Consider the following 72089-nt stretch of genomic DNA (forward strand, 5'->3'; position numbering starts at 1 on the left):
TCCAAACTCACTCCCTGGTTACCTTTTGTTCTACCCCCCAGATTATTTAATTATCAGTTTGTCTAAATCTTGTTCCCCTCACACACAGCCCACCACCAGTACTACCACCACCACCACCACTGTACCCTAGCACAGTCCACATATTGGTTTAATACATTTTTTTTTTTTGACAGGCAGAGTGGATAGTGAGAGAGAGAGAGACAGAGAGAAAGGTCTTCCCTCTACCGTGGGTTCACCCTCCAATGGCCGCCATGGCTGCCGCGCTGCGGCCGGTGCACCGCGCTGATCCGATGGCAGGAGCCAGGTGCTTCTCCTGGTCTCCCATGGGGTGCAGGGCCCAAGCACTTGGGCCATCCTCCACTGCACTCCCTGGCCACAGCAGAGAGCTGGGCTGGAAGAGGGGCAACCGGGAAAGAATCCAGCGCCCCCACTGGGACTAGAACCTGGTGTACCGGCGCTGCTAGGTGGAGTATTAGCCTATTGAGCCGCAGCGCCAGCCTGGTTTAATACATTTATTAAAGACTGTTAAGGAGGGGTGAGCACTTGCAACAGTGGTTAAGGTGCCACTTGGGACACTTGCATCTTGTATCTGAATGCCCAGGTTTGAGTCCTGGCTCTGCTTCTGTTTCAGCTTCCTGTTAATGCCACAAGGGGAGGCAGCAAATGATAGCTGAGGTAGCAGCATCTCTACCATCTGTAAGGGAGACTTGGATTGAACTCCTGGATCCTGTCTTCAGTCTGGCCCAACAGCTTGCAACACTGGCACAGCATATTAAGTGCTAGTTCAAGTCTCAGTTGTTCTTCTTCTGATCCAGCTTCTTGCTAATACACCTGAGGCAGCTGATGATGGCCCTAATACTTGGGCCTTTGCCACCCATATGGGAGACTAGAAAATGTAATTCCTGGCCCTAGACTTTGGGCTGGCCCCGACCTGGCTATTGAAACAATTTGGGGAATGAACTAGTGGATAGAAGATTCTCCTCTCAATCTGGAACACATCATGCTGAGTGAAATAAGCCAGTCCCAAAGGGACAAATACCATATGTTCTCCCTGATCGGTGACAACTGACTGAACACCAAAAAGGAAACCTATTGAAGTGGAATGGACACTACGGGAAACGGTGACTTGATCAGCATAGCCCTGACTGTTAATGAACAACTTAATACATTATCCCTCTTAGTAGTTTTTTTTGTCTGTTCTACTTAATATGACTGGTTTAACTCTGTAATTAATACACAGTTATTCTTAAGTGTTGAAATTTAACTGAAATGTGATCCCTGTTAAACATAAGAGTATGAATAAGAGAGGGAAGAGATGTATAATTTGGGACATGCTCAAGCTGACTTGCCCCAAATGGTAGAGTTAGAAACATACCAGGGGACTCCAATTTAATCCCATCAAGGTGGCATGTACCAATGCCATCTCACTATTCCAAGTGATCAATTTCAGTTCACAATTGATCATAATGAAAGGACTAAGAGTCAAAGGGAGCACATAAACAAGTCTAGTACCTGCTAACACTAACCGATGGAATAAATAAAGGGGAGAGTGATCCAACATGGGAAGTGAGATACTCAGCAGACTCATAGAATGGCAGATGTCCTAAATAGCACTCTGGCCTCAGAATCAGCCCTAAAGGCATTCGGATCTGGCTGAAAAGCCCATGAGAGTATTTCAGGCATGGAAAGCCAAGACACTCTGGCAAAAGATCTCTGCGAGTGAGATCTCAGTGGAAAGAACAGGTCTTCAAAGAAGGAGGTACCTTTCTCTGAAGGGAGGAGAGAACCTCCACTTTGACCATGGCCTTGTCTAAACAAGATAAGAGTCGGAGAACTCAGAGGGCTTCCATAGCCTTGGAAACTCATGACTGGAGCATAGGGAGATTACTGATGCCATAGACAGGAGTGTCAATTTGTAAAATCAACAACAGGAGTCACTGTGCACTTACTCCTCATGTAGGATCTCTATCCTTAATGTGCTGTGCATTGAGATTTAATGCTATAACAAGTACTCAAACAATATATTTCACTTTGTGTTTCTATGGGGGTGCAAACTGTTGAAATCTTTACTTAATGCATACTAAACTGATCCTCTGTAAAAAAAAAAAAAAAAAGAAAGAAATTATCAACTCCCAACTTGACTCTCACTGGGATTAAACATGATAATAGGTCTGATCTGATTTCATCATCATTTAAAAAAAATCATCTATTATTTTTCACTTTATGTTTCTGTGTGGGAGCAAACTGTTGAAATCCTTACTTAATGTATACTAAGCTGATCTTCTGTATATTAAGATAATTGAAAATGAATCTTGCTGTGAAAGGAAGGGGAGAGGGAGTGGGAAAGGGGAGGGTTGTGGGTGGGAGGGACGGTATGGGGGGGAAGCCATTGTAATCCATAAATCGTACTTTGGAAATGTATATTCATTAAATAAAAGTTAAAAAAAAAAAAAGAAGATTCTCCTCTCTCTCCCTATTGCCCTCTCCCTCCCTCCCTCCTTCCCTCTCTCTCCCTCTGTCTCTCTCTCTCTTTCTCCCTCCCTCCTCCTTCCTTCCACTTCTCTCTGTTGTTCTGTCTTTAAAATCAGTTAAAGATATCTTTAGTAAATAAAAAATAAAGTATGCATGCATCTAGGTGATAAGAAACTTGTATTCTGAAGCCTAAGGAATATAGGGATTATTTTATGTGAAAATGAAAATAAAACTAATTTAACCTGAAAGGAACTTTTTAAAAGAGATATATTTATTTATTTGAAAGGCAAAGTTACAGAGAGGCAGAGGCACAGAGAAAGAAAGGTCTTGCATCCGCTGGTTCACTCCCTGCCGGAACGGCAAATTGGGGACTGAACCACCGGATGGAAGACCTCTCTCTCTCTCTCTCTGTCTGTCTCTCTCTCTTTTCTCTCTCTGCCTCTTCTCTCTCTGTGTAATTTTGAATTTCAAATAAATAAAATAAATTTTAAAAAGCCTTTCTGTATTATAATAATATTTATATTCAAAAGATAGGTTGTATTTTTTTAAAAAAGATGATGCCTATCTGTGTCATTTTTTAAAAAAATTTCCAACTCTATAATGATCTTGAAGAAAATATTTTCTTTGGTGAAGGATTTGTTTCTAAAGTCCACTAGTGGTATCAATTTTATTTGTTTGTTTGTCCTAGGAAATTCAAGCAAAAAGGAATTCAGTAGTTTGACTGAAAGAAGCACATATATTATATCCCATTTTAATAGGGAAATGCTTCCTTCAAGCTATGGAACTATTCTTCCATCAATACAGATGCAAAAGAACAATGTGTGGAATTTTGCCGAACTAGAGTTAATGCGTGCTATTTTTATATGGTAAAATTTTAGATTTTCTTTGTATGCTAAGCACTTTTCTTGTCTATTTTCTTTATAATACTGGTCATTAATTTTACAAAAGACATAATGACTTTCTTTAACAAAAATATTTTTTCTTTTTATTAACATAAAGAGAACAGATTTCGTGTATTACATAGTTACAGTTCTAAGAAGATAACCATACATCATTCCTTCCCCCTCCCCAACCCTCCCCTTCCCTTCTGTCTTTTCTTTCCAATAATTTTTGCAAAGACATAATTTTAATCCATTCTGTAATCACAGGCTTATTTCACCACTAACCATGATATTCCTCAAATAAAAAGTAGGAAGGCCACAGTTTCACAGGAGTATAAACAAGGGCAAAAAATGACAATCATATCACAAAATGTCTATTTCATTCCTATATATTTTTGTACTCTATACTAACAATCATGCAAACTCTATCACTTATCACCTATTCATATACTTACCCTTTGGGTTTCTTTTTTTTTTAAAGATTTTATTTATTTATTTGAGAGGTAGAGTTACAGACAGAGAAAAAGACAGAGAGAAAGGTCTTCCATCTGCTGGTTCTCTCCCCAAATGGCCACAACAGCTGGACTGGGCTGATCCAAAGCCAAGAACTTCATCTGGATCTCCCTCTTGAGTGCAGGGGCCCAAGCACTTGGGCCATCTTTCACTGCTTTCTCAGGAAATAGCAGAGAGCTGGAGAGGAGAAGAGGAGCAGCCAGACTACAAATTGGTGCCCCTGTGGGATGCCAGCGCTGCAGACAGAGGCTTAGTCTACTGACACAGTGCTGGCTCTGCTCTTTGGCTTTCTGTTTCAGTGAATTACTTATTTAAATCTTTTGCCCATTTCTATATCAAATGTTTTCCCTCAGTTATCTCTATAAAAGATAACTTTTGTTTATTATTATTGTTTTAAAGATTTATGTATTTGAAAGTCAGAGTTACAAAGAGAGAGGGAGAGACAGAGAAAGAGCTTTTCTATCTGCTGGATGACTCCGCAAATGCCCCAGATGGCCAAGGGTGAGCCAGATGGAGCCCAGGAGCTAGGAGCTTCATCCGAGTTTTCCATGAGGGTAGCAGGGGCCTAAACCCTTGGGGACCATCTTCTATAACTTTACCCAAGCTATTAGGAAGGAGCTGGATTGGAAGTGGAGCATCCAGAACATGAACTAGCACCAACATTGGGTGCCAGCATCATGGGTTGTAGCTTTACCTGCTATTCCACAATGCTGGCCCCCTATATATGTTCATTATTATTATTATTATTATTATTATTATTATTATTTTGACAGGCAGAGTGGACAGAGAGAGAGACAGAGAGAAAGGTATTCCTTTTGCCGTTGGTTCACCCTCCAATGGCCGCCACGGTCGGCGCACTGCGGCCTGCGCACCGTGCTGATCCGATGACAGGAGCCAGGTGCTTCTCCTGGTCTCCCATGGGGTGCAGGGCCCAAGCACCTGGGCCATCCTCCACTGCACTCCCTGGCCACAGCAGAGAGCTGGCCTGGAAGAGGGGCAACCGGGACAGAATCCAGCACTCTGACCGGGACTAGAACTCGGTGTGCCGGCGCCGCAAGGCGGAGAATTAGCCTAGTGAGCCGCAGCGCCGGCTATATATTCATTATTATGACTCATTTTTAATCATATTCATTGTCAATATTCTCCCATGGGTGAAAGACAAAAGGTCCTCCTTAGTAGTATTCTTTTTCATCACTTTTGTTGCACTCAAACCCTTATTCCATCACCTAATTTTTTTTTTATTTGACAGGCAGAGTTAGACAGTGAGAGAGAGAGACAGAGAGAAAGGTCTTCCTTCCTTCCCCCAAATGGCCGCTACGGCCAGAGCTATGCTGATCCGAAGCCAGGAGCCAGGTTCTTCCTCCTGCTTTCTCATGTGGGTGCAGGGGCCCAAGCACCTGGGCCATCCTCCACTGCTTCCCGAGCCAGAGCAGAGAGCTGGACTGGAAGAGGAGCAACCAGGACTAGAACCCGGCGCCCTTATGGGATACCAGTGCCACAGGTGGAGGATTAACCAAGTGAGCCATGGCACCGGCCCCCCATCACCTAAATTTTAAAATAGCTTTTGTTTCCCCAAAACGTTAAAATTCACAATTTTTATTGAATAAAAGCAAATTAATAATATCATTTATATTTATTTTATTTAATAATTTTCTCATATGTACTTTATATCTTCTGAGAAATGTATTCCAAGCAATTGACAGTCTTATTTTATCTCATTTGGGTGCACATTTGAAAGCACTATGTGTGCCACTTGACATCCAACAGATTGCTTTACCCCATCCTAGTGAATATTTAAGGAAACAGGCAGTGTCATCACATACTACTGGTAGCACAATGAATTAATTAAGAAGTTGAGTCTTAGTTATCACAATTGTTCTGGCCTTAATCATAAAATCATAAACTGGGAAAAATAGTTTTCATAATTTCTCATGGGATTAGTTGTTTGCTTAGAAAACCCTAAAGAATTTTAAAAATCTACTAAAGATAGTAAGTGCATCTGGCAAGATCACATTGATGCATGGGATACACAGACTATAAACTAGTGAACAAGGAAAGGCACCTCGAAACCTTTTTATTTGCATGAAAATACATCAGATTCTAGGGAATAAATCTAATGTGAGACATGTAAGATCTCTCTACGAAAATTCAGTGATGACATAATCAAAATCCAGCAGGCTATTTATAGAAATATAGGAACTGGTTGTGAAATGTATATGGACAGAGAGAGGACCCAGAATAGCCAAAACAAACCTGAAAAAGAACAATAAATTTGAGACCTTGCATTAACTGATTTCATGGCCAAAGCTTCTTCCGATGAGCAAGGAAACTATGTAAAGAGTCCAAAGATCTATCTGTACATGTATTGTCAACTAATTTTTGACAAAGGTTTCAAGATAATTCAATAAACAGAGGAGGAAATGTTCCTGAGCAATTTAATACTTATATGGCAAAAAACTGAATCTCAATCCTTACTACACAAAATTGGAGTGCATCACAGAAATAGAATAAATCAAGCAAACTCAGACTTTTAGAGAAAAATACAGGAAGCCCTTCATGATCTTGTGTTAAGTAGAAAATTTTTTTAAAGATTTACTTATTTATTCAAAAAGGAGAGAGAGAAAGAGAGAGAGAGAGAGAAATTTTCCACCTTGTGGTTCACTTCCCAAATGGCCACAATGGCTGGGTATGGACCAGGTCAAAGCTAGGAGTAAGGAGTTTCTTGTGGGTCTCCCACGTGGATACAGGGGCCCCAGCACTTGGGCCATCTTCTGCTGCTTTTCCAGGCACATTAGTAGGGAGCTGTATAGGAAGTGGAACTTCAGGATCTTGAACCAGTACCCATATGGGATGCCAGAGCTGCAGGCAGTGGCAGATAGAAATTTCTTAAACAGGATGTAAGGAGCTTTCAACAGAAGCAAACCACAAACTGGAAGAAAATAATTGCCAATACCTGTATCAGACCAAGGACTTACATCAGACACACACACATGCACACCATAATGGCCTGAGAGGAAGATTACATTAAAAGGGGGCTGGCAGAATTTTGTAGAGTGATGTAAATGGGCTATATTTTGATTTGAGTGGTAGTTACATGGGTATAAAAATTGTCAAAATGTGAAAACTGAGACTGAAGATCTATACCTGTTGTATCTCTTCAGTTAACTGCATGCAAATTACACATTTATTTGAAAGATACAGATAGCAGAAACAAGGAATTTGTGCTTTATCAGCATATAAATTTGGAATATGTTTTATCTGCTGCCATTTCCATGTGTAATAGAGAGCTGAGGCCTGTAAGACATAGAAATCTGCTTTGTGCACTGTGCTAGAGGTGTCTATAGTACACACACTTTCTTGGTGAATCATTTTGTTTTATTTACCTTGGCTGTGCTCTACTCTTTGTTTCACATTCTGTTGGTTGACCTTGGATTGCAGCAAAACTGACAGGCTAAAATGGGTTGAGACATTTTAAAAACTGTTATGGCAGCAATTATGAGGTCTCAATAATTAGTATATCGTATTTTGTTATTGAATAGGCCTTGATAAATTGTTGAGCTTAATTTGAAACTATGGTTGGCTTTAAAATCCTCTGCCCACAGGATTCAACAAAAATTCTTTTATCTGGACAAGGGGCTAAAAGAAAAGAATTAGAGATATTTAAAGTAAATCTATTCTTGGACAAGGAGTGGGGTGGTATGTGGGGGTGGGCTTCAAAGCAATCTTACATGCTTGGGTTGAAAGAACCAATGAGCAACTAAATGGCTAGAGGCTGTTTAATTCATTCCCTTGCTCCTTGGTTTCTCCCAAACAACAATTACATTACTGTGGGATGGAGGAGGGGACAGTTTGTGGTAATAAACCACAAGGCAAGATTTACTTTGTTCTCTTAAAAGAGATGGACCATTCCATAAATCATGATTCAACACATAGAATTCCAAAGTGGGGCTGTTTGTCATTTCATTTCTGGAATCCCTTAGATTGTCATCTGGAGGAACATTCAGAGCAGTAAAAGTGGCTCCTCCTGATTTAGAAATGTAGAGCCTTTACAATTTATTTCCTCTCACCGGTGTTCCGTCATATTGGCATTCCACGCAGACGCAGCGTCCTGCGGAGCAGTGACTTAACACAGCCCTGGAGCTGGATTAGATCATACATTTGGATTCATCGCAGCATAACAATTCATACATAGTTTCCCCGAATGAATCATCAGAGAAAATCAGTGCAGAAATGCACTGGGTAAATCTCTTGAATTGAGATTGATACCTAGATATCAAATTATCCCTATAGCAGATACCCTGTGTACAGCAGTTCGGATTCAAGGCTTCTAAGAGAGTTGACTGATTTAAGATATTGCTTTGAGGTTGAATTGTGAGTTTGTGAGGGATTACAAATACGCATGACCAGTAAAATTGTTTAGGAGCACCTTGATGTAAGCAGTGAAAAACTATATCAATATTCTGTAGTTTCTCAACTCTTCAGATGCTTGTGGTGAGTGAGATGTATTCTGTAGTGTGTATCCAACAAAATCCATCTGGACCTTATGTCTGACTTGCTCCTGGCAGTTGTAGGTGTTATAGCTCTCCATTAATAGGCGTGACAGCTATTAACAACTATCAAAGTAGAAATGCTCTACACTCTCATACTCAGTTTGCCAAACCATTGTTTCCTACCTGATGTAAGAACATGCACAGAGTGATCTTTATTACCGAATAACTAAGTGAACTAAGTAGTTAATCTGCACTATATAATTTAGTAGTTAATTAGATACTTTTTGATGATTTTATCATTTCTTTGATTTAAACTCTCCAAGAAAGGTTTTGATCTCCAGTAGGGCAATTTTTTTTCCTGAACATATCCATAATGCTTTCTGTGAATAGCATGATGCTATGGCCATACTAGGTGCTTAGGATGATAGATGATTAATTTTAAATTGTTATCAGCATGAAAACATCTTTGATCACAATTTTATGGCTTCCTTATCTCCTTAGTTGAGATTTGATTCTAAACAATTAACTTGTCCTGCATTTATGCAATGCCATTACAGTTTAAAATATTCTTTCATCTCTGGCAATAAAGTTCCTTTGTTCCTTTCCCTTTCAACATCCAGTCATGCATTTTAATGCATTTATTTGATTTATCCTTGAGCCACATTCTAGGATCCTTCTCTCTACCAACCCACCTTCTTTACCCATCTTGCAGAACAATGAGGTTTGTTTTATTTCAATATAGAGGTCATTTAATCCTTCACCAAATATGTGCCAGGCATTATGCCAAGCACAGGTCACCCATAGAAGACATGACTTCTCCACTCAAGATATTGCAGTCTGGTAGAAAATAAACCTGATTTCCAGAGAGAAATGATAGGAGCATATACAAAGATACTATCAGAGCTGAGGCTACTACATCAGCCTAGCCCAAGGGCACACTACGGCAGGGAAGCAGATGCAGGATGTAAGTTCAACCATTCTGCAAGAGTAAGGCTGATAAGATCTCTTCCTCAAAGCTACATGGCATGCCCAGATCTAGGAGACATGCAGAGTTGAGAGATGATGGCGAATGCCAATGTCCACAGGCTATGGAAAAAGCTGACAGGGCTGTCGAACTGAGATGGATAATCAGACACAAGGCTGATGCCAAGAGACAGGAGCCTCATCTGGGTCTCCCATGAGAGTGTAGGTAGGGGTGCAAGCACTTGGACCATCCTCTACTGCTTTTCCCAGGCCATTAGCGGGGAGCTGGATCAGAAGTGGAGCAGCTGAGAGTCAAATCAGTGAATGCCATCACAGGCAGCAGCTTTACCCATTACACCACATTGCTTGTCCCAATATTTGGATTTTTATGTCTGCATCCATGCTTAGAATACCTATGGAATACATTGCATACAATTTTGTTTTAGGATGAGTTTATATGAGGGTACTTTAAAATCCATCAAAAATGGAATTAAAAGCTAACTTCATTTTTGTGTAAAAATTTTTTGAAACCCATGCAAACTTTCTTTTTAATAATACACATTTTTCATCAACTTTTTTAAACTTTTATTTAATGAATATAAATTTCCAGAGTACAGCTTATGGATTACAATGGCTTCCCCCCCATAACGTCCCTCCAACCCGCAACCCTCCCCTTATCCACTCCCTCTGCCCTTCCATTCACATCAAGATTCATTTTCGATTCTCTTTATATACAGAAGATCAGTTTAGCATACATTAAGTAAAGATTTCAACAGTTTGCTCCCACACAGAAACATAAAGTGAAAAATACTGTTTGAGTACTCGTTATAGCATTAAATCTCAATGTACAGCACACTAAGGACAGAGATCCTACATGAGGAGTAAGTGCACAGTGACTCCTGTTGTTGACTTAACAAATTGACACTCTTGTTGATGGCCTCAGTAATCACCCTAGGCTCTTGTCATGAGCTGCCAAGGCTATGGAAGCCCCCTGAGTTCACCGACTCTGATCATATTTAGACAAGGCCATGGTCAAAGTGGAAGTTCTCTCCTCCCTTCAGAGAAAGGTACCTCCTTCTTTGATGACCCGTTCTTTCCACTGGGATCTCACTCGCGGAGATCTTTTTGAAGCTCCTTGTTATGTATGATTCCAGTATTTTCGTAGCAAAATAAACATTTAATTTTATTTTCCATAAACTTTCTGAAATAGATGTATATATTCTTAATAAATCCTTTTATGCTGTTTCTAAAAAACCAAATTGCTTATCCCAACACTTGGTGTTGTTACAGGCAGAGAGACAATAAATAAAGACAACACAGTTAGAATCTGAGGGCAAGAAACTAGAACTGTTTGCATTGGTGCCAGGTAAATTGTTTTTTTCTTTTTAAGATTTATTTATTTGAATGGCAGAACTACACAGAGAGAGAAAGAGAGGCAGAGATGTATATATATATAGAATCTTATATATATAGTATATATAATATATATACTATATATAGTATATAGTATATATAATATATGATAATATATATACTATATATATATATATATACTATATATATATATATACTATATACTATATATAATATATATACTATATATAGTATATAGTATATATAATATATGATAATATATATACTATATACTATATATAGTATATTATATATATACTATATATATAAAATTCTATATATATAAAAATTTTACTAATGTTATTTCATCCAATAGAAAATTAGAGAATTGTATAGCTTTTGCTAATTTATAGCTAAATTGGACTAAATTCTAAAAGGTCAACAAAAAGAAGACTAAATTTCTTAGATTTTATTCAATATGAAATCTTACATGAAGTGTCATAGTAAACTTGTTTCTTGAGTTGAGATCAAAAGAAGAGAATCTTGAATGGAAAGTATATCAACAATAACAACAACAAAACCCACAAGAAGCATCTCAGCTCTGAGAAATTCAAACAGTCTTCTTAAAGATGAATAGAGCGGCCGGCGCCGTGGCTCACTAGGCTAATCCTCTGCCTGCGGTGCCAGCACTCCAGGTTCTAGTCCCAGTTGGGGCGCCATTTCTGTCCCGGTAGCTCCTCTTCCAGTCCGGCTCTCTGCTGTGGCCCGGGAGTGCAGTGGGGGATGGCCCAAGTGCTTGGGCCCTGCACCCGCATGGGAGACCAGGAGGAAGCACCTGGCTCCTGGCTTTAGATTGGCGCAGCGTGCCAGCCACAGCACGCCAGCTGTAGTGGCCAGTTGGTTGTTGAACCAACGGAAGGAAGACCTTTCTCTCTTTCTCTCTCACTGTCTAACTCTGCCTGTAAAAAAAAAAAAAAAAAATGAATAGAGCATAATTTATGCAACTCGAACACTAGCTTAAGAGGGGGAGGGGTATGATACATTTGGCACAAAATGACTTTTGACACATGCCATGTATTATTTACCAGAAAGTTCTACCACATGCATTAGCATGACAGGCATAGTTACTTGATTAGCTGAAGCCAATTGGTCAGTACAGAGGGAAATTTGGTTCAGATGTTTCAGGGTGTTTGTGCAGAAAGTATGTCAGTTGGAAACTCAAATAGCCATCTCCTGAAGAGAACAAGCTGTCTGAATAGAAGCGAGCAGGAGGTGGAAGTTTGAAGCGGAGCTCAAGATTCTCAAGACCATTAAGTCCAAACTTGGTGGTGTAGGGATCACTCTCATGAGCTCAGGCAACGGTTTACGGCAACACCACATCACTACTTCTGCCATCTCTGGTTCCACCTATAAAACAAGGCAATATCTTATTTGTCTTTACCTCAGAAACTTTCAGTGGTGTTACAATGAGAGGAGAAAATACTTTGACAGTTCAGGAAGAAAGAATTGTATTAAACAGAACCTCATGTGTATTTTTTTTCACTTTTGAAGAGACTTTCTCCCCTCACATGTCTTGCCCTAGTTGTGCAAACTGCATTTAGACCCAGTAAGCTTATGGTTTTTCATGAGGACAAGTCTGTGCTTTGTTCTCGCCTGGTGATGCCTCTGAAAGTGGCCTCCCTGTCCCAGTCTACAAAATCAAATTGATGCTCTACCTTTCCCCACAGCCTGATGTCTCCCCTGGGACAGCTTACTATACGAACGACATATGAAACAAGCCTATGGTTTTTACAGTGACAAAGCCAAAGCTTTTTCTGTTATCACCCGTGTAGCCCATGGGGAAATATCAGAGTGGGGATTGATCTTGGAAAAGAGATAGTCCACAGAGATGGTTGAGTTTAATAAACCCCTGCTATAAAAGACTCATATTTAAGTTCCAGCAAGTCTCAAAGCTCATTCTGCCAAGGCTATCTAATCTCTTACCTCCTTGGTTACAAATTAAATTTCCCTTTGTCACTTTTTTCTTTGGAGTCTATTTCAAATGAGATAGAAGATGAAGGCCTTCCCTCACCTCTCCCCTGCATAACAGAAAGCTGAGTTCTTTAGGCTAATTACTTTGATACGTGTTCCCGATGAAGAAATGGCTTTATAATAAATATTACTTAGCCTACGTGATGCTAACTTTTGAGGACCACGAAAGTTCTATTATTCATTGCAATTCTTCTTAGACTTCTTAAAATAATTCATTTTAGTCATGGGGTTTAGGGAAGAGGTGATACAAAAGTAGATACAGAAGCTGTTTTGGCAAATAATTGCCTTTGATCCAAAGGTAGCTAGTTCTAACATAGTGCAATTGACAGATGGTTCTGAAAATAACCAGTTATGAATTACACACCTATGTAAATGCACATGCATGTATACATATACATCCACATGTAAAATGATATATAAATATGCAATATATGCTATATGTGATTAAGATGTATAATAAGTAATATTTGTATATGTTAGGCATTGTATATTATAAACATAATATACATATATGTATATGCACATATATATTAAAGATTAACAACATGATAAATTATGGAAAACTTTTTAGACTTGGTTTTCACAACTTTGAAAAAGCTGGTTTGGACTAGGTAAAGTTTTAGTTCTTAAATTCTATGGTAAATAACAGACACAATGGTTATCTAAATTCTCAAATATGTTATAGGACATCAAATAGCATAACAACTCCATCATAAACATTTTCTCATGGACCTTGAAAGAAAATACAGCAGGTCAATTTGAAAAGAGCTATGACCTCTCCCACTGCTCCTTGTTTTTGCACTGTTGTAATTAGGCATGCAAATTAGCTGGTGAATTATGATTTATTAGAGGGACAGAATCCAATCTTCTTCATTCATGAGGCCAAAAGTGTGAACTTGCACATATTTAGCATTCAATGAAATGTGTATGCTAAATTGTTAAACAACCTAGTAGAATTTTTAATCATCATTAACGTTAGTTTTTATTAATAGCATCATCACCAAACCACTTCCAACACCTATGCATACCAACATATTTCACTGTGAACCTTGCTTTTCTTAGCCATTGTGTTAATATTGTGTTACATGGGGCAGCAGCCCTAGTCACCTCAAATAAGTTATAGGAATTGATTTTATTTATGACATTTGATTTACTAACAATGCACCTGAGGCTGGAGGCCTTATACAGATGCATAATTCATGCACATTCAGCATTTTAAACCCTACCCAGGGTTTACTTTAAAAAGTCACATTGATTTTGATTTAAAACCCTAAAGAATAAGCAGAACCAAGCTCCTAGGTTGTGTTTATTAGTAATATTTCATTCTTTACCACTGGATAAGATGGTAATAATGACAAAGCCCTTGCAAAGCCTATGCTCACAGTACAAATAAGAGACTTCTTGAGAACAGTGTTCCAAGAGTAATCCATTGAGTTGGAGGTTGAGCTGGACACTATTTGAATTTCTTTATAATTTGAAAATAAATAGATGCTCTTTAAAAAATAATCAGTGACTTATCCCCACTCACTAATTTAGGAAATCTATCCCACAGACCAGCCTGACACATTCAGCCAGCATTTAACACATGATCTTGAATAAATCATTCTTAACAGCTCAGCAGCACTGTAAGAAGGCAGAGAGGCCAAGAACACGGTGTCTTCTATCTTCTATTTCAATACACTGGATTGTTCTTTCAGGAGCTGGATTGTAGGTAATGTCCTGTTAATGCTATTGGTGTGTTCTGTTCTTACTTTGAAGAAATTTTTTTTCAGTCTTAAGGATTTTATTCAGTGAGATAAATGGGTAGAAGAGTGAGGACTTTATCTAAGGGAGAAAGAAAAGTCTAGAGGCTAAGTTGTTCATACCAAGCAGAGAGCAGGCCAGGAGCTAGCCATGTGCAGCAAGCATGCAGGCAAGAAAGCAGGGCCCAAAGGCCACGTGAACAGACCTATGCTCTTAGCATTGTCTAAATACATCTTTGTTTTGAGCCTCTGTTTCTTTGCCCAAGAAATACAATTGATCTTCTTTTTTGTTTTTTAAAGATTTTATTTATTTATTTGAGAGGTAGAGTTATAGACAGTGAGAGGGAGAGACAGAGAAAGGTCTTCCTCCTGTTGGTTCACTCCCCAGATGGCTTCAACGGCCGGAGCTGTGCCAATCCGAAGCCAGGAGCCAAGAGATTCTTTCCAGTCTCCCACCTGGGAGCAGGGGCCCAAGCTCTTGGGCCATCTTTTACTGCTTTCCCAGGCCATAGCGGAGAGCTGGATTGGAAGAGGGCAGCTGAGACTAGACCCGGCACCTTATATGGGATGCCAGCACCGCAGGCGGAGGATTAATTTACTGTGCCATGGCGCCGGCCCCTGCAATTGATCTTTAGGATACATTTCAGTCCTGTTGTTTTTCCTCTGAGTTTCCAATCTGAGGCAGCAAAGGAATGGGTTGGAATCCCTCCTTAGGAGTAATTCTTGGGAAATGAAGGGGAGAGAGCAAGTAGTATATTCACATTCCACAGTTGAAGGAAAATCTCGTGAAGTGAAATTTACCTTAAACTAATTGCTCAGAGACACATTCTTAAGAGCTTTTGGGTTAGTGAAAGTGCCATTCACATTTCAAAAAGTGCTACTATAGGGGAGTAGCTCTTTTTGATACTATGAGATTTACAAATATTCCAAATATCATTAGAGTTTGGATAACATTTTTAAAAGATTTATTTATTTATTTGAAAGTCAGAGTTACACAGAGAGAGGAAAAGCAGAGAGAGAGAGAGAGGACTTCCTTCCGATGGTTCACTCTCCAATTGGCCTCAATGGCCTGGCTGGAGCTGCATCAATCTGAAGCCCAGAGCCAGGAGCCAGGAGCCAGAAGCTTCCTCTGGGTCTCCCACACAGGTGCAGGGACCCAAGTACTTGGGCAATCCTCCACTGCTTTCCCAGGCTATAGCAGAGAGCTGGATTGAAAGTGGACATAAACCAGTGCCCATATGGGATGCTAGCATTGCAGGCAGTGGCTTTACCCACTATGCCACAGCATCAGCCCTGAGTTTGGCTATTTTTAAGGTTTGTTGGTAATGATAAATGTATGGGAGTGGATGTGGGTAGTTGTCTATCCCAAGGACACATGTTGTACTGCCTTTAGTGATGTCATCTACAAGGAATAGTAAAGTGAAGTTTTATTTCAATTTCCATCTATATGCCCAATACTCCTGAACCCAGACATGCCTACTAGGATGTTTTGATAACATCAGAACTCATCATCTCTTTTTCTTTTTTTCTTTTTTAAAGATTTATTTATTTATTTGAAAGAGTTACACAGAGACAGGAGAGGCAGAGAGAGAGAGAGAGAGGGAGAGAGAGGGAGAGGTCTTCCATCCACTGGTTTACTCCCCAACGGGCTGCAACAGCCACAGCTGCGCCAATCCGAAGCCAGAAGCCAGGAGCTTTTTCTGGGTCTGCCATGTGGGTGCAAGGGCCCAAGGACTTGGGCCACCTTCCACTGCTTTCCCAGGCCACAGCAGAGAGCCAGATCAGAAGTGGAGCAGCCGGGGACTCGAACCAGTGCCCATATGGGATGCCCGTACTTCAGGTGGCAGCTTTTCCAGCTACACCACAGCGCTGGCCCCCTCATCATTTCTTGAATCAAACTCCTTTTCTTCCTTCTCACACTTGCCGCTCCCTCTGTGTTCCTCACAATCAATGGCACCACCATCCAGTCAGATGCACAAGGTTGAATTCACAGTGTTGTCCTTGAAAAGTTCCATCTCTGTGGACATTACTGTCACACCCACTGTCTTGGATTAGTTATTCTAATGTCCTTCTGGCCACTCCCTTCAGTTCATTCTCCATAATGCTGCCCAGAGTGAGCTTTCAACATCAACACTTCCCTGCTAAAAGATCTTTTAAAGATTTTTCAATATTCTTCATATTTGGAAGGCAATTTCTAGCATGACCCTCTAGATACTGCCTGGTTTGGCCTCAGCCAGGCTCTTCAAATTCATCTTGTGCCATAGTGCTTTATGCTCCCTCTCAGGGCCCCAGCCATAGCAGCTCCTATTCACTGCCCAGTTGCACCTTGCTTCCTTTTATTCACAGCCTCAACCCAGGATTACTGTCCTGCCAGTTTTTTTCTCCCATATCTTTGGTTGGTTCATTTCTACCTATTTGCTATGTTACAGATTCTGTTCCACATCCTCAGGGAAGCTGTCCTTGAGTCCCTAGCTCAATGTGCGTTTTCTCTCTTCTCCTGCCTTCTGGTAGTTTCTGTATAAAGGTGTCACTGTTAGTATTATGCATGGCTATTCAATCATTGACTCCTTCCTCAGCAAAGTCTAAGGTCATGGTCTGAGATTGTCCTTGTTTATTGTCACAGAATGTAGCACAATTCCTTGTTCATAATCAACACTCAATGAATTCTAGCTGAATGAGTTCAAAGACATTCTAGGTAACTCAGTTAATTCACTAGATTTTTAAAGTGGACATATTTGTTTTCATAGATAATTCTGAAGTAAAGGAAACAGATCTATTAATCAATACTTACATTATTTATTAGAGCCTGTCTCTATTAGTACATTTAAAAATCTTCCAGGTCTTGGGTTGGGTAGTTAGGACAGCTGCCTACAATGCTCACATCCCATGTGGGCTGTGGTTCAGGTCCCAGCTGCTTCGCATGTGATCTAGCTCCCTACTAATGTGCCTGGAAAGCAGCAATGGATGGCCCGAGTACTTGGGCCCCTATTCCCATGTGGGAGACCTGGAGGAGGCTCCTGGCACTTGGCTTCAGCCTGGCCCAGCCCTGGCCACTGTGGCTGTTTGGAGAGTAATCCAGTGGATGGAGGAACTCTCTGTCTCTGTGTCTCTATCTGTAACCATGCTTTTAAAATTAATAAGAATAAATCTTTCAAAAAAATCTTTCAAGTAAATGAATGTCTCTTCCATTTTAAAAGGAGATATTTTTCTTAAAAAATCCAAGTCTGCAATTCAATTGGGATCTAGCCAAAATTATTTCATAACTTTAGTGTTTCTTTAATGACATAAAATATAAAATTTTAAATTTTACATAAAAACGTATTTTCTGCAGTCCTTCAGATTCTGTGAGGGAAGGGTGAGAGGGTGAAGAAATCATGATGTACTGGGAAGCGGCCAAGGAACTAATGACAAGAAGATTCGGGAGAGATAGGGATAGTCTTAAATGTATAGAAAAGGTGGTAATTTTGTTTTGCTGGAAGGCAAAGCTAGAATAAATGAGTGCAAATTATACAAATATAGGTTTCAATTCAGTTAACAAAGCGCTTTTTGACATCATGCAGTGCATGCTTAGCAATGCAATAGGCTATCCCCTGAGTTATGAAACACATTGCCAGATCAGAGATGCTTATAGAAGATAGTTCTGCATTGATCTATGGGCTGCCTGCATAAATGCCCCTCCTTCTCTTGAGTTTGCAGCTGGGCATAGCATTCTGGGGCTTTGATCTCTGCAAGTTTTTCCACCTAAAAATCTAGATTTGAAAGACTCTGCTTAAATGGTACAGCTCAGTTTCTAAATGGATTGAATCCACATTTGTGGAGATAGCTAACTTGAATGTGTTAAAAATCGATTGAACATTTCACATTAAAAAAAGAAACTTTTTCCAGTTCAACTTAAGGACTATTGGTACTGGCCGGCGCCGCGGCTCACTAGGCTAATCCTCCGCCTTGCGGCGCCAGCACACGGGGTTCTAGTCCCGGTCGGGGCGCCTGATTCTGTCCTAGTTGCCCCTCTTGCAGGCCAGCTCTCTGCTGTGGCCAGGGAGTGCAGTGGAGGATGGCCCAAGTGCTTGGGCCCTGCACCCCATGGAAGACCAGGATAAGTACCTGGCTCCTGCCATTGGATCAGCACGATGCGCCGGCCGCAGTGCACCGGCCAAGGCGGCCATTTGAGGGTGAACCAACGGCAAAGGAAGACCTTTCTCTCTGTCTCTCTCTCTCACTGTCCACTCTGCCTGTCAAAAAAAAAAAAAAAGACTATTAGTACTTAGTAAAATGCGTGACATTTTAGAAAAACTGTCTATTTTATAATTAATTGCTAACATTTCAGACAGGCACTATATTTCCCATCTAGTTATTTGGCCAATATTTGATTATTTTGAGGTAATTTATAGATGGGTTTACTTGCTGTTTTTAATGAACTGGATGTGCTGTCTAATGGAATTGCTAAATTGATGCTAAATTGTAGCTTGGAGACTTATTATTGTAAGATTCTATCTTCTTTTCATTGGTTTTCTTCATTGCAGAGAGTCAAATTGCTTTTAGGTAAATAGTGAATAATAATTGTTAGTTTTTAAGGAATTACCCTATAATATTGACTTAGTTTAACTTTTAGCAGATTTTTAGCCTGTAGAGAATATAAAGGATCTTTTACTTTCCACTTTTATTATCAGATCCAAATTATACTAACACTTTGAGTTATACTTATGGCCCTTATCACAAATACATTCTCTTGTTAGTTTGCAGTGGAACTTGGCTTTAAGCTCAATATTAATAAGATCCATTGCATCTAAAAAATTCTCTACATCATGTAAGTGTCCTCTGAGCCCCAGCGGTTTTTGATGAAAAGTTTTATCTCTGTTGAGAGGGATTCCTCATACTGTCTACCCACTGACCAGAGGAGGAATCTCTTCTATAGAATACATGGCTTTAACTCAGAAACCTACCATGACATTGGGATATTTCAGAATTTAGAGCATTTCATTTCATCATAAAATGAGTTGATTTTAGGTATCCCCACTACCCTGTGCTGCCATAAATGTGAATCCTCAATCCACTGTCTGTGCTTCTTGGGTATACTTCTCTGAACACATATTTATCGCACAGGGACTTAGCTAATGGTCTACAGGCATGTTGGAGGAATCACCCACTTAGGAGAGTCTCCCTTACAGAAATTTTCAAATACAAATCTTTTTTTTTTTCAGACTTAGCAGGAAATCTTTAATGCCTTTAGCCCTCCTCATCTTTTTTGACTCCTCTTTCTCAGAACATTATGCTCTACCTATTCCACCTTAAGTTGCTTTAGCCTACTTCTTCACTAAACAGACTTGAATTTTAGCAACTGTTCATTTCTTTCCAATGATGAGGGTTAAGAATAATGTAAATCATTACCCTCTTTTCCTCCATGTATGGTTATGGAAAGCTATTTTTAAAATAATTACCTGATACCAGTCTTTATTTACGCTTTAATAATTCATCCCATTATACTTTCACTTATGTTTATGTTTCTCTTGTATTCATTCATGCGTACAAGCCAGCCATTGTATCATGTACAATATTGTGCCTTACTTTGTACTCTTACTAGATTCTGAGTTGCTTGAGAACCAGAGTAGCACCTAACATGTTAACCTTTCATCCCCCAAAACCAAGACAGGGGCCTACATTTTGCTGACTCAGTAAGCTCTAACTGAATTAATTATTTGCACATTAGGACCCACATTTCCTTTCTCCCAGGGTATTAGTTTGACCATATGATAGTGAATGGAGGATTAGACTCCTAATGTAACCAGCAACTCCATGAATGCAAAGAATTACTACCTATATCAATGTGATGTGTCTGTGAAAATGGATATTACTATGACTTACTATACATGAATCATAATAGTTAAAAAATATTAAGTTGCTTTCTAGGCTTTCCATATTTCTTCTATCTTCTATTACCTAAGTTCAATTGAGTTACCTATTTTAAATACATGTGTTAAATTAGCAAAACATAATCCAAAGGTTGTACAGGGGCACATCAAAAAGATTGTGGAAAACTGGAATTAAAAGATGAGTTGACTTTGTGCAAAGTTTTCTAAAACACATATTAAAAGAATCTTGGGGGGCTGGCGCTGTGGCTCAGTGGGTTAACGCCCTGGTCTGAAGTGCCAGCATCCCATATGGGCGTCAGTTCCAATCCCTGCTGCTCTTCTTCCCATCCAGCTCTCTGCTATGGCCTGGGATAGCAGTAGAAGATGGCCCAAGTCCTTGGGCCCCTGCACCCATGTAGGAGACCCAGAAGAAGCTCCTAGCTCCTGGCTTTGGATCAGCTCAGTTCCGGCTGTTGCAGCCATCTGGGGAGTGAACCAGCAGATGGAAGACCTCTCTCTCTGTCTCTACCTCTCTCTGTAACTCTGCCTGTCAAATAAATAAAATAAATCTTAAAAAAAAGAATCTTGAAAAGGTTCATAGAAATGCATATAATGAAAAAGCTATGCAGGAATTTCTAAAGTTTTTACATCAAAATAAAGTATATTTCCGGCTGGCACAGCAGCTCACTAGGCTAATCCTCCGCCTGCGGCGCCGGCACACTGGGTTCTAGTCCCAGTCGGGGTGCCGGATTCTGTCCCGGTTGCCCCTCTTCCAGGCCAGCTCTCTGCTGTGGCCAGGGAGTGCAGTGGAGGATGGCCCAAGTGCTTGGGCCCTGCACCCCATGGGAGACCAGGAGAAGCACCTGGCTCCTGCCATCGGATCAGCGCTGTGCGCCAGCCGCAGCGCGCTGGCCACGGCGGCCATTGGAGGGTGAACCCACGGTAGAGGGAAGACCTTTCTGTCTCTCTCTCTCACTGTCCACTCTGCCTGTCAAAATAAATAAATAAATAAAAAATAAAGTATATTTCCATGAACTTTTTAAAGGACCATAATAATGTCCTGGAAAAGTGTATAACCACTGTTCCACTCTGGAGTTGGTGACTTTAGAACTCAGTCTATCTCCAATTCTAGTGCAGGGAGTTTCCTTCCCAATAATCAATTAAAGGTTCTCATCTCTCTGCTTTTCTTGTAGTCGTTGCTTTTATCGGGTGTTAGGTGTGTTGTAGGGGTGGCAAACTGTGGTACCTTTCCTCACCCATCATAAAAGTTACGGTTGAAACCATTTACCAAAACAGATAAACAAAGGAAATGCATAACAAATTAATTTAGTCAAAGTTTTACGCAAGACTTAAAAATGAAGAAGGACCCAGAAATGGATGAAGGACCCAGGGGAAACTATTTTTATGGGTAGGTTTGGTGGAGAGTGACAGCCATGTATAAATGTGATTGTGAACCTGTATTGTGGTGTAGCAGATACAGCCACCTCCTGTGATGCCAGCATCCCTTGTGGGTGCTGGTTCGTGTCCAGGTTCTTCCATTTCTGATCCAGCTCCCTGCTGATGGTCTGGGAAAAGCAACAAAAGATGGCCTAAGAGCTTGGGCCCCTGACGCCAACAGTGGAGACCTGGATGAAGCACCTAACTCCTGGGTTAAGCCAGGCACGGCACGGCACAGCACAGCACTGGTGGTTGTGGCCATCTAGGGAGTGAATCAGCAAATGGAAGATCTCTTTTCCTCTCCCTCTCTCTCTGTGACTCTTTCAATTAAATAAATGAAATTTTTTATAAAAAGAAATGCGATTGTATAAAGCATAAATTCTAAAGCAATACAATGAGAGGAGTGACACAACAAAGCTTACATGTTCAGATTCTTCTTGTTCTCCTTTCTGTCCTCCCAGGTGCAGGGCAGCACCCCTGTGGATGAGGGTCATATGGACAACTCTTTGACAATGTAGATCAGAGATTTTCTTTATGGACAGCTCTCGTACAGAAAGATGGACAAGACCAGAGTAACTGTCTTGCTTTGAGGTCTTCCTAATCTCCTTCAGTTCAAAGTTTGTTAGGGTAGTGTTTTCTGAGCCTTGATAGTTTCTAAGAGTTTACACAGATTGTATGTGGTCATTGGGATTAGCAGTCCATAAGAAATGAGGTGGAATTCTTAGAATATTGAGTAATGATTGCCACTACCAGTGGTTACCATTTGTGTTGGGTAGCTCCCTAACAGTTAGCAAAAGACAGCTCTGCTCCAGCCTGCAAAGAGAAGGAAAGCTGGGGTAGACTTTTAGTGCTAGTAATTAGCTCTTTTAACTGGCTAATACATCTCCACCCTTCTGTACCCTGTAACCTTTTAAATCACCATCCTGGAATCAACGATTAATTCTATGAAATGGTTAGAAACCATTTTTGATTCTCAAGACTTCATCAATTTCTGGAATATCAAAATGTTTCTCAGAGAATGTGACTCATTCTAATCAGTTGTGTCACTATGTAGAATTCTTAAAATATATTTTAACATATATTTTATGAGCACAGTGGGAGTTCCACAGGATATGTTCAATAGCAGTCACCTGGAAGCACTACATTTTATTAATAGCAGGACTCTCTCTAGATGTTGATCAGCTTCATTTGCCCATCTCACAGCAAATCAGTTGACCAATGACCAAGACAGAACTCATTATTTCATTTGCATATCAAATATTTATAAGCATAGGCTGAGAACAGAGCACACTTCCACCCACTGGAGTGTATTTCACAAGTGAGTTTCTTGGCCTCTCACAGTCACCCAGCAACCGGGAATGTCCTCCTTGTACATGTCATCCCGACAGCTCTTGTGGGCTAACAGGGTATAGTTATTATCCTCAGAAGCTTAAAGTCCAACTGTAAAGACTTGTGTAATAAATGACATACCACTGTCAGGAATATGAGGAAGGTTCTTTGTTCCATTTTTCTTTTTAAGAAATGTTTGCTTTATATTTGTGACCTTTCTGTATCTTAATTTATAAATATTAATGGCTTTTAAAGTCAGGCTTTGTTTTATAATCCATAAATGGAAAACTGACTTTATTTATGTAATTGACAATTTTCCACTTTTATTGTGGTTGCATATATTAATACTTGGCTTCATAAAGTGAGTGTGATATTGGTAAGCAATTAAAATCCTGCTGTAATTTTTCTTCAATACTAAGAATCATTGAGCAATTTTCACTGAGCAAGGAATATAGATAGAGATAAAGAGGACTGATACTTTTCCTTTTGGATGTGCACAGGATATGATGTGATTAATAACATCATATCCATAATGTAATTTACTCTGATGCACTGGACAGGATATGAGCTCTTAAACAATGACCCAAATGGACTGTATTTTAGAGGTTTATATCCTCATTTCTGCCTGTGGTAAAGATTCAATTGTAAGTCTCATGTAGTTTGCTTTATAGTCACATCCAGTGGACAATTAAAGCAGGATCCATTTATTTTGCATGAATACTGATTTTTATCTGAATAAATGAATGACTACACTTCTGATAGATGCATTTGTATGTTCACTAAATAAATTCAGTCTACGTGCATCAGGCAGTTAAGAAGCCACTGCTGCATTTGAAAAAAAAATCTTTGGGTTTGGATTTAGTTTTTGTTTTAATCTTCCAGAGGCATAGACGACATTGGGCTTGTGCTTGCTATTCTGTTCCATATTATACAGAGCCGAATGTGAGACTCTGTACTCTGGAGCTTGTATGATTTTTCTCCTGGCGCTTCTGAGCAAATAGCAAGCACAAGAAGCAGCGTCATTGCCTCTCTATAAACCAACTAAATGACAAGAGAATGTTTTGAGAACTAGCACTCATTGTTTTCTTTGGAGAGAAATTTCTGACTTTTAGCATCTGGCGTGGGAAGGTTATGAAGCTACAGAAATCTTTTATGTGCCTGGACTAACAGTCTTTTTTGATGTGGTAGAACTATGTTCAAGAAACTATTCTGGGAACTTAAAATTGATATATTGCATAGGAAACAGCAATGGGATACTAGCAATTAGGAGATCTGAATGTAGTTTTGGCTCTGTTAAAGGACTGAATCTTAATAATTAGGGTATAAATTATTCATTTGGAAAGTGCTACTTTTCTCTACTATGTAAATCAAAGAAATATTAGGGGAATAAAATTAACTAATAAATGGGAGTCTTCAAAAGGTTTTATAATATACTATAGATATCATGTATACAACTTTATCAGCTTAGGTCATAGAGAAACGAAGATGTATTTTCTTTTCCAAGTAGTTAAAATAATTGATGTGCAATCAGTCATTTAGAAGTTATTGAGTGCCTTGATAGAGTAACTCAAATTGGTACTAGATACAGTCACTTCCCTCTAGGAAAGTACACTACAGTAGAAGATATTAGACATAAGGACAGGAAAAGTTAAATAAGAATATAAGAATTAAAGATTCAAAATGTGGAAAAGAGAGCAAGGTTAAATATCACATGAGGGAGTTAGTAGGTTGACTTCAAAAAGGGGAGGCATTGTGGATATTAAAGTGATCTACAGTACATAGGGGAAAACACTGGACTTTTGCCATGAGGAAAGGCAAAAATGACATAAGGACAAAAGGCAGAGAAACTAGCATGAAAGTTAAGAAAACAAAGTATAAGATTTATCTGGGTGACGATGAATAAAGTAGTTTTCCTGGAAGTAACATATCAGAATAGAAAGATGAATTCCAGTCTTGAATTGAGGTCAGGCACTATGTGCCTCTCAAGTCCTTGTGTGTTTGAGATAGCAACAGTAAAATATTGAGAGTCCTAATGGAATTCCTCCACACCCTCTAGACCAACACTCCCCATCAGTCCCAACTCTGAGAGGCTTGACATCTGCCTGCCTGACTGTTGAGCAGAAACTCCTTCTCTGGGGGTCAAATGAGCAGAGAGATTCCTTGCTAAAATGCTGCAGAACCTAGATGACAGAGGCCATATACTTCACTAACACTCTAGTTAAGCTATAGCAACTTGGAACAAGAAGAGAAAGGCCACAGGAACTAGGGAATTGAGGAAAGCATTATGGAGTATAGGGTAATTCCTCCACCTGCAGCATCTGGTTCATGTCTGGCTGATACACTTCCAACCCACTTCCAACCTAGTGGCCTGGGAAAGGCAACCAAGGCTGCTCTCGGTGTCTGGGTTCCCCCAACCCTGACATGGAAGGCCTGGAGGTAGCTCCTTGTTTTAAAGACTGAGTTATAGACAGAGGATGAGAGAGAGAGGGAGAGGAGGAGAGGTGGAAAGAGGGAGAAATAGAGAGAGAGAGGGAGAGAATGAATATGAATGAATCTTCCGTCCACTGGTTCACTCCCCAGATGGCTGCAACAGCCAGGGCTGAGACAGACTGAAGCCAGGAGCCCAGAGCTTCTTTCAGGTCTCCTGTGTGGATGCAGAGGCCCAAGCACTTGAGTCATCCTTTGCTGCTTTCCCAGGTGCATTCACAGGGAGCTGGATCAGAATTGAAGGAACTGGACTTCAAACTGGCACCCATATGGGATGCTAGCATAACAAGTGGAGATTCAACCTGCCGTGCCACAATGCTGGCTCCACAAACAAATACATTTAAAAAAAACAAAAAAACTTGGGAATCAGAGATTGAGGGGTGTATTTAGCTTGCTAGTTGTAGCATGTGAAATTCTGCAAATTCTCCAAATAGCTCTATTACCCAGCTATAGTTTTGGAGTAATACAAAGTTTGAGCTGGAGGAAATTTGAAAAATAATCTACTTTATTCATTTATTTTATTATTCATGCATTTGCTTACTATACATTTATTTATTTAGTTCCTCATTGTTTTAAGTATTTTAAGCATGAAGTTTAAAGTGTTAAAGCATGGAGTTTCCTCTCCATGAATTTACACTGTAGTGGCGTGATGAGGACATACAATGTAATATGATATGAGGTATATACACATAAAACAAGGAATAACAGTATTTTATATTTTGTTATATATAGATGAAACTCTATAGTTAGTATGTGAGGTCCAAGCAATGGTGTATTGTATTTTCTGAGTTGAAATCAGGGGTGCTTTTTAAGGGAAATAATACCTAAGCTAAGGCTTAAAATAGTTGATATCAGCAGTAAACATGCAGGGCTGGTGAGAGTTTATAGAACACTTTAGAGAGAGAGTGCATGTATGAAGTTATGACAATTCATTTTTCATAATAGAAGACTAAGGCTCAAAAGTCATGACCTGGGAGGTTATAACCATGAGCAGGAACTTGTATTCATAACTCTAGCTGTACATATTTAGCATACAGACATGTTTTAGGATTAAGGACATCTTTAACATGGTAGCTCACTAATGAAAAGAAACATAGAATATCAAAGGAGAGCTATAATATTGCTATCAGTTAACTATCTAGTTTTCAGATAGAGAAAATTCCAAAAATAGAATTAATCCATCAGTTGCTTTTTAACTTTGGTGAATGTTTCCATTGCAATGCAGAAGCTTCTTAGATTGATGTAATACCATTTGTCCATATTTGCTTTGATTACCTATGGTTCTGAGTCTTTCCAAAGAAGGCTTTTCCTATTCCAATATCTTGCAGAGTTTCCCCAATATTCTCTTCTAGTAATTTGATGGTATCGGGTTGTAGATTTAGATCTTTGATCCACTTGAGTTGATTTTTATATAAGGTATAAGGTGGGAGACTTGTTTCATACTTCTCTACATGGAGAACTGATTTTCCCAGCACCATTTATTGAAGAGATTGTATTTTCTCCAGGGATTCATTTTAGCTAATTTGTCAAAGATAAGTTGGTTGTAGATGCATGGATTGATTTCTGGAGAAATCCATTCCATGGTATACCCATCTGTTGTTTTGCCAGTACCAGGCTATTTTGATTATAACTGCCCTAAATATGTCTTAAAATCTGGTATTGTGATGCCACCAGCTTTGTTTTTGTTAAGAGTGCTTTAGCTACACAGGGTTTCTTGTGTTTCCATATGATTTTAGAATTTTTTTTTTTGTAGATGGAGAAGAATGTCATGGTATTTTCATTGGGGTTGCCTTTAATCTATAATTTGCTTTCAGTATGGACATTTTGGTGATATTGATTCTTCCAGTCCATGAACATGGAAGATCTTTTCATTTTATTTTGTTTTCTTCTATTTCTTTTTCTTTTTTTGACAGGCAGAGTTAGACAGTGAGAGAGAGAGAGAGAGACAGAGAGAAAGGTCTTCCTTCTGTTGGTTCACCCCCCAAATAGCCGCTATGGCCAGCGTGCTGCACCAATCCGAAGCCAGGAGCCAGGTGCTTCTCCTGGTCTCCCATGTGGGTGCAGGGCCCAAGCACTTGGGCCATCCTCTACTGCCTTCCTGGGCCACAGCAGAGAGCTGGCCTGGAAGAGGAGTAACCAGGACAGAACCCAGCGCCCCAACCAGGACTAGAACCTGGGGTGCTGGTGCCGCAGGTGGAGGATTAGCCAAGTGAGCCACGGTGCTGGCCTATTTCTTTTTTTTTTATGTTGAAGCTTTTTTTTTTTTCCACCAGAAACGTTTTATTTAAGGAATACAATCTTCATACATTTCATAAATATATCTCTTTTTTTTTTTGACAGGCAGAGTGGACAGTGAGAGAGAGAGAGACAGAGAGAAAGGTCTTCCTTTGCCGTTGGTTCACCCTCCAATGGCCGCCGCAGCCGGCGCGCTGCGGCCGGCGCACTGCGCTGATCCGATGGCAGGAGCCAGGAGTCAGGTGCTTTTCCTGGTCTCCCATGGGGTGCAGGGCCCAAGCACCTGGGCCATCCTCCACTGCACTCCCTGGCCACAGCAGAGAGCTGGCCTGGATGAGGGGCAACCGGGACAGAATCCGGCACCCCAACCGGGGCTAGAACCCGGTGTGCCGGCGCCGCTAGGCGGAGGATTAGCCTAGTGAGCTGCGGCGCCGGCAGACATAAATATATCTTTAAGAACATTAATTCTTCCCACCATACCCACCCTACCACCCACACTACCACCATTGTTTTTCTTCCTTCTCCTATTCCCATTTTTTTACTAAGATATGTTTTCAGTTAAATTTAAGTACATATGATTAACTATATAGTAAGTAAAGAGTTCAACAAATAGTATGAATAGAAAAAACTGTTCCTCAACAGTTAAGTCAAGGGCTTTTTAAAAATATATTTATTTATTTATTTGAAAATCAGAGTTACACAGAGAGAGGAGTGGCAGAGAGAGAGAGAGAGAGAGAGAGAGAGAGAGAGAGGTCTTCCATCCTCTGATTCTCTCTCCAATTCGCTGCAATGAACAGAGCTGTGCCAATCCAAAGTCAGGAGCCAGGAGCTTCTTCCTGTTCTCCCACATGGGTGCAGAGGCCCAAGGACTTGGGCCATCCTCTACTGCTTTCCCAGGCCACAGCAGAGAGCTGGATCAGAAGTGGAGTAGCCGGAACTCAAACTGGCACCCACGTGGGATGCTGGAATGGCAGGCAGCAGCTTAACCCACTATGCCACAGCGCTGGCCCCGAGACAAGGGCTTTTCAAAGTCATTGCATCTCAAAATGTAAATCTCATTTCTATAGATTACGTTTTAGGTGCTCAGTTAGCACAGATCAGGGAGAACATATGGTATTTGTCCTTTTGAGGCTGATTTATTTCATTAAGTATAATGTTTTCTGCTTTCATCCATTTTGTTGCAAAAGACATGATTTCATTTTTTTAACTGCTTTGTAGTATACCATGGTGTACTTATTCCATAATTTATTTATCTAGTCTTCAGTGAATGGACATTTGGTTGATACCATATCTTAGTTATTGTGAATTTAGCTGCAATAAATGTGGAGGTACAGATAATTCTTTCATATGTTGATTTTATTTATTTTGGATAAATTTCCAAGAGTGGGATGGCTGGGTCATAAGGTAGGTCTATATTCAGACTTATGATTCATCTACACACTGTCATCCACAATGGCTGTAGCAGTTTACTTTCCCACCAACAGTGGATTTGGATGCATTTTCCCCACATCCTCGGCAGCATTTGTTGTTCATTGATTTCTGTATGAAAGCCATTCTAATGCGGGTGAGGTGGAACTTCACTGTAGTCTTGATCTGCATTTCCCTGACAGCTAATGATCCTGAACATTTTTTCATGTGTCTGTTAGCCATTTGGATTTCTTCTTTTGAAAAATGCCTGTTTAAGTCATTTACTCATTCTCTAACTGGGTTATTTCTTTTTTGTTGTTGTTGAGTTTCTTGAGCTCTTAAATATTCTGCTTATTAATAATTCCTCCCATTCTTTCAGTTGCCCCTTCATTTTGCTGTTTCTACTACAGTGAAGAAGCTTCTAAATTTGGTCCAATCCCATTTGTCAATTTTGATTGCTTTTGCCTCTGGCGTCTTTTCCAAAAACTCTTTGCATATACTAATGTCTTACAGGGTTTCCCCAATATTTTCTAAAAATTTGATCATATTGGATCATAGCTTTAGGTCTTTAATCCATTTTGAGTGGATTTTTGTGTAAAGTGTCATGTAGGTGTCTTGCTTCAAACTTTTGTGTCTATGTTCATCAGGGAAATTGGTCTGTAGTTCTCTTTCTTTGTTGTATTTTTTTCAGGTTTAGGAATTAAGATGATGCTGGCTTCATAGAAGGAGTTTGGAAGTATTGCCTTTCTTTTAAATGTTTTGCATAGCTTGAGAAGAATTGGAGTTAATTTGTCTTTAAATGTCTGGTAGACTTCAGCAATGAAACCATCCATTCCTGTGCTTTTCTTTGTTGGGAGTGTCTTTATTACTGATTTAATTTCTGTCTTAGTTATTGGTCTGTTTAGGTTTTCTATGTCCTCATGATTCAATGTTGGTTAACTGTATGTGTCTAGGAATCTATCCATTTATTCTAGGTTTCCCAATTTGTTGGCATATAGCTCTTTGTAGTAATTTCTGATGATTCTTTTTCTTTCTGTTTTATCTGTTGTTACATTTCCTTTTTCTTCCTTAATTTTATTGACTTGGGTCTTCTTCCTCTTATTTTTTGGGGTAGTTGTGCTGTTTGTCAATTTTGTATATTTGTTCAAAAATTCAGATCGTTGTTTCACTGATCTTTATTGTTTTTTGTTTCAATTTTGTTTATTTATTCTCCAATTTTAATTATTTCTTTTCTCCTATTCATTTTGAGTTTGGTTTGCTGCTGTTTCTCTAGGTCCCTGAGATGCAATAATAGTTAATTTTTTGATGCCTTTCCAATTTCTTGATGTAGGTTTCAAAAACTATAAACTCTCCTCTTAGCACTGCTTTTGCTGTACCACGTAAGTTTGATATGTTGTATTGTCATCTTAATTCTTTTCCAGAAATATTTTTATTTTTGTTTGGATTTCTTCTATCACCCTCTGTTCATTAAGGAGCATGTTATTGAGTCTGCATTTGTTTGCATATGTTCTAGAGATTCTTGAGTTGTTGATTTCCAGCTCCATTCCATTGTGATCAGGGAAGATGAATAGTATGATTTCAATTTTTTTTGAATTTTATGAAACTTGCTTTATGATCTAGCATGTGGTCTACCCTAAAGAGTATTTCAAACACTGGTGAGAAATAAGTGTATTCTGCAACTGTAGGATGAAAAGTTTCGTAGATATCCGTTATGTCCCTTTGGTGTACAGCATCAATTAACTCTGTTGTTTCCTTGCTGATTTTCTGCCTGGTTGATCTGCTCATTACTGAAAGTGAGGTATTGAAGTATCCCATTACTATTGTAAGGGAATCTGTATTTCCCTTTATATCCATTAACATTTCTTTTAAATAGTCTGGTGCCCTGTAATTAGGTATGTATAAATTTATTATAGTCACATCTTCCTGTTGAAGTGATCCCTTAATCATTATGTAGTGCCCTTCTTTGTCCTAATAACAGTTTTTGCGCTAAAGTCTATTTTGACTGATATTAGGATGGCCACACATGCTGTGTTTTGGTTTCGATTAGCATGGAATATCCTTTTCCATTCTTTCACTTTCAGTCTGCATGCATCTTTATGTATTTCCTGTAGGCAGCAAATAGATGGGTTTTGTTATTTAATCCATTCAGTCAGCCTGTATCTCTTTTTTTTAAAAAAAGATTTATCTATTTTACTTGAAAGTCAGAGTTACAAAGATAGAGGAGAGAGAGAGAGAGAGAGAGAGAGAGAGAGAGAGAGAGAGAGGTCTTCCATCATCTGATTCACTCTCCAATTGGCCACAACGGCCAGAGCTGTGCTGATCTGAAGCCAGGAGCCAGGAGCTTCATCCGGGTCTCCCACGCGGGTGCAGGGGCCCAAAGACTTGGGCCTTCTTCTACTGTTTTCGCACACCATGGCAGAGAGCTGGATTAGAAGTTGGGCAGCTGGGACTCAAACCAGTGCCCATATGAGATACCAGCACTGCAGGCAGCGTCTTTACCTTCTACAGCCTCTATCTTTTACCCAGCCTCTATCTTTTAACTGGGGAGTTGAGGTCATTTACATTCAAGGTAACTATTACTAATTAACAACTTAGCCCTGCCATTTTTCCCAAAATATTCTTATTTTTTACTTTGGACTTCCTTTGTATTTTTATTAGAAGACTTTCTGCCTTTACCTTCTTTCATGATGATGACCATATTATGTTTCTGTTTGTAATAATCCTTTAGCATATTTTGTAAGGCTGGATGAGTGGTGACAAGTTCTTTCAATCTCTGTTTGTTATGTAAAATCTTTATTTCATCTTCAGTCATAAATGAGAGCTTTGTGAGTACAGTATTCTGAGTTGACAGTTTTTTCTCTTAAGAGTTGGACTATGTCTCTTCCTTCTCTACTAGCTTGTAGGATTTCTGCTGAGAAGTCAGCTATGAATCTAATTGGAGATTCTCTGAAAGTAATCTGGCATTTCTTTCATGCATATTTTAGAATACTTTATGTTTTAGTGTGCAGTATTTGTTACAATGTATCATGGTAAAGATATTTCTGGTCATGTGTATTAGGAGTTCTATTTGCTTCCTGTACTTGGAAATATGTCCCTTTCTTTGTCTTTATTAAGAAAGTTTTCTGTAATTATTTAATTAATAAAGAATTCTAATCCTTTCTCTCTTTCCATGCCTTCAGGAACTCTAAGACCTATATGTTTGGTTGTTTGATAGTATACCATAAATCTCTGACACTATTTTTTAGTTTTCTAACTTCTCTTTTTTATTTTATTGTAAAATTTCCAGAGATTTGTCTTTTAACTGAGATATTCTTCCTTCTGCCTCATCAAGTCTGTTAAGAAATTTGACTGCATTTTTATTTGTTATATTGAATCCCTCATATCCAATATTTCATTTTGATTCTTCTTTTTTTTAAACTTTTATTTAATAAATATAAATTTCCAAAGTACAGCTTATGGATTACAATGGCTTCCCCCCCATAACGTCCCTCCAACCCACAACCCTCCCCTTATCCACTCCCTCTCCCCTTCCATTCACATCAAGATTCATTTTCCATTCTCTTTATATACAGAAGATCAGTTTAGCATACATTAAGTAAAGATTTCAACAGTTTGCTCCCACACAGAAACATAAAGTGTAAAATACTGTTTGAGTACTAGTTATAGCATTAAATCTCAATGTACAGCACACTAAGGACAGAGATCCTACATGAGGAGTAAGTGCACAGTGACTCCTGTTGTTGACTTAACAAATTGACACTCTTGTTGATGGCCTCAGTAATCACCCTAGGCTCTTGTCATGAGCTGCCAAGGCTATGGAATCCCCCTGAGTTCACTGCCTCTGATCATATTTAGACAAGGCCACGGTCAGAGTGGAAGTTCTCTCCTCCCTTCAGGGAAAGGTTCCTCCTTCTTTGATGACCTGTTCTTTTCACTGAGATCTCACTCACGGAGATCTTTCATTTAGGGTTGTTTTTTTTTTTCCCCAGAGTGTCTTGGCTTTCCATGCCTGAAATACTCTCATGGGCTTTTCAGCCAGATCCGCATGCCTTAAGGGCTGATTCTGAGGCCAGAGTGCTGTTTAGGACATCTGCCATTCTATGGGTCTGCTGTGTATCTCACTTCCCATGTTGGACCGTTCTCTCCCTTTTTATTCTATCAGCTAGTATTTGCAGACACTAGTCTTGTGTATGTGATCCCTTTGGTTCTTAGTCCTATCATTATAATCAATTGTGAACAGAAATTGATCACTGGGACTAGTGAGATGGCATTGGTACATGCCACCTTGATGGGATTGAATTGGAATCCCCTGGTATGTTTCTAACTCTACCGTTTGAGGTAAGTCAGCTTGAGCATGTCCCAAATTGCACATCTCTTCCCTCACTTATTCTCACTCTTATATTTAACAGTGATCACTTTTCAGTTAAGTTTCAGCACTTAAGAAGAATTGTGTATTTTTTACAGTATTCAACCAAAAGTATTAAGTAGAACAAACAAAAAAATACTAAGAGGGATAACATCAGCCCTCACCCTGACTGTTGATGATTCTTCTTTAATATCTCAATTTCATAGGAAAAATTTTCATTCTTATCATGTATGGATTTCTTTAATTCATGGATTGGCTCCTGATTACTTCTAAGTAATCCTACAATCGATTTTTGAATTCCATTTCTGGCATTTCTTCAATCTCTTCATTTTCACATTCTAGTATTAAAGTGTTGTGTTCTTTGGAACGATCACATTTTCCTTCTTATTCTTGTTTCTTGAATTACTGCATTTAATTTTAGGCATCTGTTTAGTGTAGTTATTTTTTTTTTTCCTCCAGTGAAAGCTTTTGTCTTTGGGCCTGCTTCTGTTGCTTAGTGAATTGTCTGCTCTTTCAGTAAATATCCAAAGGCTTGTTTTGCATGTGTCCAAGGGGCTCTGTTCTGTGCTCCAGGGTAGGGGGAGTGTCTAAGGTGACACCCAAGTTGGCCATGGTAAATCTCTCTCTGTTTTTTTTTTTTTTAATCCAATGTGAGGTTTGTTCAGCTCCATTGGCATATTTAAACGCCCACCTACTTTCCTCCAAGGAGACCAATGCTTGGATGCTAGCCCCAGTAGGTACAATACTCATCCACACTGCAGAAGAACCACACAAAGAATCTGTGCAGTGCTCAGTGTGAACACAGAACCTGCAGCACTTACCCTCACTAGGGAACCATGGAGCTACCCACAGTGGCTACCCAAAGACCCACCCAGAAATGTGTCTTTCTTTTGCTGGATGAGGCAGGAACCCTGCCCCCTGCGAGGGCTCGAGGCCAGACTCAAAGATGGTGTGGTCCACAAGACTTTCTCTCTCAGGCAATACCTCCAGTGGCACAGGCTCCTGCAGTCTGCTTTCACCTCACTTCCTGAAGCTGGTGTCTCCTCTGTCACCTAGCTGTGGGGGTCATGTATGTTGTCCACCCTTGTTGCTGCACGTCGGCACCTTCCATGCTGCTCCACTGCATCCCTCTTCCTTCTGTAGAATGTTCACCGCAAACTTCTCTCCCACTCTCCCCTGGGAATGCACTTGCTCATCTCTTCTTCTATTTTCCCGTATTCAAAAGCAGCATGTCTTTCCCCTATTCAGCCATCTTGGAACCCTCCCTTTGGTGTTTTCAAACAGCGAGTGGTTCTAGGCTGCTATTGTTTATAAAAGCAGTTATGTTTGGAATCTAACTATACTCCAAACACATATTTGAGTCATTGGGATAAATGCAAGAAGAGCTCTTCATAGCTTGAATCAGCTTTTTATGTGTCTCATCAGATTTGGCTTCTATCATATAATGTAAAAGGCTTAACTTCTTTAGGATAGAAGGAACATTGTGAATATTTTAAGTATGTCCATCTGCTAGTGATAACAGTTATGATTAAATATCTTAAACAATTAGGCTGACAATATAGGGGTTTGAGGAATTTCAGACTGTTGAAAATACTCATTCCTACATGAAGGAATAAAGCTTTGCCAGTCATTTTTACTGAGGGACACAGAGTTGGCATAATGTATCAGGAATATTTATTTTCTTCTTTCAGTTCACTAGTCAGAGAGATTCCTTCTTCCTCTCTAATTTAGATCCTAGTTATTATTGAAGACTATTTTTTAAAGACTGTCTATTGGGTTGACTTCAAATATTGAAGATATTTGATTGAAAAATCCTAACTCTACTAAGAAAATTATTATTTATAAATAACACTGTAAACTAGGAGTCATACTAGTTGATTTGAATCCATTAAAGATAACTTTCAAAATGACCTGCATAATAATCTTTAGGTTTCAGTTATCTTTGCCTTCGCATATATGGAATGATAGCAGTTTGAATTGAGTCCTAGTCATATGACTTGCTTAGGCCAACAAAAAATTTCTCATGATTGAACTGAGGCAAAATTGATTTGTGAAGATAGAGAAATGGATGGAATTGAACATCCATCCAGCTGGAGAGCTAACTTAAATGGCTGACCCAGTTTCTGCCACTAAAGCAGACCATTAGTAAAGACACTTTGGCTTTGAATAAACATACATAAAAAAGAATGACCAAATTGTCCTTAGAAGTTGCTTGCCGAGCATGCTTAGCAGGTTTATAGTACAATGTGGCTACTACTTCTACTGATGAACCTTTTTAAATTTTGCTTTTAGAAGTATACTTGCATCAGTCTTTAACTGCTTATTGTGTTTGAGTTCCATTACCAAGATAAGCCATAAAAATAATAACTCCAAAATTACTCAAAATTCATGAGACAACATGGGCTATCATTGTCCAGGAACTCAAGTGATGTAACACAGCAGGAATTTCACACTTGGCCTTAGGATGAGGAAAGTGGTGTGGTGTTTGTAACAGGCACAGTTAACAGTGCTGGTGAGTGATGGCTGTGCTTAGGCAGACTGCTGATGCAGGAATACAAAACTGGAAAGATATCAAGCAGTCTGATTTAGGGCTTCGAGACAGTGGGGAGCAGTGAGATTGATAGCCCAGAAAGGAATCTTTTGGTAGAGGTCCATGGCCCGCATCAGAGCTTTTGGGATTGATAGCATACTGTGCTATCAATCTCAGCACTGTAAATGGGACTACTATTCTCTATGAAAAATGGGTCATATTAAATACTCTGACATTGACTAGATTGAGAACTGCAGAATGACTAAAGGAGAATACATGTTTGCAGGGATAATGCTGTACCATTTCATTTTATAGTTTGTTGAAGGAGGGAAATGAAGCCCAAAGCTAGTTCACACATAGTTTAAAGAAGCAATCATGTTGATTGTATTGTTATTTTAAAATTATGCTGAGTGAAATAAGCCAGTCCCAAAGGGACAAATAACATATGTTCTCCCTGATCATTGACAACTGAGCACCAAAAAGGAAACCTGTTAAAGTGAAATGAACACTATGAGAAATGGTGACTTGATCAGCCCTCACCCTGACTGTTGATAAGCAACTTAATATGTTATCCCTCTTAGTATTTTTGTTTGTTTGTTCTAGTTAATACTTTTGGTTGAATACTGTAAAAAATACACAGTTATTCTCAAGTGTTGAAACTTAACTGAAAAGTGATCACTGTTAAATATAAGAGTGGGAATAAGAGAGGGAAGAGATGTGCAATTCGGGACATGCTCAAGCTGACTTGCCCCAAACGGTAAAGTTAGAAACATACCAGGGGATTCCAATTCAATCCCATCAAGGTGGCATGTACCAATGCCATCTCACTAGTCCCAGTGATCAATTTCTGTTCACAATTGATCATAATGATAGGACTAAGAGCCAAAGGGAGCACATAACCAAGACTAGTGTCTGCAAATACTAGCTGATAGAATCAAAAAGGGAGAGAATGGTCCAACATGGGAAGTGAGATACACAGCAGACCCATAGAATGGCAAATGTCCTAAACAGCACTCTGGCCTCAGAATCAGCCCTTAAGGCATTCGGATCCAGCTGAAAAGCCCATGAGAGTATTACAGGCAGGGAAAGCCAAAACACTCTGGCAAAAAAAAAAAAAAAAAAAAAAAAAAAAAAAAAAAAAAAAAAACCCTGAAGGAAGGAGAGAACTTCCACTTTGACTATGACCTTGTCTAAATATGATCAGAGACGGTGAACTCAAAAGGCTTCCATAGCCTTGGCAAGAGCCTAGGGTGATTACTGATGCCATAAAAAAGAGTGTCAATTTGTTAAGTCAACAACAGGAGTCACTGTGCACTTACTCCTCATGTAGGATCTCTGTCCTTAGTGTGCTGTACGTTGAGATTTAATGCTATAACTAGTACTCAAACAGTATTTTTCACTTTGTGTTTCTATGTGGGTACAAACTGTTGAAATCTTTACTTAATGTATGCTAAACTGATCTTCTGTATATAAAGAGAATGGAAAATGAATCTTGATGTGAATGGAAGTGGGGAGGGAGAGGGAAAGGGGAGGGTTGCGGGTGGGAGGAAAGTTATGGGGGGGGGAGCCATTGTAATCCATAAGCTGTACTTTGGAAATTTATATTCATTAAATAAAAGTTAAAAAAATAAATCGATTGGAGCATATCACAGCAGTGATTGAGATCTTGTAGCTTTTGAAAGAATGTTAGTGGTAGAATGGTAATCAGTCAATAATAATTCAATAAAACGGAACCAAAAGAACATATTGTTGGCTATGTTGCTATAGAATAAAAATTAAACTCTGGTTCGTGAAAACAAAGATTTAAAAGAATGGGTATTAATTTCAAATCTAGTGCTGTTTTTTAAAATAATTCATTTATATATCATATATTCAGATTTTTTTTTGTCCCTGGTATCATGTGGCAGGCAAACTTTTGGAATATTATAAATAAATAATCATATAATTGAATCTGTTGAAGTGAATAAGTTAAGAGTTGGAGTAATTTATTTATTTGAAAGGCAGAGTCACAGAGAAGAAGAGGAAGAGGCAGAGAGAGAGAGAGGTCTTCCATCTGCTGGTTCACTCTGTAGATGACTACAATGGCTGGAGCTGAGCTAATCCAAAGCCAGGGGCCAGAAGATTCCTCCGGGTCTCCCATGCCAGTGCAGGGGCCCAAGGACTTGGGTCATCTTCCACTGCTTTCCCAGGCCATAAGTGAGAGCTGGATTGGAAGTGGAGCAGCTGAGACTAAAACCGGCGCCCATATGGGATGCTGACAAGTGGCAGCTTTATCTGCTATGCCATATTACCAGCCCCATAAAGGTTGATTGAGTCATATTGATTTTTGCATACATGATCACTTACACTGATTATCTTCCTGCAGATAGTCTTACTCAATATCATATAAGATGTGACATCACTTAAAATTCAAAAGAATAAAACAATATGGAATACGGAATAATTAATTAATATTATTAATTTTTAATTAATATGATTAATATGGAATAGCATTGTCACCATATTTTACATAATAGCTTTCATTTTACATTTTACCCAAACATGGAAGCTATTTGAAGAAGACAGCGCAAATGTGCTCTTCATCTCATACGTTAGTGGTACAACATTTAGATCAGGTATTTCCAGGAAGAATGTAAAAAAATATGTACTACTTCGCATATTTTCTTTCTGAGTTCAAATAATTTAAGTTTTAGTCTCTCCTGTATACTGAAGTTAAAAAATAAAGCTTTCACTTTAAGAATCTCATTTTAAAAGTACCTACATATGATAGTGATTTGGTAACCAAGTATCTGCTGGAACAAACTGTTTTATTATAGCAGAATGTTAACATTGCCTTTTTCTCTTGAAATTTTATTTTTAATCCACATCTCTCATAAAAATCTTAGTTAAATGCGACATATTTAATACTTGAAAGTTGTTTATTTGTTAGGCTATTGTGATAACCTGAAATGAGAATAATTTAAAATTTCATCCATTTAAAAAATTTCCTGTATTTTTGTTTGGTTTATGTGTTTGAAATTTTGGATTGAATAATAACAATTGTAACTGATATAAGTTGAAAGTTATAAGTATATTTCTAGTTTTATTAACTAGAGTTAATAGTGAAGAGCACTATTTATAGAAATAGGTTTAGAAAGATTGAATTTCATTATATCAATATTTAGGAATTATAAGAAACAATTCTGAGTTATACACCAAAAATCATTTATTTATAACCAATAATTTTAATGTTATATCAGATCTTAGATTCTTCTATTGTATTAAAAGCAAATAACCAGAAACTATTTATCCCCTTTTTGTAAAATATTTTATTAACCATTCCTTAGATTTATCAAATTCTGGGAGTTATAGCAAAGAAAAATGCTTTGTAAGACTCAAGAAAAAAATGGCCATTAGTTAAACTTGCTATTCTTTCACAAAGAGACACTCATATTTATTATTTATAAAGCTAAATTTAGGTGAAATTGAGAGGCGTCAAGTTCATGGATTAGATGTCTGAATGCTAGGATATCTTTCCATTAACTAAGAATTATGTAATTATGTTTTGAGATGAATTTTTATGTCCATAGGGAATTTTTAGAACCTTAAATATGCAAATTAATGGCAGGGCATTTATGAATTATTAAAATAGATAAGCAGTTTTATTGATAATTGAGAAATATCAAATTTATAATTTGTGTATTAGAGAGAATAAAAATAGTATATCAATATATGAGTAATATTTAATTAGGATGAAGCTAAATTTTTAAAGTTTAATATGTTACAGCAGAACTTCGAAAAGTTTATGGAAATGCTTATAATGAAAAAACACACATGGATTTCAAAATCTGTTTCCACCAGCATATCCTTAACATTTAATTCCAGTGTTTCCATGAACTGTTTGAAGTTGCCCTTGTATGTTCCAAGTTGCAGAGAACATTTGTTCTTTACCTCTACAGAAAATATTCTGCTTTAAAGAATACATTTAATTTATTTTTGAAGAAATTACAGCCCCCCTCATCACCCCATCCCCCGCCATATACTGAACCTCTAGAAAGTACAAATTTATAAATGAGGTATTAAGGATAATTTGTTAAAAATTGTTTTTTAAGATTTGTTTTTATTTATTTGAAAGACAGAGTTACAGAAAGAGGTAGAGACAGACATAGAGAGAGAAAGATCTTCCATCTGTTGATTCACTCCCCTAGTGGCCACAACAGCCAGAGCTGAGCTGATCTGAAGCAGGAGCTTCTTCTGGGTCTCCCACATGGGTGCAGGGGCCAAGGACTTGAGCCATCCTCTGCTTCTTTCCCAGGCACATTAGCAGGGAGCTGGATAGGAAGCGGAGCAACTGGAACTCAAACAGGTGCTACAGGCCAGGGCTTTAAGCTGCTGCGCCACAGCGCTACCACAGTAGTAATTTTTAAAAATATTTATTTACTGTTTTTTGAAATGCAGATTTACACACACACACACACACACACAGAAATGTGACCCCAATGGTCAAAATGACCCCAATGGTCAGTGTTGAACCAGGCTGAAGCCAGGAGCCTGGAGCTCCATCCTGATTTCCTGATTTCCCACATGGGTGGCAGGGGTCCGGGTACTTGGGACACCTGCTGCTGCTTTGTCAGATACATTAAGAGGGAGCTGGATTGAATATGGATCAACTGGGACTCTAATGGGCACTCATGTGGGATGTTGGAGTCACAGGCAGCAGCTTAAACCTGGGCACCACAATGCCAGCCTCAAGCACAAATGTTGAATTCACTGTAGTATGGAATCTACAGTATTATCCCATTAATTTAAAATAAACCTAATGAATGAATGCATTGTGGAGATAAATATTCGAATGTGGAGACATTGTACAGAAAAATGAAATGAGAGAAAACAGGAGACTCACCCTCAAGTTATAAATCTGGATTTGTAATGTCCAATTACTGTGTGTAGAAAGTTAAAATATTTCGGCCAGCGCTGCAGCTCAATAGGCTAATCCTCTGCCTGCGGCGCCAGCAGGCAGTTCTAGTCCCAGTCGGGGCGCCGGATTCTGTCCCAGTTGCCCCTCTTCCAGTCCAGCTCTCTGCTGTGGCCTGGGAAGGCAGTGGAGGATGGCCCAAGTGCTTGGGCCCTGCACCCGCGTGGGAGACCAGGAGGAAGCACCTGGCTCCTGGCTTCCGATCAGTGCGGTGCACCGGCCGCAGCGCACTGGCCGCAGCAGCCATTGGAGGGTGAACCAACGACAAAGGAAGACCTTTCTCTCTGTCTCTCTCTCTCTCACTGTCCACTCTGCCTGTCAAAAAAAGTTTTAAAAAATTAAAAAAGAAGGTTAAAATATTTCTCCTCAACATCCAAGTATGTTCAAGAACATGCTGTTTACTTTGATGTGTATTTCTTTTACTTAAATATGTAATGTTGATCTAGTAAACAAACTTTTCACCTCTTCTCTGAAATAACGCCAAGTGAAGTCACACACTGAGATATAGACAGACATATTCATATAGCTTTTTCTCTTGAGAATGCTAGAAATGCAGAGAGGCCTCGATTCCCATTTTAATAGCGGACTCACTTTTCATTATAATAGCAGGCTGATATTTTGCTTTATACAACTTAAAAATATTAACTCTTCAAATTCTAAATATAGATAAATCAATAAATTGCTCCGTAGTTTAATCAATAAATAGGCTGGTATAAAGAGATAGGTGAATGAGTCATGGAGTCTTGCTTGGATAAAGCAAATGCTGCTGTTGTTAATAACAACTTTTACCTGCGCTTTCATGTGCTTTGTTCACCTGATATTCTCCTTCAGGTGTGATGTGTTATCTAAAAATAGTTAGGTGAAGGAAGAGGTGAGGTTGTTAAAAATGTTGTCATTCCCAACACCTACCACCTTCCTAACACCCGCTCTACGGGTACCAGAATTCAAAATACACCAACAAAGGCTAATGTTTCTAATGTCGTGGTTGCTTCTGAATGAAATATCTAAAACGAGGAAGAATCAGAGATGAGAAGCCTACTTCCAGTCTGCACTGTTGTAGAGAAGGCTTTGCTGACACTAGATTTTCATAGTGGAGTTTTAATGCCTCCAGATATTTATTTTTACCCTCCAGGCAATGACGAATACCAAGATTGGGGACTGGTGAAGTTCTAATTTTTAAGATATGAAGAGAGCAGTTGAGAAAAGGGAGATGGAAAAAGAATTCAAGTTACATCTTAACAGTAGATGTCTACCGAAATAGATTAACCTTAAAAACCAATGTATATGGATGTTGAAGATCAGACATTGATTGCTTAAAATTTTTCACACCCAAAATGCTCTTGGGAAGTTTTGTGAATGAAAATGACCAAAGACTACTGTTCTCAATGAGAAAATTGAGGACAGAAAAGTTAAAGACTTATTCTAGTTTCGATAGTTGTTATTTATAAGGACTAAAATCCAAACGTTTTATTATTTTAAAGATTTATTTATTTGCAAGGCATTTTTTTTTTTTTGACAGGCAGAGTGGACAGTGAGAGAGAGAGAGAGAGACAGAGAGAAAGGTCTTCCTTTTCCATTGGTTCACCCTCCAATGGTTGCTGCGGCCGGCGCACCGTGCTGATCCGAAGGCAGGAGCCAGGTGCTTCTGGTCTCCCATGCGGGTACAGGGCCCAAGCACTTGGGCCATCCTCCAGTGCACTCCCAGGCCACAGCAGAGAGCTGGACTGGAAGAGGAGCAACTGGGACAGAATCCGGCGCCCTGACAGGGACTAGAACCTGGTGTGCCGGTGCCGCAACCAATCCAAAACCAGGAGCCAGGAACTCCAGCAGGGTCTCCCATGTGGGTGGCAGGGGCCTGTGCACTAGAGTCATTTTCTGCTTCTTTCTCAGGTGCATCAAATTAATGAGAAATCAAAGTGACATCCAGGAATTCATTTTGGAAAAGCTTGAGATATGCTTTATAACTAATTTCATATTATAAAAGTAAGATAATATTGTTAACTATTATATAGTCTGAAGGGAATATGTAGACATAACCATTTCTTATATAAGAAAACTCCAAGGTATTGTTCACATTTTGTTGTTTGATAATTCTATGTTGGCATTGTCTGGAATCAATGTGCAAAGAATGTGAGCTCAGAACTCATTTCTCTTTAGAGATTTCTGTACTGTGAGCTACAATTTGATCTAGATAGTGTACTAATTCTAAGAGGGGAGTGGAAGTTGGGAAAAGACAGACTTGAGCTCTCAAAATATAGAGCTATTTGAACTAATTGAATTGACAATGTGAAGAGAATTTGAATTATACTGCTGAAAATATTTGAAATGTTTCCTTTTGAAGCCAGCAGGCCATGTCTATGAAAAGCACAATGAAATTTAGCTATAACTTGTCTTCATGGCAGTTTTGAAATTATATGGAAAGCAATACATATGCACATAGTTTTACATGCTTCCTTATATAAACAATAAGATTGTTACACCGAGAAGGGATTGAGGTCATCACAAATAAAATCAGTTTCACTCAGGTGAATCAATAACATCAAACATTAGAATCAATACCTAGAACAAACACAAAATCAGAAAAGGAAACCACTTGAGACAATCAATACAATCTGAAAATCATTCTATTTTGAAAAATCTGGGTTCTTTTACACAATATGCAATTGCATTGAAAGAGAATTGTTAGCATTAAACAGTATATTCTATAGTTCCAGATGAGAAGTTCAGTTACCTCTCACTCTATATCTTGATATTGTTAATCTGTACTGTCCATAGTTTACTTGAATAACAAAATTTCTTTGAAGATTCTTTAATAATCAAACTGTAGGTGTAAATTTTGGGGAGCTGGGTCTGAAAGAAAGGTTATTTTTTCTTAATAGAAAATAGATAATGGTGATTAATCTAAAATTGTCATTATGTGCTTGAAGTGTGTGTGTGGGTGGGTTGGGGAAGAGATAAAAATGATGAAATATAATTCAAAATTATAGGTTGCACAGGAAGATTATATTGGAAAAATTGTGAGTAAACTGAGATTAAATTAGCTATTGGGACATAACCACATATCTTGGTATAAGTTTATATTTGTTTTCAACACACATCCAAGCTGAACAATGAGTACCGCAGTACATTGTGATGCAGCCAGAGACATCCACAGAAAAATAATATTGACCTAAGATTATTTACCACTTCCTTACCTCCCAAAGTAACCCAGTGCTTCTGATACTGTGGCAATTAGTGAATATAAAGTAACAAAAGCTCTATATTTGTCCACTTTTATCTGTGATCTGGAGTGAAGAATAGGAATTATACAATTGTCAAAAAAACCTTTGACCAAGTTAAACTGTTGTTTTTTAAGTGGTTATCAGATTAGGTGGAAAAATGTTTTCATGCAGTTCAAGGGACTGAGTTCATGAAACAATGAGTGAAAATGAATGAACCTGAACACAAGAAGTAGAATCTGACAAATCCTTTAAGGATTGATCCCAGAGCACATTTTTAGATGCGATCTGGAAGATGGAGCACACAGTGACATCTCCAAATTTGCTGATGACACTGGTTCTTCTTGGTAGTGAAATGCCAGGGTGACATGAATAAATTGCAGAGCCATCTTGAGAGACTGTGGGAGTAGGCTGGAAAACAGCCAGCCACTGAGCTTGTTTCATAAAGTGTAAGGCATGGTGTTAGATCTGGGGGAATTAATCTACATTGTAGTTATGGGTGAGTCTTTCATCCTTTATGCAAATATTTGTTGAACACTCATTATGTACCCTGGGGATGGTGAGATTATTAGAAGTGGTTGTTGTTCTGTTGGGGACAGATAGAATCCTATAGCTCACAATGTATGACAAGTGCTATTCTCAGAAACAGTGAGAAAGACCATTGGAAACATAGAAAATGGAGCCCGAGTGACCAAGGATGGCTTCTTCTGGTGGGTGACATCTGAGCAACATCTTCATTGCTGGGGAAGAGAAGGCATAGTTTTCCATGAAGAGAGAAAGACAAGAAATGCAATGTTTGGCCTGTTCTCCTTAGAATTTTTTGAGAACTTATCTGAAACTTTCATTTTTCCTAAATAAACACTACCGGAAACCCTAATTTACAAGGATGATTAAGGTAGACCCTTTTTGCCTGGGCTTGCTGCAAAGTTGTTCCATTTCACTTTGCTCCATGGCCTCTTAGACACTGCCCGGGGTCCCAGGGTCTCTGGAAACACGCTGTGAAAGCAGGAGAGCTGGGGCCAGCCTGAGCTGTGGCACAGTGGGTTGCCTCCAGTTGCAACTCCAGCATCGCATATGGGAGTGCCCATTGGAGCCCCATCTGCTCTGCTTCCTTCTGATTCAGCTCCCTGCTAATGTGCCTGGGAAGGCAGCGGAAGATGGATCAAGTACTTGGACCCTGCCACCCATGTAGGATAGTTGTATGGAATTCTAGTCTCTTAGCTTGTCCTAGCTGAGCCCCAGCCATTGATTGCAACCATCTGGGGGATGAACCAGCGGGTGGAAGATCTCCTTCTCTCTATCTCTTCTTCCCATTCTATCACTCTGCTTTTCAAATGAATCTTAAAAGAACAAGTAATTGAGTCTCCTAATTTCAAAGAGAAGGAATAATAGGGTACATATATTTTCATTACTCATCCAAGGTCTCAAAAGTAGCTAGAAAGATAATCTTGTATCTTAATTTATGACTTGGTAATCAAACATTTAGAAGATTTATTGGCGAATGTTTTTCATGACAAAATTAGTTGAACTTGTTAAAAAAAAAAAAAACCCAAGCAATAAAAAAAGCTCTAGGACATTATCAAGGAGCATGCTAGAAGGAAAAAGAAAATCCTTCCCCCTTCAGACCCTTATAGAACTTTGCTGTTCCTGTCCTGGAATATTACATGTTGGTTTAAGTTTCTACCACCCAATTAAAAGCACAGTGCAGCTGGAAAATATTGAAGAGCCTGTGAAATAGACAAGGAGATTTGAGGGGGTCTCCCCAGCCCAGTTTAATCCAATAAAAGCATACAGAGTTAGACCTGCGCTGAGCTGGAGGTCAGGCAGTGGTAGCAGGAATTCCCTTCCTCACGGTGAGGAGGGGAGGCAACTGGGGCAGCCACAAAGCAGGCTTTGCAATCAAAGGAAAATTGTGGAGAACAACCAAAAAAATCAGAGAGAAACTGCGGGATCCTGTGGAGAGTGGGGAGTAAATGCTCTGAGAACCCAGACGTACAGACCACACAAACAAACTGAATGGAAAGAAATGTGCCAGAGCACAAAATTAAATCCCAGAGCCAAATCAGGCATGGACTGAACATGAAATGTTAAACAAGGTCCCTGGATAAAATCCAGAAGAAATACAATTATTCAGGCACAGAGATGGGCAGAGCTCTTGTAGCCTTATGTGCTGGGCTGAAGACATCTTTTGAGACGCTGCTAAGTTTTTCTGCTTTGTCTGTTTCAAAGGTTTATGACCTTATCTGTCATGTGAAGTATAGGCTCCCTGACCTTCATGTGGAGACATACAAGCATATTCAGGTAACACATGCATACAAGAGCATAGCTAAAATATCCTAGGCATTGGCCGGCACCGTGGCTCTGTAGGCTAATCCTCCGCCTTGCGGCGCCGGCACACCAGGTTCTAGTCCCGGTCGGGGTGCCGGATTCTGTCCCGGTTGCCCCTCTTCCAGGCCAGCTCTCTGCTGTGGCCCGGGAGTGCAGTGGAGGATGGCCCAAATCCTTGGGCTCTGCACCCCATGGGTAGACCAGGATAAGCACCTGGCTCCAGCCTTTGGATCAGCGCGGTGCGCCAGCCACGGCGGCCATTGGAGGGTGAACCAACAGCAAAAAGGAAGACCTTTCTCTCTGTCTCTCTCACTCACTGTCCACTCTGCCTGTCAAAAAAAAAAAAAAATCCTAGGTATTGAAGCCACAAGAACACTTGAGTATATTCTCATTCTACTGGGTCTTCCAAAAATAAGCATTACTATGCATATTGCCATTGCAAGCGAAATACTCATAATGCACTTTTCATATGCCCGAACACAGTGGGTTATTAACAAATGGTTGCTGTGAGAATGACAATGATGTTGATGATTGTTGTAGGTTTTCAGCAAAATGATGTTGTTGAATGTCATGGATAAAGTAAAGAAATAAACGTTTACTAAAGTTGCAATAGTGGAGGCATGGAATATCCTGGGAAGAGGTAAATTTAGGTAAAACAAAAATAATAATATGCAAAATGGGTAGGAAATTAATAGTGTCAGTCAGCTAAATTTAAACTGCTTATGCTTTTAAAAAGCGAGGAATATGTTTATTGGACTCTAATTAAACAAGATGCAATGATCGGGTAATGAATCTTAGATATACTAGAGGGCTGGTTATCAATCAATCCCTACTAACTAAAAATGTCATGTTGTCAAAAATATCTGAATTCAATACTGAGTTAAACAAATCAATGAAGTCTTTTTATCACAGATCTTCTAGTGACTTTAATATGTTATTAGCAATCACATCTCTCCAAATGGAGAGCTTTGGCAAGACAGTTCTTCAAAAACGCTCTGGAAAGTGAAATTAAATGATGTTTACTTTGGTGCAAAAGAATGAAATACATGCATGCATATAATTTCCCAAATGCCAATATTTATAGGATATTGTCTACAAACATGGCAATATCATTTTTTTCCTTTGGAAATTGCAAAAGGAATAATTGTTTATAGTCTACACTTTGGGGAACAGTAGATTGCACCTAGAACTTAGGTGTACATAAATTCAACTCAGATATTCCATCTACCAAAATATTAATACTTTCTGTGACTATATGTATAAAACACTATGGAGAGCAAACTTTTTTCACCACAAAATGTTATTTGATACTTTTTTTCAGACAGGTCTGTCTAGGAGTTGTAATTATTGTGTTTTTACAGCACTAAATGAATTTGTTGCCTTTGTTTCAACATTTCCTCTAGTTTTATTGCTTTCATGTGTACCAGGCTCATGTTTCCTTTCCAAAGCCCTCAGAAGCTATGACTCAAGTGCTATGTTAATTTTGAAATGTAAAGGAATGAAACATCTGTTATCATGACAGGCCCGTAGGACTTTTATTTTTGAATGAGAAGGGTGAGAAATAGATTTAGAAGTGCAGGAAGATAAAAAGACCCAGGTGATATTCATTTAACACAATCCTCAGATACTGAGAAAAACATCTTAGATCTGAGTCAAGCTCACAAAATACCATGTTCTTCTCTGCATGTTATAAAGTAACCCAAGGCTCACCTATGACTCACCTGGATTCTCTGATGTTGCATAACAGGAGACAGTTGCAGTAGTGACTTCTGAGGCTGGATCTCTGTGCCCTTCCAAAACATGCACATAGAAGCTTAGGGTGAGCCATGGGGTCCAGAGGGGATGCCAGGGCTCTGATGTGAGTGTGGAATCTGTAATCTGAGAAGTGGTATTCTGAATGGAAATTCACACCAACACAAGTCAGAGTGCTGAAAGAAACAATTATCTCAGAGGATACTTGGAATGGAGCAGAAATCCAAGTGCAAGTGCAAGATATCTAGAGAGAAAAGAGGAGATAATGTGAGGTCTCAAAACGGAAGATGGTGCCTGTATTCTGAGAAATGTCCTGGAAACCCAAATATAATAGTGGCATATTTTTCAGAGGTTGTGGCAGCCTCAGATAGATGCAGAGAGGCATCCAGAGACAGTTCCTGTCTAGCTGAGAAAATGATCTCCCTTCATATTGTCACACTTTAAAATTCTACAGAAATTTTCATTTAACCTGACTGAGTAAATAATCCCAGGGAAGACAGCACAAGACAAAAATCAGTGTTGGAAGGAGCCTGCCATTGTCATTATCCTCATATTCTCAGCATTTATTGAACACCTTGTAAGTAGTTAATGGAAAACATTTTCCATAGTGATCTACTCTAGTTTTAACAACAAATTTATAGATTGGCCACTTAATCCTTTTGTTGATGAGGAAATCATGTCTCTTAGAGGGTAAATGATTTGCCTAAGTTGTTGAGGCAATGACCTTGGGCAAATGACAATATCAAGTTTCCATGCTGTTCACACATGCCCCCTTATCTCTGTGCTCCCATATCTCTGTCTTCCTCTGGTAATTGGTGTTTGGGTACTGACAGTTCTACCTGCCTGGCTAGCTTCCTGCAATCTGTTATTTTATGGTTTGGCTATGGGACACTTTTGTCTCTAAACTGAAATAAGCTACTGAGGAACATGGGTAGGAGTGGTTGCCTTTGTATGGATGTGGACACATATGCAGTTGCCTGTGGATGGATGTGGACACATGTATGTGACTACACATGGTTGTATGCAGAAATCCCTGTGTGGGTGTCCTACCTCTACCACAGACACAAAGGCGGACATCTCCTGTGACCCCACCACGATTGGGAGCAAGTGGCTCTTCCTTGTGCATTTCTCACTGCCACCATGAGTAAAGGAGATATAAACCCACACATGGCTCCAAGTTCGTCTATGACCTGTTGGAATATTGATCTGTCTGTAATAGCCCTTAAGCCTGGGCCATACAAGGTAATCCAAGTAATTGCAACTGCAGACTAATTCCTGTCTTTCTCCAGTATCCTGACTTCTTTCCTTTATTCTGAGAAGATCATTGCCATTTTCTCTCTCCCTGTGCCCATGTTGAACATCACCAATCAGTTGTTTCCACTGAGCGTGATATCATCATGTCAGAGGAACATACTGAAAATTGATCAGTGGATATATCTGAGGTGAAAACAACTTTCCACTCCTGATTTACACCATTTTTCATCCATCTCCCTGTTATGCCAAAAGATGGGGTAGATAAAGTAGGTTACTAAAATGGAATCAAGTTCAATTTATAGCTACCCAAAGAGATGCCTGACTTAAAAATTAAGGCAAAACATTGAGTCCAAAAAGTTGGATGAGGTAGTTAAAGACCAGAAGTTTCTTTCAGTTCTTGTTGATAATACTGAGGAGATATTAGGGGGCAAAAAGTTATAGGAAAAGTGGGTTGAGATTTCAAGGATGAGCTGTTTAATCTTCAATTTAGTTTATGTTACTTCTGGAGCATTTTTAACATTAGATTTAAAGATTTTATTATTACAGTCACAGGATAAAGGGAAAAGCACTGAGATCTCCCAGGCTGGGTTGGCAAGATGGATTTAGTTAGTAGGCATCTATATGTACAAATACTTGAAACAGGGCATTTACTGGGAACAAATCATTCACTTTTTTTTTTCTCATTGAATTAACTAAGCCAACTAGTTGAAGTTTCATCTATAGAAAAACAAATAGTTTACTCAGTGGGTATTGTTGTGATCTGTTTTTACTGACAATACTTAAGACTTCAAATATGTGAGATTTTGCCAACACCAACAAGTTTTCCAACTCCCTGGGTAACTGGATAGCCAACAATTCAATTCAGTGCTGACACTACCTGAGGACAGTGCAGGCCCTGAAAATAAGGGCTCAGTCCCACAAGACTACTCCCCAGTTCAGAGCCCATGACGAGTCTGGGCCACTGTTCCTTCTGACTCACTAAAATCAGGGTTTTCTGTGACTCCTTCTCTGTATTTGACAATTGGTTTAGAATGGCTTACAAAGCTCATGGATTCAGTTTTGCTACTATCATCAGGTTATTGTGGTGAATATGACTCAGAAACAGGGAGATGAAAGAGTTGTGTGTGGAATGGAAAGAGGTGTGGTGTGGTGAACACAGCTTCCATGCTCTCCCTACGTGTACAACCCTCTCTGAACCTTCATGTGTTTGTAACCCAGATGCTCTCAGAATCTGCTTGTGGAATTGTTTTATGGAAGTTTCATTACATTGAAATTGTTCATTAAATCATTGGCCATTAGGACTGACTCAGGCTTCAACCCCTCTATACTTTCCATAGGTTGGGTGTCAAGGCTGAAAGTTCCAACTTTCTAGTCATACCCTGAAGTATCTTGAGACCCACCAAGTGTCACCTCATTGGTATAAACACAGGTATGGTTGAAAAAGACTTTGTATGAATCACAAAATATTGCTCCTCTAACTCTTTTATTTTATTTATTTATTTACTTGAGAAGCAGTGACACAAAAGTAGAGAGAAAAAGAGAGAGAGAGAGAGAGAGAGAGAGAGAGAGAGAGAATGTGCATGCATTTCCATCTGTTGGTTTACTCTCTAAATTCCTTCAATGAGGCTGAAGCCAGGAACTAAATCCAGGTCTCCTATTTGCATGGCAGGAACTCAATTACTCAAGCTATCACCACTGCCTCCCAAGGTCTTCATTAGCAGGAAACTGACTATAGTTAACAGTATAACTAGATATCAAACCTAAGTACTCTGATGTAGGATACAGACATCTTAACCAGCATCTTAACCACTTGGCCAATCACCATCCCATCCTGTAACCCTTATCCCTTAGGAAATTATAGAGATTTTAGGAACTCTGTGCCAAGAAATCAGGACTAAGACCAAATGTGTATTTATCCTTATATCACAATGTCAAAAATCAATAAAAATTACAATTTCAAAGGAGGGAAAAGAAAATGTTGTGTTCAAAGATCTGATTTGTAACTTAATTTCACATAATATGTTCAACCAAATTTTGATTTGTAACTCAATGTCACACAATATGTTCAACCAAAATTTTCCAGAATTATTTTGAAGACTTACAAGATATCATATATGCAAGTTGACGTGTATCTAATAGCTCCGTGACAAATATCAGAGCTTTAAATGAATTCTGTTGGATAGACATGGTTGCTTTCACCTGAGAGCATACAACTTGTTAGGGGGCAAAGACATGTAAATAAAAAGATACAATGTATTTTTAAAAAGTTTTTATTTATTTATTTGAGAGGCAGAGTTACAGAGCGTGAGAGGGAGAAACAGAAAGAAAGGTCTTCCATCACCTTGTTCACTCCCCAAATGGCTGCAAGGGCCAGAGCTGGATCGATCTGAAGCCAGGCGCCAGGATCCAGGAGCTTCTTCCAGGTCTCCCATGCAGGTGCAGTGGCCCAAGTGCTTGGGCTATCTTGTACTATTTTCCAAGGCCATAGCAGAGAGCTGGATCAGAAGAGGAGAGGGCAAGACTAGAAATGGCGCCCTTATGGGGTGGTGAGCCACAGCCACAGCACCGGTCCCACAATGTATTTTGTTATTTGCAGTGATGTAATTATATATAGATTAGGATATATTATGAGGGGAGTATACCTAATTCTTGAGGGTGACTTAGATAGGCTCACACAAGGGGTTGGTGACAAGCACAGGATTCAGCAAGGCAGGCAAGATAAAGAGGTAGGAAGAGAAGATGATAGAGGTGCAGAGGAGAAAAAAGCCACAGTGAAAGGGAAACTACAAGGAGTTCAGGATTGATCTCCCCTGAAGCACAAGGCTGCTGGGGACGAATAACAGGAGCAGGCAGTTGCAGGGTTACAATGGGTTTTCTGCTGTATTAAGGAGTCCCACCCAGTGATGAGAATGTGTTGGAGCATTTAGGCATGTGACATGCAGATCACACATGAGTCAAGAAAGCTCTTGAACATGTTCAGATGGGTCCAGGAAGATTCTTGAGCAGAGAAAATTCATTAGGACAGGAACTAAAGGTATGGCAGAGGAGATGAAAAGATAAGAGCCTGAGACACTGAACAACAGCAAAACTTAGCTGCTGTGTGGAAGTGGGGAGCAGAGTAGAGGCATGTGTTTAAGATGTTCCTGGGGGTAAGCACACGAAGAATCAAGAGCACTGAGGAAGGGGATTACGCAAGTGATGAGCCTGAAAGTTACCAACTGGAGAATTGCAGTTAGGATACACACGATGGGAAGTAACTCACTCACATACTCACGTGTTTTATTTGGGGAGAAAAGAAAATATTTTGTAGAGAAGTTGGAATATGTGCAAAAGTACAAAGATGAATAGAAAAGACCAAGATAACCCCATTATTTGGAGATACTATTCGTAATGTTTAGTATATATAGTTTTTTAACATTTGGAATCATTTAAAAATTTTGTGTCATACTTTTCTTTTGTAATATTATATTAAGAAAGAATTTTCAATACTTCTTTTTTTTTAAATTTAATAGCTTTTTCCCTTGTAGGCCTACATATATAGGAAATTCATATACTGAAATTAGGCACTTGACAGTGTACTATGATATTGAACATTTTTATCAAAATGGATTTAAATGATTTGTTTTCATCAACTGTGTCTTCCACATCCCCTCTTGCATAATACAAGCCAGATCCTGGAGAAATTTTGACATAAATTATGATTTGTGAAGTTTACTTTTTCACTTAAAACATATTCTACATGAGACTGCTGTTTTCACACCTGACAAGAAGGGTTTAATTAACTAATTTAAATTTAAGATGACATGGTGAAAGTACCACCAATTCTTTTTGTTGACCTGCATAAGCTAATAAGCTCCATTAACATTTTTGAGATGTTATGTCATTGTTGGGTCTTCCAGGATCTTGAAAGATTACTTTGTTCTTCTTACTTACTGTTTAAACTTTCATATTTTTATAACACTAAGCAAATGAAAATTCATTCAAGTAATTTTTTTCAACATAATAACCAAATGCTTCTCCCAAAAAGTATTGCATTGAATCAAAGTCATTTTTTTTAAAAAAATCATGTATTTATTTGAAAGTCAGAGTTTCAGAGAAGATGGAGAGACAGAGAGAGATCCTCCAACTATAGTTTACTCCCCAAATGACCCAAATGGCCAGGGCTGAGCTAGGCTGAAGCCAGGAGCCCAAAGCTTCATATGGATCTCCCACAAGGTGGCAGGGGTCCAAAACTGGGCCATCTACTGCTGCTTTCCCAGGTTACAAACAGGGATGGGAAGTGGAGGAGCCAGGACACAAACTAGAACCCATGTGGGATGCTGGCATTGCAGGCAGTGGCTAGAGAAGATTTTATATCTCTCCTATTAATCCACTTAAAATTTATCCTCTTCTGAAAATTTTCTAGAGGAATGGGTTTTATGACTTTCCTTATTGCTAACTTCTATATGAAGAATTCATACTTTAAAGGTTATTTCAGAATGTGGGAATAGACTACGCTCAGGTCAGCACGTGCATGCAGCAGGTGGGAAGTGAGCTGCAGGGCATTGACCTTTTTTATTTTTATTTATTTATTTTTTAAAGATTTATTTTTATTTATTTGAAAGACAGAGTTACACAGAGAGAGGAGAGGCAGAGAGAGAGAGAGGTCTTCCATCCTCTGGTTCACTCCCCAGATGGCCACAATGGCTGGAGCTGTGCTGATCCGAAGCCAGAAGCCAGGAGCTTCTTCCGAGTCTCCTATGTGGGTATGGGGGCCCAAGAACTTGGGCCATCTTCTACTGCTATCCCAGGCCATAGCAGAGAGCTGGATAGGAAGAGGAGTAGTGGGGATTAGAACTGGAGCCCATATGGGATGCCAGCGCTTCAGGCCAGGGCGTTAACCTGCTGCGCCACAGGGCCGGCCCCTTATTTTTACTTTTTTTAAGATTTATTTTATCTGGGGGCCAGTGCCGTGTTGCACGAGGTTAATCCTCTGCCTGTGGCACCAGCATCCCATATGGGAGCCAGTTCTAGTCCCGGCAGCTCCTCTTCCAATCCAGCTCCTGCTGATGGCCTGGGAAAGCAGTAGAAGTTGGCCCAAGTCCTTGGGCCCCTACACCTATGTGGGAGACCTGAAGGAAGCTCCTGGCTCCTGGCTTTGGATCGGCCCAGCTCTGGCCGTTGCTGCCATTTGAGGAGTGAACCAGCAGATGGAAGACCTTTCTCTCTGTCTCTCCCTAACACCGTCTGTAGCTCTACCTGTCAATTAAATAAAATAAAATTTTTAAAAAGATTTATTTTATCATTTTGAAAGGCATAGTTTCAGAGAAAGAAGGAGAGAAAGAGATAGAGATAGAGAGAGGGAGAGACTCTTCCATCTTCTGGTTCACTTCCAAAATGGCTGCAATGGCCTAGGCTGGACCAGGCTGAACCCGGGAACCAGGAGTTTCCCACATGAGCACAGGAGCCCAACTGTTGGGCCATCTTCCACTGCTTTCCCATGCCTTTAGCAGACAGCTGGATTGGAAGAGGAGCAGCCAGGACTCGAACTGACTTCCATATGGGATGGTGGCGTTGCAGATGGCAGCTTAAACTCCTACACTATAGCATGGGCTCCAGGGCACTGATCTTTCGGTCACCTGAGCATTAGGAATACGCTTATGCGTTTCTAGTTACATGCATCTGGTGGGCAAACTGGTAACTGGCCAGTCCCCAGGACAGCTGTGAGATACATTTTTAAAATAAGGAAATATTATGTATGTGACAAAGGCAATGCTCAAAAACACCCAGGAACTCTTCTCCCTGATTACTCTTACCATTGTCAGTATGGGCTTGAAGGTCAGAGTCACTTGACTGCTGACACCAGGAAACCTGTTGTTCCATGTAATATCTCCTCCATCTAATGATATTAGAATTTGAGTCACTTGCCTATTGTTATCTATCCTTTATGATGTCCTCACATCATATCACCTATGTTTTTGTGGCATAAGTTTTGAACACCTTTTGTTCTTCATTATGCCTTCTTTGTTCAACATTCCCATCATGTTTATAAAAATCTGAGCATCTCATTTTAGCCTCCTTCTTTAAGAAATCTGGAGCCATCTAATCTAGTTAACTCTTTTAAGAATGCTATTTTCTCTTTACACAATTCTTATTTGAAGTTCCCCAGTCTTCAGTTTTGCTGTTGTGTGCTATGAGCCCAAAGGGCGAAGAGAGGAGATACTGTGTGGGTTGTTTGGACATGGAGGGAGAGAGGGCTCTGGAAAGATCTGGAAATACAGCAGAGCATGCCTGCACACCAGGGGCAAAGGATGCTCCAATGGGAAAGCAGAAGAGCTGAGATCCACTTATGCTTATAGACTCCTCCACACATTACAAAACTACATGCCACGCAGTGGGAAATTAAGAGCAAGTTGAAACATGTCTTGTGGAAAGCCTGACAAGAAGTGCCTCCAGATTAGTTTACCCTCAGTCTTCAGTGTGTTCTGAAAGGAAATTTGGCCACCTATGGTTTTCTTTTTACTGCTTTTGGCATTCTGAGAGTGAGCTGAACTCTCATTTTGTCATACTATTCCGTGATGAAGAAATATTCTCGCACCCCTTCAGTTCCATTGCTCTTTTTTCTGCTGTGTTTCTTTTTGGTTTCTTCATCCCAGAGGAACGAGCCATCTGCGTGTTTGTCCTAGCCTCACAGCAGCTCAGGTCCCTCCTGGGAACCTTTCCTCTATATAGCACAGAAAATGGGGAGGAAGAAAGCTCCAGATTAGGACATGTCCTCAAGTGCCTGCTTCCTGAGCCAGGACAGCTTCCTGAATCCAGGCATGGACACATTTTTGTTAGGTTATTAGCAAAATAACAAACCTGATCCAGAGTCAAAGGCAGAGGCTGGAGGAGGGCAGGATTCCCTTGGTGTGAGTAGCCTATTAAAGGATCCACATTCCTCAATAAATCATCATCATTCAGTAATGATGACAAAATAAGGGCCTGTCCTCCACAGCCGTGTGTCTTGTCCTTGCATAAGCACATGGAAATTGAAAATGATTGCCCTGCCCATCAGTCCGGTGTATTCCAGCTCATTAGACTGTGTTCTCAGAGCCAGGCAAAGAGGATGGTGAGCGCTGAAAACACAAACATATAGAAGGAATTTGCAAACAGCAGTTTTCCCATTAAGATATATTATAACAAATTCGCAGAGGAGAATTCTGGCCTTAATTTAGTGCCGGTTTGTATTTGGCACATGTTACCTGTAGAGGATTTGGGTAAATTACTGATGTCAGTTGTATTTCTCTTGGAGACGAGGGAAATAGGTTATTGGCACAATAAAACATCCAGAGGCATTTAAAATGTCAGTCTAATCGCAAGAACCAGTAAGGCTTTTAATTACCTTCTGTGCAATTTTTTTTAATTGCTCCGATGGCTGTAGCGCTTGGTAAATTCCTGACAGAGCAGCTGCAACAAACTTAATTTAAACATTTTTTTTTTCTGAAGCTCTCTGAATAAAGGAATCTGAGATTCAGGGTGAATATTGGGGGTCTCTTTGGTGCCAGGCTCTCTGTAAGAATTCTTGTTGTTTGCTTCATATTAGAATCCTACCTTCATGCTCATTCTACCGCCTGCGGGGTTTTTATTTGCTGATGACATTCTTTGGAACAGGCATATGTTTGTGGTCACCTTCCTTCTCGGAATATTCTGAATCAGCCAGCCTGTAGTGCTAGACCGTCTCCAACTTATCTTCCTATATACTTTTTGAGGTTTGCTTAATTCCAAACTTCCATATAAGAGGATACAGAGCTCCTGTCGCTCCCCGTCTTCGTGGAGGAACGACACAGGACCCTGCGCTGTTCTTTCGTCTGCTCGGCCCTCCCCGGGTTTGCTGCTGGTTCTTCCCGGGTTGGCTACTATCCCTTCCACCTCCGTGGAAGGGCAGTTCCCCCTGGCCGCATTCCCCACTTCCGCAGGGGAGCGGCACACCACCGGCCGGTTCTCTCGGGGGCTGCACGGGTTCCCTTAGATGTTCCCCTTAGATGTTCCTGGTGCATGCCGTCTCTCTCCTCCTTTATAGTCCTTCTCTGCCAATCCCAACTCGGCTGAGTACGCTGCTCTCCAATCAGGAGCAAGTCCTACAGTTAATTGGTTGAACTGGAGGCAGCTGTGCGGAAGCTGTTTACTTCTCTCCCAGCGCCATATTGTGGGAGAGCAGATGCATAGAATAAGTCTTAATTCCAGTAACTCAGTCTAGTCCGGTTTGCTCCCCACAGTGGGAGAGCAGATGCATAGAATAAGTCTTAATTCCAGTAACTCAGTCTAGTCCGGTTTGCTCCCCACAGATCCCCCTTTCTTTTTATTTTTGGCGTTGATACGTGCCTGTCTTCGGTGTCCCGCGGCACACACTCTGCTCTGCTTGCTAGAGTTGCCACAGGTTCTTACAAGTCCTATCAATCAGGCAAACCGAATCCGGGTCCTCTCTTCGCCATGTTGTGAGGAGGTTTTTAGGCGCTGATGCGTGCCTGTGTTCGGTGCCCTGCAGCGCATGCTCTGCTCTGCCTGCAGGGGCTTACAAGCTCTATCAGGCAAACCGAATCCAAGCCTTCTCATTGCCGTATTGTGGGGGAGACTTATTAGTGTTGGTTCGTACCTATCTTCGGTGACCTGCAGCTCATACTCTGGTCGAGCTGCTTGCTGGCGCTTACCGCCTTAATCAGGCAGACCGAATCCAAGCCTCCTAATTGTTGCATTGTGGGGAAGCCTTACTGATGTTAATTCGTGCCTGTCTTCGGTGACCTGCGGCGCATAAGCTGCTAGCCGCCCAGGTGCTCATCGCCTCACTTAATCAGGCAGACCGAATCCAAGCTCTCACATTGCAGTGTTGTAGGGAGGCCTTTCTATTTCTCTATTTCTCTATCTCCGGGCATTCCTATTTCTCCCATTCCACTTCTATCTTCCAGCATTCCTATTTCTCTCACTTTACTTCTAAAACTTCTGTTTCTCTTATCCCCGCGGTTTTCCGGCGCCCGCCCCGAGACTGCTTCTCAGCGGCTTCCCGGCTCTGAGCCGCTTCAGCCCGCGCTTCTCCGATCTGCGCGGCTTCCCGGCTTTGCCCGGCTTCCCGGCGCCTCGCCCCGCGGCAGCTTCACGGCTCTGCGCGGCTTCCCGGCGCCTCGCCCCGCCGGCGGGTTCCCGGCTCTGCGCGCACGCTCCGCGGTCTCCACGCACTTCGCGCCCGCACCACGGCCTCGCGCCAACGCCCCGTGCTCTCTCTGCACGCGGCGGCTTTCGCGAATGTTTCCGCCACCACCGGCATTCAGTCCAAGTTCCCCGGACTAACCTGGCGAATCCTGGCGGCCCACGTCTCTGCCTCTGGTTCCAGATCTTCGCCTCTTGCTCCCCGGGGTGACTTGAAGAATTCCAAGATGGCTTGGCCTGCACTCGCGGCTTCATCCTCCCTAACATTTTTCTCTACCCGGTGTGTTTCCCTAAGTTTTCTTCCAACAATATTCCTCTCATTTCTCCTGGCTTCTCCCCACAGTCCGTATCCGAGTCCAAGCCTCTTCCAGGTTTCACTTTCGCTTTCAGTCTCCTAGCTTCCCCGCCATAGTCCGCATCCGAGTCTATGAAAGCTTTCACTTTCGCTTTCAATCCTAACTTCTTTCCCACAGTCCATATCCGAGTCTATGCCTAGGCTTTCAATAGCTTCTTCCGGCACCTAGGCTTTTTGCTAGTCTCTCTCTCCGGTATTTTCCTGCTTCTTCCCGTTTCTTCCCTCCCAAGTTTCCTATCCGTTCTAGGTTTCCTATCCGAGTCACGGCACCATTATGTCGCTCCCCGTCTTCGTGGAGGAACGACACAGGACCCTGCGCTGTTCTTTCGTCTGCTCGGCCCTCCCCGGGTTTGCTGCTGGTTCTTCCCGGGTTGGCTACTATCCCTTCCACCTCCGTGGAAGGGCAGTTCCCCCTGGCCGCATTCCCCACTTCCGCAGGGGAGCGGCACACCACCGGCCGGTTCTCTCGAGGGCTGCACGGGTTCCCTTAGATGTTCCCCTTAGATGTTCCTGGTGCATGCCGTCTCTCTCCTCCTTTATAGTCCTTCTCTGCCAATCCCAACTCGGCTGAGTACGCTGCTCTCCAATCAGGAGCAAGTCCTACAGTTAATTGGTTGAACTGGAGGCAGCTGTGCGGAAGCTGTTTACTTCTCTCCCAGCGCCATATTGTGGGAGAGCAGATGCATAGAATAAGTCTTAATTCCAGTAACTCAGTCTAGTCCGGTTTGCTCCCCACAGTGGGAGAGCAGATGCATAGAATAAGTCTTAATTCCAGTAACTCAGTCTAGTCCGGTTTGCTCCCCACAAGCTCCTTTTTCAAGAAGTGTTGGATCTTGACAGGAGGGAGGTTTCTATGTTCTACATGCTTTCATCCTCTTGGCTCTATCTTCTACAGCTATTCTTTACTTATCTGCAAGCCGAATCTGTCCCTTAGTGTACCTCTGTAAAGCAGGAATAATAATGCCTCACCAACAGAGTTGTTGTGAAATCGTATCAAAAAAGTGACTGGCAGAGAGTGGTTTTTCAGTAAAAGTTGGTTCCTGGGCAGTATCTGCCTCCACTTCCGCTTCTACTTCTACTTATCACATCTGGATGTGTGATCGCCCGTGCATTGCTAACTATGTGCTGTACTATGACAAGCCATGCCTCAACTACACTCTAGGGAGCAAGGCTTGGGTCTAAGGTTTATTTGCTACATTAAAGGTATTTAGCTCAGTGCCTTAGCAATTCATATTTTTAATGATGTGCTAAAGATGGAAAAATATTCAGGAAATTTAAGCCTGTTCAGAGATAGGATACAAATTAAATGGATGTGAGGCTAAATTTTTCTAGGATGTTTGTGTCCTATGAATGGTGAGAATAATTAAAGAGAGTCACAGACTGTTGGAAGTGGAAGATTTTTCTAATTTTCTGTGATTATATACTTGCCCAGTGCATAAAGTCAGTTTTTGGAACCCTGGATGCATTGATTGTTTTTATGTAGGTCTATGGGAAGTATTGGAGTGAAATTTCTGGATATAAATCATCTTGGCCTCTGATATCCTCTGTTGAGACGTAGTTGTGGGTTACAGTCCTGCCCTGTGATTATCACGTTTAGCAGCGAGGTTGTCCTGTATTTTTCCTGCGTGCATCTCAGTGCCGAAAGAGGCTGCATATGGAAAGGAGCATAGGCGTGACTTGTGCAGGAACAGCGGGGACAGAAAGGAAGAGGAATGCAGCTCTGAAAAAGACAGAAAATGGTAATGGATCAGTTCTTAATAACAGATTTTGGATTCAGAATAATAACTTCTCTTGCCTCAGGTCAGGCCCCTTCCTTTGTGCTTTTGTTCCCAGGCTCCTTAGGATGTAAGGAGCTCTACCGGTCCCTGCTCCCTGCTTCTGCACATATGCTGCACACTGCTTCAGCTCACATAGTAACATGCAGAGCTGCCCTTCCGTGTTCCATCCAGCATTTCACAAATTTATTTTAGATTAATTATTAAAGTCCATATATGTAAAACACACAATACTCCTAAAATCTCTAGAATCCCATAAAGATGCTGCAGTCTTATAAGTGAAAAACACTCTGAACAATGTGAAAATGTGGCTAATTTTAGATTTAAATTTAGGTGTGCAACACCCAAAAGCCCCACAGTTTTTACTATTCTTTACTTTCTTTTCTTCTAGTCAGACAAAAAACCCATCTAGTGAAAATCATAATGTTTGAAAGCCTAGCTAGGAAAAAGAGTTTCTTGAATTATTTTTAAGATAAAGGCCATGACAGAATCTTCTGGAAATTTCTGAAAATCTCTCTTTGAGATTCATTAATTCCAAACTCAAGAATCACTGACATTGTGAAGGAAAGGTCGACTACCTCTTAGCAGTAAAAAGGTTGAGAGTTGCATCTCATTATACGTTTTCCATCCCTGGTACATGAGTCTTTCTCTGTGTGTGCATATGTGTATGCATACCTAATGCAATACCTTGAAAAATTGGAATATCTACATAAATAATTGTATCTATATAGATATAAATATAGATCAATATTTACATATATGAGCCTGTACCATTCCTGTTTCTCTCTCCCCCACAAAACATAATGCTCATCAGATCTATAAAGCACATATGAAGATAGCTACCCCTTTGCTAATATCTTAGAGAGGATCCTAGTGAGAAACAGATGGTGCACTCCAACTAGGAATAACTGAGGAGTCATTTATAATGATATGGTTAAGAAACAACAGAGGATAATGCAAGTCCATAGGGCATAGTAACATCAGGGAGCCAGTATTACTACCAACTCTAAAGAAGCTGCGGAAGAGACTCACCTGTCAACAGTTATAACCTTTAATAGAGAAAGACAGCTATCCTGTGATGACCCAGAAGGGAGATTATAGGGTGAACAGGTATCCTGACCTCATTCTTTCTAGTCTTCTGGTTTGCCTCTCTTACATGCCATTGATCAAGCCAGTAGGAACCAGGAGGGCATAAGGACTCATTGTACTAGGGTGTGCTAAGTAGACTGAAGAAAGGCAAAAAGTGCATTCTGGGGAATAAATAGAAGAACTACAACCAGATAAAAAGATCTGATATCTGTTAATTGTCAAAAGAAACTTACCAAATTTTGTGAAAATAATAAAGAACATACCAATGAAAATTCTAAATTATCTCTGATCCTTTTGGATTCTATTTAATGAAAACTTGCTGTTTCAAATTCTTTTTTTTTAATTTTTAATTTTTTAATTTTTTTTATTTTTTGACAGGCAGAGTGGACAGTGAGAGAGAGAGACAGAGAGAAAGGTCTTCCTTTGCCGTTGGTTCACCCTCCAATGGCCGCCGCGGCCGGCGCACCGCGCTGATCCGATGGCAGGAGCCAGGAGCCAGGTGCTTCTCCTGGTCTCCCATGGGGTGCAGGGCCCAAGCACCTGGGCCATCCTCCACTGCACTCCCGGGCCACAGCAGAGAGCTGGCCTGGAAGAGGGGCAACTGGGACAGAATCTGGCGCCCCGACCGGGACTAGAACCCGGTGTGCCGGCGCCGCTAGGTGGAGGATTAGCCTAGTGAGCCGCGGCGCTGGCCGTAAATTCTTTAAGTATACTGTGTCTTCACTCATGCTGATAAACAGTAGAGATATATATTATCACTCCTATTTTTCAGGGAAAAAACTACATTGTTTAGGTCTCAGAATTTTATTCATACCACAGGTCACAAGCAGAAGGACTTATATTCAACATTCAACCTGAGTGAGTCCAAGGCTTTCTTTCTCATCATTACAGTTTAGCACTCTTGGCCTTGTGTATGAAGGTATTTCAAAACATTCATTGAAAAGTGCAATAGAAAGTTTATTTGGGTGCAAAAGATGTTGAAATCCATGCAAATGAGGAATCTTCAAAAAGTTAACAGGCAATCCATATTCTGGAAAAGAAACTATGCATGGATTTCCAAATTTTTTTGCAAGAAACTGAATATTTTTAAAATTTAATTTTTAAACAATTTTAAATATATTTTTATTTATTTATTTGAGAGACAGAGATGGAGAAACAGAGAGAAAGGTCTTTCATCAGCTGATTTACTCCCCAGATGGTGACAATAGCCGGAACTGAGCCCATCCAGAGCCAGGAGCTAGGAGCTTCCTCTGGGTTTCCCACGTGGGCAAGCTTGAGTCATCTTCCACTGCTTACCCAGGCCATAAAAGAGAGATTTATGGAAAGAGAAACAGCTGAGACTTGAACCAGTGCCCATATGGGGTGCCAGCACCAAAAGCAGAGAGTTAGCCCACTATGCCACAGCGCCAGCCCCTACAAATGTTTTTAAAGCAAATTTGCATAATGTTAATTCACAGAGAAAGGAAACAGAATTTGAGCCAAGACTGAGTTATGTCATTTAGTTTAAATCAAAGTTGTTTAGCATTTTCATCCTTCAGAGTATGAGCATAGTAGATATGGTTAGTGCCCCATCCAAATACCCTTTTATTAAAGATTCATTTTATTTATTTGAAAGGCAGAGTGATAGAGAAAGAAGGATTTTCCATCCACTGGTTCAATGCCCAAATGGCTTCAACAGCCTGGGGTAGGCAAGGCCCAAGCCAAGAGCCAGGAACTCTATCTGGGACTTCCACAAGGGTGCAAGGACTTGAGCCATCACCCACTGGTTCCATAGGCACATTATCAGAGAGTCAGATTGGAAGTGGAGCAACTGTATCCTACATTCATACTCTGATGTGGGATGCCAGTGTTATAGGCAGTGGCTTTATCCACTGCACCACACACAGTGACAGTCCTCCAACCAATATTCCTTAAACTCTACCATTTAAGGTGCTCTGTATAATTTCCAATGGACACTACCTACATCTGGATGTACAGAAGGCTATGCTGTCCATTGTGTGACAAATCAAAAGTACCAGGGAACAAACACCCTTGAGAAGAGCCATCAATCACTGACTCTTAAAAGTTGATGTGGGGCTGGCGCAGGTAAATCCAGCACCTACAATGCAGGCATCCCATATGGGTGCTGGTTTGAGTCCTGGCTGCTCCTTCCAATCCAGCTCTCTGCTGTGGCCTGGGAAAGCAGTGGAAGATGGCCCAAGTCCTTGGACCCCTGCACCTACATGGGAGACCCAGAAGAAGCTCCTGGCTCCTGGCTTCAGATCGGCATAGCTCCAGCCATTGCGGCCACTTGGGGAGTAAACCAGCTGATGGAAGAACTTTATCTTCTCTCTCTCTCTCTCTCTCTCTCTCTCCCTCCATCTCCACCTTTCTGTAACTCTGCCTTTAAAATAAAATAAATAAATCTTAAAAAAAGGAAAGTTGGCTGGCACCATGGCTCACTAGGCTAATCCTCCGCCTGCGGCGCCGGCACACCAGGTTCTAGTCCCGGTCGGGGCGCCGGATTCTGTCCCGGTTGCCCCTCTTCCAGGCCAGCTCTCTGCTGTGGCCAGGGAGTGCAGTGGAGGATGGCCCAAGTGCTTGGGCCCTGCACCCCATGGGAGACCAGGAGAAGCACCTGGCTTCTGGCTTTGGATCGGCACGGTGCGCCGGCTGCAGCGCGCCGGCTGCAGCAGCCATTGAGGGTGAACCAATGGAAAAGGAAGACCTTTCTTTCTGTCTCTCTCTCTCACTGTCTAACTCTTCCTGTCAAAAAAAAAAAAAAAAAAAAAAGGAAAGTTGATAGAAAACAACATCCCACTTCCCTTGCCATTCTGGTGGTTCATTTGTTCTTTCTTTGTTTCCAGGATTTATTGTTATTTATTTGAAAGAGTTACAGAGAGAGGTAGAGCCAGAGATAGAGAGAGGTCTTCTATTCCATTGGTTCACTCCCAAATGACCACAGTGTCCAGAGCTGAGCTGATCCAAAGCCAGGAGCTTCTTCTGGATCTCCCACATGATTGCAGGGGCCCAAGAACTTGGGCCGTCTTCTACTGCTTTCTCAGGCCGTAGCAGAGAGCTAGATTGGAAAAGGAGCAGCCGGGACTTGAACTGGCACCTATATGGTGCTGGTGCTGGGGCTTTAACCCATTGTACCACAGCACTGGCCCCTAATGCTGTCTATTTCTGAAGCATGTTCTGTCCATTTCTCCAGAGTCCTATGGAATATGATCCTCTTTCTCATTTGTTTTTCCTTTTTCAATTTTTGTTTATTTTCATTTCATTTGAAAGGCAGACAGACAGATAGACAAAGAGTGTCTATTTGCTTTTTCACTCCACAAATGCCTGCAACAATGTGACTGGGTCAAGCTGTAGACAGACTCCCAAAATTCAGTCTGGGTTTCCTACATGAGTGGCAGGGTCCCAGATATTTGGGTTATCACTTGCTGCCTCCCAGGGTGCACAACAGAAAGGAGCTCAATAAGAAGTAGAGCTGGAACTGGGACCAGGCATTTCACTATGAGATACGAAAGTCCCAAGCAGCAACTTAATCACAGCACCAAATACCACCACCACACCACAGCTCCCGTTTCTCATTTCTGAGGAAGAGCTTAATAATATACTTCTTCTTGGCTTCATTCCCTCCCTGTATCATTTTCCCATGCCCTGGTGATGTTTCCTGCACCTCTGCTTGCCCTTGAATCTTCCTGGGACTTCCAGAGAATAAGAGAGTTTCTACCAGAAGTTTTCATAGCAGTTTTCCTAAGAAGCTCCTCAGGAAGGAATTCCAAAATGGGAGCACTTGCTGGCCAGCGACCCAAAGAAGGCACTGGTGGTAGGAGGTGCCGTGTTTATAATCCTTGACATCTGCAGCCTCCCGGTCCCTGAGACTCTCATCTGTGGTGAGTTGGGATGGAATAGAGGTAGGAGGGGTCGCACTGGCTCATGCAGTATGTGAAGTGTTGGAGAAATATGGCCGCAATCATAATTAAGGGAACACAAATTAGGTGGATGCCATTGATGCAATGAAGGCAGAAAAATGACTGTCTCAAGTCAGCTAAATACCAGTTAAGACACATGATGTAAAACCCAGACTATACCTATGGCTTGATTTAAAGAGACCCATATTTCCTGCATCTAAAGAGTAAAAACTCCTAGGCTTTGTGAAATCAAACAGCAATCAAGATCTGTGAGGCAGGGGAAAGATGCTAAACGGACTGGAAAATAGGACAGTGAAGTCCAGGTTTTTCCTGAAATATTTGACTGACTTTGACTTCCTCTGTGTAAGTTCAACAGGAAAAGATGAAATCTGCAAAGCTGTGAGGAACGTGTACCTTGGCTGAGAATTTTTTTTTTTTCGAGCTAAGTTTCAGCCTCTTTACTTTAATGAGACATTGAATTATTCCAAGAAGCCAGTACTCTCTTCCGGAGCACAGCGTAGAACAGAGCATGCTGTTTTGCCACTTGAGATAAACAATTACTCTGAAAACTGAGACAGGCAATCAATTAAATAAATAAGATACTGTAGGCAAATAGCCATCTGTAAATGAAATGTGGTGGTGGCAAAGATGTTAAATAAATGTGGAATTTAATCTGTAATTATGATCTGCAACTAATCTTCTAAGTACAGACTCAACCGTTCCAGGTGCTTTGATGGAATGGGAGGACTGGCCCGGAGGATTTGAATCGTTCCCAGAGAAAACAAGCAGGGGTGAGAAAGGAGCTGCAGAGCGCACTTCCCTAACGGAGGCATGTTTCTCCTGGTGAGGGTTACCTGAGTCTGTGGGCGCTTCGCCTAGCATGATATCCATGCCTGTCCACAAGGATGTTGTGGCCTTATGCACGGCAGTAAGGAAAATGCTGGTGAAGAAAGCAGTGTTTCCCTGATGGAATTATTAAGCAGCACCCTTTTCTTTTTCATAAACATCCTAGTTTTGTTGATCATTTCTATTGCCAGCCTGACTGTGTTCTATTCACAGTATTGCTCATTATCCCAAATGGGTGATCTACTCCCGACCTCAGTGTAGTGGGAAGTAGGTAGAATATAGACACAAAGGATCTGGGTTCAGGGCTCTGTTTGTATCTTACTAATTGTGTCAACTCTTATTTCTTTATCTGTGAAATTAGCACAGCAAGGTGGGGGTATTGTGAGGATGCAAAGTACTCTACCCATGTTGCATATTATTAATTAATAATAAATAATAATAATTATTATTAATCCCCAAAGTCAAAATTATGAGAAATCAAGATGGCTCACTTAGGAACCAAGTTTTGGGGTATGATCCAAAGTCTGACTTAGGGATTAGGGTCATCAGGAGAATGTGCTTCATATTTCTGATTGCAGGGAATGAGATTGAACAAGTCCCGGCCGCAGAGAGCTGCAGCCTATGCTGCATGTGCATGGAGGCCATGCTTCCAGGGCCGCTCCCAGCAACAGTGAGCACAGAGGATACAAAGACGAGCTCGTGCCAAAAGCAATGAGAGTGCTTTGAAGGCTGACCTTAGCTCCATGAATCTGACAGCCTCGCCAAACTTTCTTTAGAATGACATTGTAACCTGCAGTGCCCCCACCCAGGCTTCCTTCTTTCCTCTCTCTCCTTCACTCAGGGTCAAACTTGTTTCACAGCCTGACAGCTCTCTCAGGCTCTCTCAGCTCCCTCCCTCTTCTCTCACAGGCATTTGCCCTAATACATTTCTTGCATGTTTAGCCATATTTTAGCATGTGCTTCTTAATGGACCGAAACTAATACAAGAATAAAATATAATAAAGTTACAAGGATATCACTCATTCTCAAATATGCATACTGAGACATTGATATTGTGTCTCTCCCCCACCCCAAATGTAACTTGTTTATTTTTATATTTTTCTACTGAATACTGTATATGTAAGAATATAAGTGCCTCCTGGAAATTATTTTCCTCTTCCTTTCATTTAATTTAACTCTTCCCCACCTTTAACGTCCAATTTAGGTGGTTCTCAAGGAAACCTCTCACAATTCCATAAACACTTGTTATTCACATCTGCCATCTGCTTAGAGCATTTTTGTAATCCTAACTTAGCTCTGTTAAAATATATTGGCTGTATAATTTAAAAAACTTGATGGAAAGAATATAGATAAAGATAATGCCAGGAGTTGTGCTTAAAAATATTTAAGAAGGGGCTAGCGTTGTGGTGTAGTTGGTTACGCTGCCCCTTGTGATGTCAGCATTCCTTATGGGTGCTGGTTCAAGTCATGGCTGCTGCAGCTGCAATCCAACTCCCTGCTAATGCACCTGGGAAAGTAGCAGAAGATAGCCCAAGACCCTGATAGAGTTCTAGGCTTCCAACTCAGACTGGCCCAGCCTTGATCACTGTGATCATTTGGAGGAGTAAACCAACCTCTCCCTCTCTCTACCTTTCAAGTAAAAATGCAGAACATTTTTAAAAAATTAAGGGAATAGTTTTCAAACTCTTTAGCAAGCATTCGGTGCTATACAAGGTGCAAATTGCCTTTAGCCACTTATTAAGGTAGCTCTACAAGACCTCTCTGAGGATCATTTGCATGGCCATGGGTGAGTTTGTGGTATGAGAAATCAAATACATTCAATTTTTCTAGAAATATTTGGTACCATGTCAAGTCTCTTCCACCTACCAAAGAGTCTCATTTGTTGTTTAATTCTAGAAGTTTATGCATAAAAAGTTAGAAGAAATCAAATTAATATGAAGGAGATTGGGGGATTGAATCTCGAATGGGGCCCAAGAACTTTAGTTTAAAAGAAAGATATTGATATGAGTTTTCATGATCTCTGGGACACTGTGCCCAAGGCTACCCATTTTTTCTACTAATCTGTAAGACCTTAAAGGATAGGAATCCTATCAAATGGTACTAAGGGTCGTAGAGAAGGGGTAAGCAGGCATGTACTGCTATATCCACTTGAGAGTCTCTGTCCTATGGGACTGAGTGGCAACAAATCCATGTAGTAGACTTAGATTCTTTGCGTGTATCATTCTCTGCTTTTCTGTCCTTAGGACTTAGAAGTGACCTGTCTGACCAAGCCACTGCACAGGGGGCACTAGTCCAGCAGGAAAGTTCTGGACCATTTTTGCTTATTTCTTCCACCTCCTATTACAGTTTTCATTTCCCAGGGCCAGGTCCCCATTATGCATGTGCTCATCTGCTGCTGTCACTTTGTTGTTTGCCCTATTTATCTCTAATCAGAATCATCCAGAACATGCAGCCCCGTGGAATCAGGTGACTGTCCTAACATGATGGCACTTACTATTGAGTCCATGAAAGCCACATTTTTTGGGAACCTGGTGTGTAGCTTTTTCTATAAGAGGATGATATTTGATATTTGCCATTTGTTTCAAGTTACTCTAAATTTGCTCTGTATTCCACTTAGAAAATGTAAATATTCCATAAGTTTTACCTGTTCATCAGTGTTCCACAATTTCCTCACGGATCTGAGTAAAATCACAGTAGGACAGGACTCTCTTTTCCTGAGAGAATGTGTACCACCCTCCATTAGTTAGAGTGCTCCTGGTATTGCAGTTAGACGCAGCCTGTTCTGTCCCCCAGCCTCCAAGATCTTTAGATCTTGACCCAAAAGCCATAGAGTTTAAAGTGGTTTGAGTTGAGATGTACAATTCAAGGTGCCTTTCTATCTGGACATAGCCTGAATATTCCAGGAGCATTTGAGTTTGGTGGTAGGGAAATCTAGGAGTGAATTTTCAAGCAATGTAGCATAATTTGTGATTAAGGTTATCGGTAATATCTAACCTTTAGTAAATGCCAGCTGCATAATGATGGCCGGTGTGCTTTCTATAGACAGAGCACTGCAGTCAGTTCAGCCAGGATATAAGATTCTATTTAATAGAACCCTAATGGGAAATGACCAGGATCTGCCTACAGAAGATTAAAAGTGACAATGCTAATTGACTGCAGAGGTGGCTACATGAAGAGGGGCCAGGAAAATCATTTAAGTCTAAATGAAATTGGACTGATTTGATATTTGAAAAAAGTATTACTTTCCTGCTGTGTTTGGCAGGGTGAATTAACTGCTTCACGTTTCTTAGAAAGGAGCCTTTGTGGAACAATGGGCTGCGGTTGGTTAAAAAACATCTTCCCTCGGCTAAAGGTTTCATTGATGCTGCAGTCACAGCGTTAAGTAATCGGTGAGCAGTGCCTAAGGTCTGAGGATAGCGTAGAGTGGCCCATTCCTCATCCTCAGTGAGGACAGACACCAAAAAGAGAGTGAGCTGCTGGGGAATGCTGTTCAATTCTTACTTTAGAAACAGTCCCCACATGTCCACTCCCCCCTTTTTAAATTTAGTAGAGGTACAATCTAAGGAAAATGTAAAGTCAATATTATCTCTTTTCTGCTTAGTTTAGCTGTGTTTAACGTTTTCTCTAATTCCTGTAAAATGAACAGATATGTGCAGCTTTCACATGTCACGCTCTTGCCGTGTGAGAGACGCACAAGGTCTTCTCTCCCTACGCTATGGTCTCCTACGCCATCCTTCTGATCTCAGCTTGAATAGATTTATTTTTCAGGAACATGTTCCTGAGCCTCCAGGTCAAGTGACTGCACACTGATTTTGCTATGGTTAAGGTCCTGGGATCTAGAGATAAAGGGTCTGGATAAAAACTGGCTCAGTCATTACTTCTGTGACCTTTGGCAAGTCACTCATTCTCTCATGGCTTCAAGTTCTTCAGCTATTAAATGGAAATGACATTGAATGCAATTACTTTTTATGGTTGCTGTCAGAAATAAATATAATGATTTGCTATTCTTATGACATGCTCCTGTCACAGGTACCCTGTGTACCTCTCCTTCACTGCTCTTTTCATATTTATACTTTTAGTACTAATTAGTACATATTAATGTGTACACGGTACCACATATACTGGTGTGATTACTTGAATCTGTCTCTTCCACTACGAGATAAGCCCCATAACATCAGGGGAGTTACCATTGAGTCAGCAAGGCCTACAGCAGTGCTTATGCACATTAGGCACTGATAAAATATTTGATTGAATAAATGAATGAATAGTGGTTGCCAGTGGTGGCAGTTTACAACTTATACCATGGGCAATGGCAATTCTTTATACCCATAACTTTGCACAGCAATTCATGCCATGCCTTTTATCTCTTCTAGGGTAATGCAGCTATTAGAATTGTCAAGCCACTTCTTTTTTAAAAGATTTTATTTATTTATTTGAAAGAGATAATTAAAGAGAGAGAGAGGAGAGAGAGGGAGAGAGGAAAAGAGAGAGAGAGAGAGAGAGAGAGAGAGAGAGAGAATATATCTTCTGTCTGCTACTTCTCTCCCCAAATGGCTGCAACTCTCAGAGCCAGGCCAGGCTGAAGCAGGAAGCCTGGAACTCCATCAGGGTCTCCCAGATTGGTGCAGGGGCCCAAGCACTTGAACCATCATCCACTGCTTTTCCAGATGCATTAACAGAAAGCTGTCTCTAAGGTGGTGCAACCGAGACTCAAACTGGCACTCATATGTAATGCCAGCATCACTGGGCAGTGGATAAACCTGCTGCTCCACAATATAGTCTCTCCATAACATTTTAGTGTGCAAAACTGAAAGTCTGTATGTGTTAATCAATAATTCTTCATTTCCCCACTCCCCAGGACCTAATAACTACCATTTCTGCTTTGGTGAATTTGACTATCTTAGGAATTTCATATAAATGCAGTTAAACAATATTTGTCTTTTTTGTAACTGACTTGTTTCACTTATCATCAAGGTTAGTCTGTATCATAGCACATGACATGATTTCTTTAATTTTTTAAGGTTGAATAACAGCGTTGGAGTACAGACCACACTTTCTTTATCCATTCATCCATCGATAAATTCTTAGATTGCTTCCACCTCTTGGCTACTGTGGATAATGCTGTCCCTGAAGATGATATAGAAATAATTCCTCATTTTTAAAGTGTCAATTTCCTCTTGAATCTTCTTGTTTTGTTTAATTCCCCTTCTGTTTTTCCTTTTTCCCTGTTTCTTTCCTTTGTCCATATATTACGGTTGTTGTCTGTGGTTGTGTACAATAGGAGCTTAGTTGGCCCTACTGGGATTGGAGTTGTTACTGAAATTGGATTTTAACAAAGATTGAACCAATACGATGTTCAGACATTTCAGATT

The sequence above is a fragment of the Oryctolagus cuniculus genome, chromosome 3, assembly GCF_051225735.1.
Source record: "Oryctolagus cuniculus isolate XC-2025 breed Fujian yellow rabbit chromosome 3, ASM5122573v1, whole genome shotgun sequence".
Lineage (NCBI taxonomy): Eukaryota > Metazoa > Chordata > Mammalia > Lagomorpha > Leporidae > Oryctolagus > Oryctolagus cuniculus.